Here is a 72089-nt window from a genome sequence, read left to right as displayed (position 1 = left end):
CCACGGAAAAACACTTCTAGGATGGCTGAGGTGGGAATCGAACTCACCTCTACTCAGTTGACATCCCGATGGACCCCGTTCCAGCCCTCGTTCCACTTTTCAAATTTCGTGGCAGAGCCGGGAATCGAACCCGGACCTCTGGGGGTGGGGGCGGGCGGTATGAAAGCTCTGTGATAAATTACTCTTAGTACCTCGGAGTTGAGGTACCTGGACGGCCTACATGCAATGGTTATACCTTCTAAAAACTTACTTGCTTTGGTTTTTAGTCTGTTAAAATGAGCTCTAAAAGTCATACGTTTGTCAAGCATAATCCCCAAATATACAAGATGATCCTCCAGTGCTATTAAGTGACCATTTGTGACAAACATGGCTTTGGTCTTTGTCGGATTAAACTGTAGTTTGTTATTACATCACTAGTTACAGAATATTTCTAGGGATGAGTTTGCACAAGAATTTAGTTCTGGAAGATTATCAGCTTCCATAAGAAGAAGTAAATCATCAGCGTAAACAATGACATTACATCCGATCGGAAGAGACTATTATTGTAGAAGATCATCGCATAGGATATTCCAAAATCATGGGATGCAGCTTGATCCCTGTGGACATCCCTTGATGGCGTATTTAGTAGTGACTGCATTTCCAATTCTGAATGTAACTTTTCGATTATAAAAGTATGCTTGTATTATTTTATGTAAGTTTTTACGACATTGCTTTCCCTTTAGCTGGGATAGAATTTTAGGTCACCAGGTATTATCAAAAGCGTCTGTTAAATCAAGGGATCTAACAATCAAAGAAATGTTTGTGGATAAAAATATTTGAATAAAGTATCGAGTAGGTGGATAACAAATATTCCTTTCATTGTTAGATTGTCAAATCGGTACGGACATGAAGTGGATAGTTTGTAATATCAAGGGATATCAATACAGCTATATTTTTAATTCTGAAAACTTGATGAATCCACGAAACTACGGCAAGGATAGCATCTTCGATCGACGTTCGAGACGTAAAGCCATATTTCTTTTGGCTCAGGTGACCACGGGTATTCAGGTGGTACATCACTTGTTCAACTAGTAACTTCTCCAATATCCTTCCTGGTACCGGCAATAGGCAAATAGGTCTGAAGTATTTAATGGTGAATTTGAAGGAATTTTCTTTGGGTATTATTTTAACAACTGCAAGTTTCCAGGCGGAAGGTAAGAAATGCAGGGACTGGCATTTGTTGAAAAGAACGACAAACAAGGATGGGAAACAAAGGTGAATGTTTTTGATAATATTGGTTGATATACCGTCCCAAGCTGGAGCTTTCCTCTCATGTTTGCAGAAGGATAATACGCTCATCTTCCTGTTGTGAGAATGGTTCATCAACTTCTGAATTTGGGGCATCCTCATAGAAAGCTCTATCTGTTCTTTTTAAGTCCGTATCTTCCGCTTCTTCCGAGAAGAAAGCGTTGGTTAAGGCAAAGGCAGTGTCGGAAAAGGTATTTGTGAAACCATTTTCAGTCTCTATGGGGAAAAGCTTATTGTTTAAATTTCTGGGTTTCTGAGATAGTATATAAATAAGTTTTTGTTGGAACTGAGCAGAATTCTTTCCAACTATCGCGTTTCAGTTTTATTATTAAATTTCTGTAGGCCTACTCTTCTTTTCTTGCCAAGTATTATCTCTTCATATCCATCTCAGAAGTGGGCAACACCCTCGAATGTACCGTCAGTAGCAGGCTAACACACGCTTTCGCATTATTGGAAGTTCTTTATTCCACCAGAAATTTTTAGGGGTTTGCGAGGAATTTTTGGTAGATTTGTTTCAGAAATGTTAACTATAATGGAATTTAAATTATCCACAGCCCGATCCAATTCATTGGCTTTTTTACAAGCTTGTGTCTCGTTTAGAGTATTCCGAAGATGTCTGTTAGCAGAAAGTCAAAATCGAGACCATACTGTATAACATTTCTTTTCCCAACATTCAACGAAATCACTGAAAGTAATAGGTCTCAACTCAGTGACTAAAATTAGCTTCGTCTACGGTTCTGGTCACCTGATTAATATAATTCTTTAAATTTAACTTTTCCAGTTGAACAGTTTTAAGTTTATTGGGGACATAACTAATTATAATTGAAGCCATTATTGACAAAATTGAAATACCTCAGGTAGTATGAGATGTTCTTTCTAGTTTAAAAGTAAGAAACCACAGGGGCCAGCTCCCAGGGGATGCCTAGCTAGGACGGTAGAGTTGTAAAATATATTTCTCCTAGAAGAACATGAGTTCCATTCACTGTCAGTATGTCGAAAGATTTTGAAACAGGACTAAAACTTCTGGCGACGCACATGAAAATAACACATACGCCTGAAGCCATCGTGCGGGTAGTCATAGCTAGTTCACTTCTAGTGTTTCTAAAGGGAGCGTTGAAGAGTGCACACATAACCTATTTAAGGAAATAGCATTAACACTCCCTTCCTTACCCGTGGTGGTTAGGGGGTCAGCTGCCAGTTAACACTTAGAGCGATTAGGGAGATTGTCAAACACTTGTTTGCATCCCCGGTATTTAAGTTAGTCGGCGTGAAGTTCGTTCGACCGTGTTTCTGTCCGTGCCGACAGGCGAATACAGTGTCAGTTTCTAATATGGGACATAATTAGGGTGTGAACGTTCAAGTGAAATTATGATTTTAATTATTTTAATAAATGTACATTCGGCACATTTAAATAAACATGGGAGTGAAATTTACACTTATGAGTTTTCAGTACATCTTTCGAATTTTTTACTAAAACTTCTCAAATTTTGAGGTCGACCTTCCGATATATATATTTTATGGTCTGACAAAGGCGGTGCACGGGTACAAATGCTAACTTATGTACACATAGGGTGTACATTTTTCAAACGCTTTTATCGAATCAAAATAAGTAAACAAGTGTTACTTGATACTGAGGTAATGTGATCTGCGCCGTAACAATAAGGAAGTCACTGTACAAGCTTAAATTCTACGACGCACGTGACGCGACAATTCAGTATACTCTCATCCGACATCGAACAAAAGTACCGTATGCATTTGAAGTTAACCCGTTGTGTGAACAGTTGACCATTCATTGAAGGAAGGCTCTAATAAGAGCTGTTGACAATTCTCACTTATGTCAAAACAAGGAAATCTTGATGTCAAAAATCTTGCCGCAGAAGGAGTGGCTACGCGATTTGAGAAAGATAATAAAAGTATTGTTCACTTGTCCGAGTTATCAAGCAGAGGGATTGTTACAAGTGTATCTTACATAATAATTATGCCGTTCTACTCCGTTCCATTTTGTAGATTTGGATATTAAATACCCGGCGTTAGGTATTTTTCAACCCGATAAATCAAGAGGATTTCATTACTTGAAGTGTCGATTCTTGTACCCCAGTCTACAATACAGAGTGGAGTAGAACGGCATAATTATTATTAAAGAAACATTCGCAACACTCTCACTGTTTGATGTGGACAGACAAAAATACTGACACTATTCGTCTTTCGATACGGATAGAAACATAGTTGAACAAACTTCACGACTAGATCTCGTGTACTAAATTACCTACTGGGGGATACAAACACGTGTTTGTCAATCTCCCGAAATGCTCTCAGTGCTAACTGGCACCCACTAGCCACCACGGATAAGTGTGGGAGTGATAACATAATTTTCATTCAACTCGCTACTTTCTCTATCTCTCTCTCTCTCTCTGTGTCACACAAACACACTCTCTCACACACATAAAACGTGAAATATAACGCATTTACTCTCTTTGTGACTTTTGGAGGATTAATGTTGAAATTATAGACCAGATACGTTTTCCCTTCACTTTTTTCTTTTTTTTTATTTATGTAGTTATCCGTAATTCAGCCTCAGAATTACTGGCACGGATTTTAATCACATGGTAAATCAAAACATTCTTTTAATTTAAGCAACATATACCGTCACTCAATCATTATGATATATCCTTTGCAGTATACCTCTTTGCGATATTCTGAGGTTATTTCTTAAGTTGTTCGTAAACTGTTGAGTTTTAAAATAGCCACCAAGTTCATTTCAGTTTGTTGAAGAGATAGAAACGCTAACAATTTAAATCCTGAATCTATTCCCATGAGTTGTCTTGTACTTGATTTAGGCATTTCCAGCTGTTGTGATAAAATGTTCACGTACCTCTCAGCTTGCATTCGGAGGATAGTGGATTAGAATCTAAATTTCGGCAGCCCTGAAGATCGTTTTCCGTGGTATACCATTTTCACACCAGGTAAATGCTGGAGTTGTACCTCAATTAAGGACACGATCGTTCCTTTCCTAGCCGTAGCCCTTTCTGATCCCATCGTTGCCATTAGATCTGTCTGTGTCAGTGCAACGTAAAACAAATATTAAATTAAACTAACATTGTGACGTTTATGTGCAGATTAACAATGCCGACGTAAGCACTTAAAATGTATGCACCGCTATTGTCTTATAAGTACATATTGAATTAGATTGGCGACAAAAATAAAATTGACCCTTTTGATAAAAATTAAATTAATAAATTTTCACTGTCGTTGTATCTGCAGTATATGGAGGGTTCATCAGTGTGAACGTAAATTGATATTGGTGCTCTCTTTAGGAACTGATAGAAGAACGTATGAATGGAGACTAAAGTGAATATGGAAGCCTGTCCAAACTTGTGAACTTGAGATAAAATGTATTAGAAATACACAGCTGGAGATGTCTATAAATTTATATTGCTAACGTAAACAATGTATAAATTGCTTTGAATATATTGTTCAAGTTAATCATTCATACTGCGGGGCTTCACTTTATTTTGTATTATGTATAGATTTAGAATTCAGTCCTTAAGTCCGTACAGTCTATATTTAGATTCAAACCGGCATCGTATACATAGAATAAAGAACAAGAGAGGAAAGAGCAAGCTGGCCGAGGTGGTGAAAGTGTCCACGATTCACCGAAAAGTTTCAAAACGAGATTTCCACTTCTGAATAGACACTTGTCCCTGAGGTTCACCCAAACAAAGTACCGCATTAATTTCTGAAGGCAATGGATGGATGGCAGGGTGTGAACAATGGAAGCCTCTACCTTTTTATACTTCATGGTCCGTACGAAGATGACTCTTCTTTCCTAAAAAGGAAGTTACCGGAAATCATTAGTCAAACCTTGTTCTCGTGTCTGTCATACATGTATTGTTCACTTTAGTAAATATTACGGAAGAAAGATGGTAATTAACCCTCATGGAGTGTACTTTTCTTACGTCTGACAACATCTTCTGTGATCCGAACAATTGGTTCGCACATATGCTTTAGAATTAAACTAACAGTTGGCATTTAAAACATTTTGTAAGGTGGACTAAAATCAGTTAATTTGAAAGTGATTGAAAAGGGATTGAATACCAACATAGAAATTACTTTAAATAATTTATTTAAGAAGATTCCACTTCTTATAATATTAAATGTTCACATTTCAAGGTGTTCATTATTTTCCTTTAATTTCTTACCGTGTAAAAATTGAAATATTCATTATTCTTCTTTGTCATAACTCGTAAGGGACACCAGTTACATCAGATATTTTCCGTAAATGGAAGGGTGTATGTATCAGAGCCAGTATAAAACACTAAATGGTTCTACGCCAGCCATTGGTGCAAGGAAGAACGTACATACTTTCATCTTCATTATAGCCTGTTATGTCTTTCAGCGTTCAGTCTGCAAACCTCTCTGAATTTACTAATTACCGTCACAATCCTCTGTTTGTAACTAGTTCTGTGACCACATTTAGTTCTATACCTATTATATTTAAATAGTTAAAAACTGAGTCTAACCATCGTCGTCTTGGTCTCCCTCTACTTCTCTTATCCTCCATAGCAGAGCCTATTATTCTCCTAGGTAACCTAGCCTCCTCCATTCGCCTCACATGACCCCAACATCCAAGCCTGTATATGCGCACAGCTTCATCCATCGAGTTCATTCTTAACTTTTCCTGTATATCCTCATTCCGGGAACCCTCCTACCAAGGTTTCCACCTGAACCAGCAATCATTCTCGCCACATTTATATACGTTACCTCTAACTTATTAATAAGATATCCTGAGTCCACCTAGCTCTCACTCCCTTAAAAGAAAAGTTGGTATGAAAACAGACTGATGTAAAGATACCTGATTAAGGCTTCTCGCATGTCATTATCTGAAGGACATAATTTCACCAGTCTGAAGTAAATAAAAATATATGGCTGATTCAATAACGTCCAGTAAAATTTCAGGGCTATATATAGCGCGAGCCTCAGTCGAGTTGCCGGTTATGCTCTGTGCCGTACGGATGCTGCAATAGCCCCCTGATCCTTAAAGGGCCGCTTCACACTAGGCGACTGGAATCGGCGACCAGCCGCCCGTGCTTGTGAAACATTGTTTTAAATGGAGCTCTTCACACTGGGCGACTCAGTAGCCGAGCTACAGAAAGAAGCCCGGCGACTAACCTTGCAGTAGCTCACTCCCGCTACTGGTCGCCGAGGTAAATTCCGCAACCCCGGCTGGCGACAGCTGGTGAACCATTGTTTTGTATTGGAGTCTTCACACTAGGCGACTGTGTAGCCCAGCTACTCGTCCTCTTTGCGTTCCATTCAAAACACCCTTCAGTGTCATTGTGCATTTCAAGTTCCTTCCCGTTGCGTATTCCGTTTCAGAATATTACAAACTGTACTAAATAAATATATTATATTCAGTGTAACTGAGCAGCGTCCACATGGAACTTAAACTGGGACGAATAGGCTATAGTAATGAAGTTGAGAAGAGAAATACATGGTATGAAGTAATGCCACAGTTTTCAGCGACTTTTTTGCTAGGGGCTTTACGTCGCACCGACACAGATAGGTCTTATGGCGACGATGGGATAGGAAAGGCCTATGAGTTGGAAGGAAGCGTCCGTGGCCTTAATTAAGGTACAGCCCCAGCATTTGCCTGGTGTGAAAATGGGAAACCACGGAAAACCATTGTCAGGGCTGCCGATAGTGGGATTCGAACCTACTATCTCCCGGATGCAAGCTCACAGCCGCGCGCCTCTACACGCACGGCCAACTCGCCCGGTATTTCAGCGACTTTAAAGAAAGAACATTCCAGGAAAGGAACGAGCTTCGTAATTAAAATATTACAAATATAAGCGACAACACTTTTATAAAATGTTCAATTTAATTGAGATTTTGCTGTCCCACTTGTTTGGCTGTATGCTCAGTACAGCGTCCTTCGGTCCAGAGGGTCCTGGGTTCGATTCTGAAACGAGTCGGGGATTTTTTATGATTTGCTTTAGGTAGCACCGACACATACGTCTAATGGCGACAAGGGTACAGGAAAGGGATACGAGTGGGAAGGAAGCGACTGTGCCCTGGTGTGAAAATGTGAAACCACGGATAACCTTCTTCAGGACTGCCTATAGCGGAGTTCGAACTCACTATCTCCCAAACGCAATATGATAGCTCCGTGGCTCAAACCGCGCGGCCGTTTGCTCGGTCGGGGATTTTAATCTCGTATGGTTAATGCCACTGCCTCGGGGACTGGGTGCTTTTGTTCGTCTATACACACCACACGCAATAGTAAATACATCGCTCCGTAAAATTGGGACAGATGCCGACCTCAATTAATTGGGAAAAAGTCAGGCAGAATAGAAAGATAATGGAGAAGATTTTACCAATACAAGGGCAGGCAGGAAATTGTTTATTATTAATTAAGTTGTGGAGAAAACAATATTTAAGGCACCTTGTTGCGAGCGTTCTCGATTTTATTTTTAAAATGAAGGGAATCAGTCAACAATTTTCAAAATGAGGCTGTGCGAACAATTATAGTACCGTCTTCTCAGTAGTCTACTGAGAAAAGCGAAGTATCGGTAACTATAAATAAAACTTGGTACCATTACCACATAAATCATGGGATAGTTTATAGAAAAGTCTTTCTTCCAAACGATCTTTCATCGTAGATTGTGAAGGAAACCTACGAAGCTTTCATTCTTTCTTTTCGACAGTAATAAGAGCAGCAAGAGATACTCCTCTGCCTGAGAACTCGTTATAAAAACTGTCACTTGGCCGGGGAAGGCGGCTAAGTAGCGTGGCTGGCTACCGCACGGCGACACGGAATTCACCTGAGCTACGCAGTAGCCGATTCTGGTCGCCGATTCCTGTCGCCTAGTGTGAAGCGGCCCTACAGTTCACCCAGATACGCCATGGTCTCAGCTGAAAATTCATAATTCGCTGTTTACTTCCATACCGATTGAATTGTTCCAGTTTTCCTTATTCTTGTTCGTCGAGGGATTCCATGTCAAAATATGCAAATTAATTTTAATTTCTTTCTTTTTTCCTAATCTGTTTACCCTCCAGGCTTGGTTTTCCCTGGAACTCAGCGACGGATCCCACCTCTACTTTATCAAGGATAGTGTCCTGGAGCGTGAGAGATTGCGTCGGGGTATACAACTGGGGAGAATGACCAGTACCTCGCCCAGGTGGCCTCATCTGCTATACTGAACAGGGGCCTTGTGGGAGGATGGGAAGATTGGAAGGAATAGACAAGGGAGAGAGAAGGAAGCGAGCGTGGCCTTAAGTTAGGTATCACCCTTGCATTTGCCTGGAGGAGAAGTGGGAAAACACGGAAAACCACTTTCAGGATGTTTGAGGTGGGAATCGAACACACCTCTACTCATTTGATTTCCCGAGGCTGAGTGGACCCAGTTCCAGCCCTCGTACCACTTTTCAAATTTCGAGGCAGAGCCGGGAATCGAACCCGGGCCTCCGACGCTGGCAGCTAATCGCACTAACCACTACACCGCAGAGGCGGACTATTAATTTTACTACGATGTGATTATTTCCGGAATGGTGCAGACATTGCTGTTTCAACTTGCTTTCCTCTATCAGTATAACTTCGGAGAATACTGATACCGATTCGGAAACTGATCTACACGAACACAAGCATCATCGTCATTATCATCATCAAGGAAACCAGATTTTTACCTAGACTGTGGTCCGATTAAAGATTGCAGCCAAACTACAATGGGAAACTTTCCAAGTAACTTATATTTCGATAGTAATTCAAATAGCAAAATATTATACATTTGCAAGCATTCGTACTTGTTTACTTATTTATCTCAATGTATTCACGTCTGTATAGTATCATAACGCGGAATTGTAAATCCACAACTTTAGTGACAGATGAATGCAACATTATTAATGTAGATGGCATATTGTGTTCAATATTTCTTTACGCTTATTAGCAAAAAGTGTAACTCAAGAGACCAGATTTGGCCGATGACCTTCGATGTTAGGCCCTGTAAAACAACAAGCATCATCAAGAGACCAGATACTCTTCTCCGTAAAAATCATGACCGTTTATGTAGTGGCAACTAAAGGATTTTACTACTCGCAACCTCGACATAAAAGGGATAAAGTGATTAGCCCAGTGCCCAGCCACCAATTCCAGCAGGAATTAACCTTATAATATTATGTTTCTGTTTTAGGCTGAGTGAACCCAGGTGCATGTGCCTCTCCATAAGCATTATTTCTAAATTTCCTGACTGAGAAATGAACCCACCCTCATGGTTAAACAGCTAAGGAAAGGTTTACCATAGAAATTGTTTTTCTGGCCTACTAGGTCTGTTTTAGGATGAGTGAACTGAGGTCCATGTGCCCTTCCATAAGCATTATTTCTAAACTTCCTGACTTCCTGTCCGGTTCCGTGGCTAAATGGTTAGCGTGCTGGCCTTTGGTCACAGGGGTCCCGGGTTCGATTCCCGGCAGGGTCCGGAATTTTAACCTTAATTGGTTAATTTCGCTGGCACTGGGGCTGGGTTTATGTGTCGTCTTCATCATCATTTCATCCTCATCATGACACGCAGGTCGCCTACGGGAGTCAAATCAAAAGACCTGCATCTGGCGAGCCGAACTTGTCCTCGGACACTCCCAGCACTAAAAGCCATACGCCATTTCATTTTTTTTCCTGACTTCCTGACAGAGAAACAAACCCACCCTCATGGTTAAACAGCTAAGTAAAGGTTTGCTATAGAAATTGTGTTCCTGACCTACTGGATACTACTAGAAATTCATGTTTATTTTTGTCATTAAATTTAGTTTTAATTCCATATTCAGATCATTTATTTATCAAAAGCGAAGCTGAGTAACAAGAGGTATGTTTTTAACGCGGTTATGCATTCGAATACGCGTTTGAAAATTAAATGATCATTTAAGTCATAATCAATTAGCACATGTGCAGTTATAAATTGTGGTATGTACTCGGAGATAAATTAAAACGATAACAGAGATACTATGTTAGATTATATAGATAAATATTAATTAGCCTAATACATATTTTATGTGCAAATTTGATGAGAGGCCGTCACTGATTAGTAAACTAAGTGACTAACTTGTCATACACCATTTTACATGGGTAACATACAATGTATAATGTATAATGTATACAATGTATAATATTATCAATAACTGAAATTCTCAGGACAGTATAATTAGAATCTTCATGGATAGTAGACGCGTCTAAGAAAGAAATATTATTTGAAAGAATAATCTGTCAGTCAATCAATAATATCATAAATATTCGAAACCTTAATACTGCGATGTGTTTCACCAACGCAGGGAGTTGGACCTTTTCAATATGATACAGTTATTGGACGCGGTCAGCATTGGGTTTTCAGACAAAATTTCTGAGATGACTGAGCCTTGTATGTATGTTTAGTCCTCAGCCCGAAGCCTTCATGAGTTAGAAAACATTTGTTATCCAGCCATATTACTTACATATATTTGAGTACCACGTGACAAATGTAATGACTTCCTCAGCTATATTGCGTGATATTCAAGACGTGGGTCACTGCCGTTTAAATCGGATCGTACTCACGGGATTGATTAGGCACCTTTATATAGCTCAGATGAGGGGTAAAATCTGAAGACAGGGTGAAAATCAAGCCGTCGATCAAGAGGTAGGGATCTTTCCCTTACAAAGCGAAGCCGGCAGTAAAAATGTAATGTGCTAACATTGTTGCTATACTCCTGTTTAGGAATAGATGACAACTTAGACTTCATCATATTTTTGTGAATTTTCAGATAACTTTGTATGAAACACGTGCTCAATTATTGAACATTCTAAGATAGACAAGTTGGAATCAGAAAAAAATGACTACATAGGACCTATAACTCTTAAATATTACCCATATTGGTGATTTTGACGTCCTTGTGTCGTCATACATCCAAAGAACTGACCATTTATTGATGAAGTTTAACTTAACAACCTCTATTTCCTCAATTATTTTGCCAGCACTGTCAAGTTACTCAACCTTCACACTCGTTGAACACACACTTTGTTGAACGTTTCACCCTCAACAGAACTTCAATACGTGGTGAGATAGTATAAAGTAATTGGGAGTAATGATTTTAAAGATAATAATTATTCGTGCATGTTTTATTTCCTGTGTTTCAATGTGCTTCCTGTAATTTTGAAGCTAGGTGAAAGGAAATTCAACATTAATACACAATATTTATTTGTCAGGCAAGATCACTTTCGAGTGAGATATAGTGTTGTATGTCTTCTGGCATGGGCTAAAAGTAGTTTGCTACTGCCTGTGACTTGTTATCAGCCTCATCTTTGGCTTTGACAACATGCAAATGACTCAAACGTGAGTGACACTAGTAACCTAATTCCTTATGCAGCTTAAGTGCGGCCAGTATCCAGTATTCGGGAGATAGTAGGTTCGAACCCCACTGTCGGCAGCCCTGAAGATGGTTTTCCGTGGTTTCCTATTTTCACACCAGACAAATGCTGGTGCTGTACCTTAATTAAGGCCACGGCCGCTTCCTTCCCACTCCTAGCCCTTTCCTGTCCCATCGTCGCCATAAGACCTATCTGTGTCAGTGCGACGTAAAACAACTAGCAAAAAAAGAAATTCCTTATGCAGCTGCCAGTCCCTGTGATCAATGGTGTGAAAGTGTAGGAATTGTGCATGTTAAGTCCTGTTCTTCAACTATAAGTAGATAGATAACGATGAAAATCATCTAAGAGCTAGACCAAAGACTGAGATTGCTTTGCTATTCTCTAACCCGAATCGTACAATGCTGTATGTATGTTTAGTCCTCAGCCCGAAGGCTGGTTGGATCCTCAAAAGCTCCGCCATCAGCTGTCATAAATGGCCTAGGCATCACTGATGAGGCGTACTAAGGAAATGAGGAGTGAGGTAGTTTCCCATTGCTTTCCTCACCGAGCCAGAATTTGCTATTACATATCAGTCTGCCAAGCCCACTGAAATGCATGCACCAACTGACCCTATGAGCAACATTTTCACGCCATTCATAGCAGGGAGAGGCTGCATAAGGAATGGCATTACTAGCATCGCTCATACCTCAGTCACTTTCATATTGTCAAAGCCAAGGATAAGACAGTGACAGATCAATGAAAGTAACAATATTGCTCTAGCAAATACCAGAAGACATAGTGCACTGTAAACACTACGTCCTGCCAGCAAAGGCATCGTACAATATTATAACGTCGATACTTCACGATGGGCTGAGCAGGTCAGTCACAACTAGGGCTATTCCATACTCCTAAGAAAGTATGAAAAAATACATTGTTTATGACTGTACTGTGATAGTACATATATCACACCCACGAATTATATGTAGAACTTAGAGATATTATTGTCAGTATTCGATTTATTATTATTATTATTATTATTATTATTATTATTATTATTATTATTATTATTATTATCATTATTATTATCAGTATTTCATTTGTATATTTTGCCATTTATATTGGTAAGCTGGAAGATATCCACATATGTAGGTATGAGTAATTTTTTTGCACGAGTGGGAAAACATTGCTTTAGTAACTCTGGTAATTTGGTTGAGTCATGTGGATACCCCAGTGTTTGTTGTGATGTACTTGTGTCGGGATATTCAATGAGTCATGTATATATCCCAGCCCGATGAGATGAGCTTGTTGTTGTATTAGGGAAGTTCGTATGACTCATATGATATACCCGGGCGTTTGTTATTGTCTTGAGACCAAGTATGAGTTCAGGGCTGGGCTTGACTAGAGATCACTCATGATTGGTGGGCAAGGACCAATCCAGACGTATCATCTGAGAGGAGGGGGATGTTGATGTCTATAAAGGTTGATCATACGGCGGCAACCGAGGTGATTGTAAATGAACGAGAAGGAAGATAACTACAACCAGTGACACTGTATAAGAGAACTACAACTGACGCACTGTACGAGAAGGAAGTAGTGCTGATACACGGTACTGGAGTGACACGGCAGCAATGGACTGGACTTCAAACGTTCGTGGAGCGTAGTCTTGTTATGTTCGTGGAAAGTGGATGATTGTGGAGAGTGCTTGCGCATTAAGTATTGTAGCACTTGTGGAGGCCTAGCTTTATATGCTGGTGAAAGCTATCTCAGACTTTCCATAATTTATGTTGAGGATCGACAGACGTGTGTATATATCTTTACAACAAGTGTTAAAATATGTGAACACAGTAGTACAAGGTACAGTATCTGTGTGATGTGATAACTGCCGATTATGAGAATCGGTAAGTCGAATTGATATAGAGACAGTGAAGGGTATTTATCTTCCTACATGTACATTGTTCATCGGACTATCTACAAATGGTAGCTTAGTTCTCGCTTTCGTTTTCCCACGATTTTCATTATTGTTGTTGTTGTAAATATGGAGTCTTCCAGCAATATTTTATGTGTGTATTATATGTATAATGTTGTATGTTGATGAGGTGCTCATGCACGGAATTTGTTAAGAATATAGTTAGCTATTTTAGAATCAGTGTTATTGATGAACCTAGGTGCAGTTCCTACCTAATTAGTCGTTTTCATGATGTTAGGTAAGGCCTGCAGCAGATATACCAGTACGCAGCATTATGTACACGCCCTGGAATATACAGTTTATCATGCTCTTATCTAAATTCGAGGGATCCATTCTGGTGAACTCTGGCGCCCATACTACGGACATTTCGGTTAATTATGCTTATTAATTTTATTAAGTTTTTGAGTAATTTTATTTATATATTTTTATTCATGATTTTATTTATTAGTATTCATCAACAAATTACAGTACAATATCCTCTTTCATTTACAATGTGCTTTACGTTGCACCGACAAGCTAGGTCCTGCGTCGATGTTGGAATACGAATGGGCTTCGAGTTAGAGGGACGCAACCGTTTCCTTAATTAAGGTACAGCCCCAGCATTTACCTGGTGTAAATATTGGAAATCACGGATAACATCATCAGTGCTACTGACGGTGGTATTCGAACCCACTATCTCCCGAATCCAAGCTGGCAGCTACGTGACTCAAACCGCTCTGCCACTTCCTCAGCTCCTTCTCTTCTCTGATGCCCTTGCTTCTATTCAGGGCGTAAGAAAAACGCCGTCCAATAAACACAGGTCGTGATGACGGGAATTAGGACAATTAAATGAGGTTAGGAATAAACCCTCTAACCCAAAATCCCTATTATACAAAGCCAGAAGGGTAACTGACCGACTGACTGACTCACTGACATTAATGTTTGCCCACTTACAGATGAGCTGGAAACACTAATTCGGCAATATGATAGCTCTTATACTGTAACCCAAGAAAAATTCCAAAACGTCCAAATTTTTAATATTTACCCTCCAATCAAAATGGCTAACGCAAATTTCGTGTGTGCAAGTTAATTGAAATTTGGCAAAATTAAAGCTGTTATCCTGTAACAGACGGAGAAATTCCAAAAATTTCCAGTATTAAACTTTTTACTTCTAATGTAGAGGAATTGGGGGCTCGGGGCCGGAACCCCCAACGAACAAAAGCGAGTTTTCATTGTAGAGTCAACTGGCGACAAGTTACCTAATGTCACCACTGATCTGAATTTACGTGTGTTACCCACATGGCAGATTTTATATCATCGTTTATGTAGCTTTTCTAAAATGATATCGAATAACATGGAAATTTATCAAACATCCCCCTTAGTAAATTATTCCAATCACTAATTCCTCTTCTGAGAAGAGAGTATTTTCCCTAATTTGTCCCCAAGAATTCCAACTATATCTTCATATTATGAACTTTCCTACTTTTCAAGACTCCAGTCAAGCTTATTCCCCCACTAAAGTCATTCCAAGCCATATCACCACTAACAGCTTGGTCAAGCTGTTTGTCACCTTACTACGGCCAGGCTGAGTGGATCAGACGGGTGAGGCACTTGACTTCTGACCACAATTTGGCAGGTTCGATACTGGCTCAGTCCGGTTGTATTTTAAGGTGCTCAAATACGTCAGCCTCGTGTCGGTAGATTTACTGGAACGTAAAAGAACTCCTGCGGGACTAAATTCCAGCACATTGACGTCTCCGAAAATCATATAAAGTAATTAGTCGGACGAAAAGCAAATACAGTTATTATTATTATTATTATTATTATTATTATTATTATTATTATTATTATTATTATTATTATTATTATTGTCTCCTTACTCGCAATGGAGAACTTGCAAGTGACTACTAGCGCTAGAGGTGGTGCAGAGGTCATGCTAGGTCAACTAACGCACGACTGTGGTGTTGATTGACGGAAAGGTTTGTTATTTGTCTTTCTAACAGTACAATGCAACACGTAATTTACAAATAGAGGCAATGTGGAAATCCGTCGTCGTGCTAAATGACACGACAACAACACTGTTGCGTCGTGAACTGCCATAATTTGGAATGTTTTAGCGATCCTAGTGTAAAGATTTTCGCGTTCAATACGAAAAGGAAAGAGGAAGAAAATGGATATGCGCAATGAACAGAATGAAGTATCGTGAAATAATACTCAAAGCATAATTAACACCTTAAGAATGACAGTGGTGTAAGTCATTATTAAAAGACATTAATAGCGTCTCATAAGTTAATTGTCGTTGTTCATTATTATTATTTCATCCGGTTACTGTCCAGGATTAGTTCTTCCCTCGGATTCAGCAGGGGATCCCACCTCTGCCACCTCAAGGGCAGTGTCCTGGAGCTTGTGCCAATTGGTCGGGGATACAACTGGGGCGGCCCAGGTGGCCTACTATGCTGAACAGGGGCCTTGTGGAGGATGGTAAGATTGGAAGCGGTAGACGGAAGATGGAAGGAAGCGGCCCTGCCCTTATTGTATTCTAAGCCGTAGTGTTAAGCACTGGAAATATTTAAGTTGTGTGAGAATTTGTATATGATGATGCTGAATTTAGAATATTAAACCAGTAGTATTTCTTATAATACTTTCGTTCCATGGAACCGAACTCGATAGCTGCAGTCGCTTAAGTGCGGCCATTATCCAGTAATCGGGAGATAGTGGGTTCGATCCCCACTGTCGGCAGCTCTGAAGATGGTTTTCCGTGTTTTCCCATTTTCACACCAGGCAAATGCCGGGGCTGTACCTTAATTAAGGCCACGGCCGCTTCCTTCCAATTCCCAGACCTTTCCTATCCCATCGTCGCCATAAGACATATCTGTGTCGGTGCGACGTAAAGCAAATAGCGTTCCATGGAATTGCTAGTTGTACTCTTGTTGTTGTTTGTACTTGTTGGGTAATTATGTTAATTTTACTGTATTATTACCCTACTATAAGTGACCATTGTCAACCTCTGTGCTGTAGTGGTTAGTGTGATTAGCTGTCCCCCCCCCTGGAGGTCCGGGTTCGATTCCCGGCTCTGCCACGAAATTTGAAATGTGGTACGAGGGCAGGAACGGGGTCCACTCAGCCTCGGGAGGTCATCTGAGTAGAGGTGGGTTCGATTCCCCCCTCAGTCATCCTGGAAATGGTTTTCCGTTGTTTCCCACTTCTCCTCCAGGCAAATGCCGGGATGGTACCTAACTTAAGGCCACGGCCGCTTCCTTCCTTCCTTCCTTCCTTCCTTCCTTCCTTCCTTCCTTCCTTCCTTCCTTCCTTTCTTCTTCCTTGCCTGCCCCATCCAATCTTCCCATACCTCCACAAGGCCCCTGTTCAGCATAGCATGTGAGGCCGCCTGGGCGAGGTACTGGTCATTCTTCCCAGTTGTATCCCCGACCCAAAGTCTGAATCTCCAGGGCACTGCCCTTGAGGCGGTAGAGGTGGGATCCCTCGCTGAGTCTGAGGGAAAACCGACCCTGGAGGGTAAACAGATTACGAACGAACGAATAAGTGACCATTGCCACCGGGATATTTCCCATTTGCGATGTATTTGTTAATAATAATAATAATAATAATAATAATAATAATAATAATAATAATAATAATAAAGTTAGCTCTTTTTCTTTTATTCTTATTTATCTGTTTACCCTCCAGGTTTGAACCACACTGTCGGCAGCCCTGAAGATGGTTTCCCGTGGTTTTCCATTTTCACAGCAGGCAAATACTGGGGCTGTACCTTAATTAAGGCCACGGAAACTTCCTTCCCACTCCTAGGCATTTCCTGTCCCATAATCGCCATAAGACCGAAATTACTATTCTTCTTCTTCTTCTTCTTCTTCTTCTTCTTCTTCTTCTTCTTATTACACCATGTTGAAGTACATCAAATTTGACACCTGTGACATAAAAGTATTACCTTCTTGTAAAATTACAACTTCGTATGTCAAATTTACTTAATCCCTTAGAGGTGGAATGTTTTTAAATATTTCCGAATTTACTCGTATATCTAGGATTTACAAATATCTTCCGAAATTTGGAATTTTTCACTTCGTACGATAAGCGGTTTCGGAAGAATGAATATTTTTTGTTTTCGGGACTTATGCCCCATTTAACACACTTAAGGATTATTCTCTTTTCGCACAAGGAAAATCCTGGGGCTGTACCTTAATTAAGGCCACTGTCGCTTCCTTATCTATCCTAGCCCTTTCCTACCCCACCGTCGCCATAAGATCCGGCTCCATGGCAGAATGGTTAGCGTGATGGCCTTTGGTCTCAGGAGTCTCGGGTTCGATTCCCGGCGGGATCGGGAATTTTAGTCATAATTGGTTAATTTTGCTGACACGGGGGCTGGGTGTAGCCTATGTGTCGTCTTCACATCATTTCATCCTCATCACGACGCGCAGGTCCCCTATGGGCGTCAAATCAAATGATATGCATCTGGCGAGGCGAACTTTTCCTCGGACACTCCCGGCACTAAAAGCCATACGCCATTTTATTTTGTCGCCATGAAAACTTTTTTTTTTGCTAGGGGCTTTACGTTGCACCGACACAGATAGGTCTTATGGCGACGATGGGATAGGAAAGGCCTATGAGTTGGAAGGAAGCGGCCGTGGCCTTAATTAAGGTACAGCCCCAGCATTTGCCTGGTGTGAAAATGGGAAACCACGGAAAACCATCTTCAGGGCTGCTGATAGTGGGATTCGAACCTACTATCTCCCGGATGCAAGCTCACAGCCGCGCGCCTCTACGCGCACGGCCAACTCGCCCGGTGCCATGAAACCTACCTGTGTCGGTGTGACGTAAAGCAAATTTTAAAACAACATAAAATAAAAAATTATAATTTCCGTTATTTAGCACCTATGATATAATTTGTAATAGCGTGCTTTTTGTGGTATTATTTGATTCACTTTTGGGTATAAAATTAACAGCATTAAATCTATCATAAATGAAAATATCCCTCGATGATCGTTCCTTGCTAACTATTTATATTAGCAAATCGCAGCGCTTGCCTGCACGGAGACACAGGAATATACTCTAGAGCGTTCTGAACCTTGTGTCTTGCACGTTCCCCTATCTTCCCAGCCCAAAGTCTTCCAACATTTTCATGACACTGAATTAATGATCCAAGGAACAGAGGCCGTGAAATAAATCATTACACAGTGTTTAGACGTAAGAATCTTCGTCATTTTAATGTTTCCAAAGGACTGAAAAGATAACAGTCGAATTTACTGCTTATATAAAAACATAACATGCCCAGAAAATCGGTCGTAATAGTTGACTTCATGCATATGTAATTAGAACAACTAAATGTATTGAGAATGTATAGTTCCAAGCAACCTGCCAACCAACCTGCCAGCCAGATATTAAACCAAAGAAACAGTAACCGAGTAAAAGTGTTTAGATATTTAAATAGCATTAAGTATTCCAAAGTAAGGGTGTAAAGGAGAGGGTATATAAGTCTCGGGTAAGACCCCAACTACCGGGCGAGTTGGCCGTGCGCGTAGAGGCGCGCGGCTGTGAGCTTGCATCCGGGAGATAGTAGGTTCGAATCCCACTATCGGCAGCCCTGAAAATGGTTTTCCGTGGTTTCCCATTTTCACACCAGGCAAATGCTGGGGCTGTACCTTAATTAAGGCCACGGCCGCTTCCTTCCAACTCCTAGGCCTTTCCTATCCCATCGTCGCCATAAGACCTATCTGTGTCGGTGCGACGTAAAGCCCCTAGCAAAAAAAAAAAAAAAAAAAAAGACCCCAACTAGAGTATGGTTCCAGCGTATGGGACCCTCACCAGGTTTACTTGATTCAAGAACTGAAAAAAATCCAAAGAAAAGCAGCTCGATCTGTTCTGGGTGATTTCCGACAAAGGTGTAGCGTTACAAAACTGTTGCGAAGTTTGGACTTGGAAGACTTGGGAGAAAGAAGAAGAACTGCTCGACTAAGTGCTATGTCCCGAGCTGTCAGTGGAGAGATGGCGTCGAATGAAATCAGTAGACAAATAAGTTCGAATGGTGTCTTTAAAAGTAGGGAAAATCACAATATGAAGATAAATATTGAATTCAAGAGGACAAATTGGGGGCGAATATTCATTTATAGGAAGGGGAGTTAGGGATTGGAATAAGTTACCAAGGGAGATGTTCAATAAATTTAAAATTTCTTTGCAATCATTTAAGAAAAAGCTAGGAAAACAGACAGGGAATCTGCCATCTGGGCGACTGCCCTCAATGCAGATCAGTAGTGATTGATTGATTGATTGATTGATTGATTGATTGATTGAATAACACAGTAACAAACGGAATAATATCGGTTATTATAAAATTAAATCGTTGGTACTCTTTTGCGAATATTGCCTAGAAGCTATTTTTAATATCTACCTTTAGTCATGTCTGGACGTTGTATGTCATCAACAAGAACTACTTCCAGCATAGATATGTCACTACACAATGACTTCTATGACATCATTCTATAATATAACCAAGTTGGATCCGGTTGAATTCCTCGAACCCATTTCCAGATGTGTTTCAGTTACCCTATCACGTATTATTCCATATGCCAACAAGAAGCCACCACGAATATCTCTGGTTGAAATCCTTGCTCATACAAACTGAGCACTGCTGTTATCTCCTGCGTGTACTCTGCTAATTCCAAGATGAGCCCGGCCCTGGGCCTGTTTAGTATATCCAGAATGTAATGTTAAATTAAGCCTGGTGTAAATGGTAAGCTTGATAATTCCTCTGCCCTCTGGTTTAGGACTGACGCTGAGAGTTTCTAGTGACGGAGGGAAAGTAACAGACGCTGTAACTTTACAGAGATATAAATACGGGGTAGTTGTAAGACTACTCTGTGTTGAATTCTAGATAGATTTAACCAAACATACCTTAGTCAAAGTTCAAATAGTTTACAGATAGACAAGACTAAATTTAGTAAATTTAGACCACAATTGAAGTGTTAAAAATACAAGTAGACGTCAACTTGTTCTAATTTTGAGAGAAGTGGACTTAAAATATCTGCACAGCAATGAAGAATCTTCATATGATAAATATAAAATAATTTTTATTTTATATCTTCCTTCTTAAGCTGGCCTGGTGATTCTTGGGGTAGAGGGTCTGCATCTTCCCAGGAGACTCCGGGTTCGATTCTCGGCCACGTGAGGATCTTCATCTGGTTCTGACTGCTGGATTGAAGGCCACTCCAGCCTATGTGAGAACAATTGAGAAGCTATCTGTAAGACACAAGCCCCGGTCTACAAAGCCGAGAATAATGGCTTAGAGGATTCATCACGCCGATTATGCGTCACCTTGTAATCTGGACTCCTTGGGGCTGAGCAGCGGTCGCTTGGTAGGCCAAGGCGTATCTGGGCTGTAGTGTCATGAGTGTTCTATCTTTCTCAGATACAATCACTCATGATGGTGTACATTATTGAGAAAAGTGGATTTGGTCTTGTTTGGCATATGACAATTCTGAGATATATACAGAGTGTATCAGAACTAGTCCGCCTCTGTGGTTTAATGGTTAGTGTGATTAGCTGCCACCCCCGGAGGCCCGGGTTGGATTCCCGGCTCTGCCACGAAATTTGAAAAGTGGTACGAGGGCTGGAACGGGATCCACTCAGCCTCGGGAGGTCAACTATGTAGAGGTGGGCTCGATTCCCACCTCAGCCATTCACGAAGTGGTTTTCCGTGGTTTCCCACTTCTCCTCCAGGCAAATGCCGGGATGGTACCTAACCTTAGGCCACGGCCGATTCCTTCCCTCGTGCTTGTATATCCCTTCCAATCTTCCCATCACCCCGCAAGGCCCCTGTTCTGCATAGCAGGTGAGGCCACCTGGGCAAGGTACTGATCATCCTCCCCAGCTGTATCCCGACCCACAGTCTGAAACTCCAGGACACTGCCCTTGAGGTGGTAGAGGTGGGATCCCTCACTGAGTCCGAGGAAAAAACCGACCCTGGATGGTAAACAGATAAAGGAGAACAGGAAGAAGAAGTATCAGAACTATACTGACAAAATCAGAGATGCTCTCCGTGTTATGTTAAGAGCGATGGTTGAATCGGATTGGCGGAGAAAATATTTCCTTTCGAGAAAATGAAGTTAGTTTGTTACTTCCGGCCGTGCGATTTAAATTAACGAACTTGCCGTGTTAGCTATGCCCGAAAGCTAGGGCAGGCTGGTGCTTTGCGTCAGAGGAGGGAAGGGAAGGGAAGGGAAGGGAAGGGAAGGGAAGGGAAGGGAAGGGAAGGGAAGGGAAGGGAAGGGAATTGGGAAGTGGGTGCCAGAGGAAATGCTCGGTACGAATGCACAAGTTTATCCTTCGTTTCGCATAGTCGCTTCCCAGCCCCAGCAGGCAGTTTAGAGTTTGTCCTGCACAAATTGACCACTTGGCGAACCCCGTAGAAAGAGAAGATAAACTTGTACCGGTACCAAGAATACAGGCAGCTCTCCAGGTCGTTCGCCACACACCACACATCCTGAACACAGTCCAAAGGTCACTACTACACCATTGTGAACTGTGCATCGAAGTAGGTGGGAGGCATATTGAACATCTACTGTAATCAAACCATTGGGCGTATTGTTTCCTTCGTTCAGTATTCCATTCGATTTACTATGTTGTGAGTGAAGGAATACACAGTCGTAGGGCGGCAGCGCTGCATCTTCCAGTATGTTAAATAATAAAGAACGTTACTGTGACCAACAGACGAGAGGAGAAGCGATCTGGTGCATTCCTCGACTGACAAGTGTGTCTTAATTACAGAGTGTTCTTGTGCAGTTACGTCTGTTTAATGAACGAACTATGGATATTGCCTGTAAGAGACAAGGACAATCCTGTCGAGTCGAGCGAGGAAACTTCTCCATACGCACGGAACATTATCTCTGTTTCCATCACACACACCATTTCCCGTCCCTCCCCTCCTCTCCCTTGAAGAACGGCAGTGGCTGGCTCTCTGGCATAGGAAATACGCGGAATTCGTCGATTTGAATCGCGCGCCAGGAACTAATAAAGTAACTTCATTTTCTCGAAAAAAAAAAATTCTCAGCCAATCCCATTGCACCATCGTTGTTAACATAACACGAAGAGTAACCCTGATTTTTTGTCGGTATAGTTCTGATACACCCTGCATAGAGACTTTCCAGATATTACTAATGTTTCAGAAAGAAACTTTAATTACGTTAGCTTTTAAGGTATAATAATATATATTTGTTGCTATTGGCTTTACGTCGCACCGACACAGATAAGTCTTATGGCGACGATGGGACAGGAAAGGGCTAGTTCTGGGAAGGAAGTGGCCGTGGCCTTATTTGCCTGGTGTGAAAATGGGAAGCCACGGAAAACCATTTTCAGGGCTGCCGACAGTGGGGTTCGAACCCACTATCCCCCGAATACTAGATACTGGCCGCACTTAAGCGACTGCAAATAATAATTAATGGATAACGTACAATGTATCCATTCACTGGATGACTTCTACTGCTATTAAAAATGTTTTCATTGCGTACGCTGAACGAATACGACGGCCTCCTAGAAGGTCACACCCTTTCTCATGCCAAGGAGAACTGAAGCGGTGATTTAAGTTGCGTACAAGGTGACATAGTGGCAATGGCCTATGAAATAATCCGTCCCGGTATTTGCCGGAGCAGATGGAGAGGATTCCCGAATGTAGAGCTCCCAGGTTAGTAAAAGTAGTTGGTGTTAAGCCGAAGACCGCTCTTCTCGATGTGTCCTCTATATTAGGAATACAAAGTCATTCATCAACGAATGACTCTCCAGACTTGGTATTACCACTACGAAACATAAATTGAAGTGAATACACACCGACAGTTGGTGAAGTCTTCTTCATTCCTACCAAGCATATTTATAGACGGGATTATGGCCGACTCGTTGGATGAATGGCCAGCGTGCTGGCCTTCGGTTCAGAGGGTCCCGCGTTGGATTCCCGGCCGGGTCGGGGGATTTTAACCTTCATTGGTTAATTCGAATGGCCCGGGGGGCTGGGTGTTTGTGCTGTCCCCAACATCCAAGTCACTCACACACCACACATAACACTATCCTCCACCACAATAACACGCAGTTACCTACACATGGCAGATGCCGCCCACCCTCATCGGCAGCTCTGCCTTACGAGGGCTGCACTCGGCTAAAATAGACACACGAAATTCTTCTTCTTCTTATTATTATTATTGACGGGATTATATGTTTTCAAAGGCTCCATTTCCTGCGACATGATGCGCAAAAGATGATCTGATAGTGTTCTTAAACATTTTAACGGATATACATGGTGTTTCTGCACCATCTAGCGGTGAGCCAGGAATACACTTCAAATGTACCGGTACTGGGTCTGTTCCTTACTAAGGCGAATGCTGAGACAGTTCCTTTATGGTCGAGCTGCTGTGAGTCTGCAATCGGAAAAAAAGTGGTTTCGAACCACACTGTCGGCAGTCCTGAAGATACTTTACCGTGTTTTTCCATTTTCACACCAGGCAAATTCTGGGCTTGTACCTTAATTAAGGCAACGGCCGCTTCCTTCCAATTCCTAGACCTTTCCTATCCCATCATCGCCGTAAGACCTTTCTCTGTTGATGCGACATAAAACAAATTTCAAATTTAATAGACTATCCTTGTTGCCTGTTTCTATACTTGGTTAAAAATAGATCGAATTTGGACTAGGTTTAATTGTATTTTCAACGCTTCCATTTATGTTATAAGGAATGACAATTGTCTGCATATTTCTAGGATACTAAAAACGGTCCGCAAACATGCAATTTGTAATGGATTATGGCAGACTAGACAAGACCTGATAATTTGTAGTCCATTGCATCCTTGCAAGTTGCTCCTTTAATGACAGCAGCTGTATACTTAATTATGAATAACCGGACGAGTTGGCCATGCGGTTAAGGGCACGCAGCTGCGAGCTTGCATCCGGGAGGTAGTGGTTCGAACCCCACTGTCGGCAGCCCTGAAGATTGTTTTCCGTGGTTTCCCATTTTCACTGCGTACCTTAAATAAGGCCAAGGCCGCTTCTTTCCCATTCCCAGGCCTTTCCTCTCCATCGTCGCTATGAGACCTATCTGTGTCGGTGCGATGTAAAGCAAATTATAAAAAAGGAAAATTATGAATAGTCTTTGCATTCACCTGGTGCGCAGAGTAACTTCGGCTTACAGAGGCATTCGGGAGGCTATGGGCTGTCCGAAGAACGGTTTTCGGTCGTTTTCCATTCTCCTCACTAAGGCGAATGACGGAACAGTTCCTTTTGTTGGCCACGGGTACTACCCCCTCACCTCATATCACTGCAACATATCTCCTGGCTTGAGAGAGGCCGTCAGCCTCCTGGTGGCCAGTCATACCCCATTAGGGTGCGGAACAAAAACATTTCAGTTGTAGTAAGCGGGAAATGAAAGAAAACCATCTTCAATGCTGCAGGTGGTAGAATTCGTTCATGACATCTCCCCAAATAAAGGTCACAGCTACGCGATCTGTAGGGCGAAGCCAAATCGCTCGGTTCCCAGTTTTCAGGTTCAGTCGAATGATCGAGAATAGTCTGCACTCAGAAACTTCGCAGATGAAAAATAGCATTGTCAAATAAAGCGAATTGGTAACATCGACACTAAATAGAAATTCACCGGGCGAGTTGGCCGTGCGCGTAGAGGCGCGCGGCTGTGAACTTGCATCCGGGAGATAGTAGGTTCGAATCCCACTATCGGCAGCCCTGAAGATGGTTTTCCGTGGTTTCCCATTTTCACACCAGGCAAATGCTGGGGCTGTACCTTAATTAAGGCCACGGCCGCTTCCTTCCTACTCCTAGGCCTTTCCTATCCCATCGTCGCCATAAGACCTATCTGTGTCGGTGCGACGTAAAGCCGCTAGTAAAGCCGCTAGCAAAAAAAATAGAAATTCTTAGATAATTTTTACATCTCAAAACCAGCTCAGTTCTTCCAAGACAAAGTTTCAGAATTGCTGTTAGGATAAACGAAAATCACGAAAGGAGTAGAGGTTCGACATGAACGAACAAACAAATGAACGAACGGATGAACGATCAGTAGTGATACATATACTGTAAGTAAATTCGTTAAATTAAACAGAATGTGTGTTAAGGAAACTGTAATTTATTGTATCACATAACCACCGCTGTAGTACACAGTTCAGATACATTCCAGGCCTTTCAAAATTCGATTACCATTCCTAGGTGGATCATCTGAACGGAAGTCAGATTCTTTCATCATGTTCCAAGTTGGAAGAGAAGATACAGTCAATTTTTGTGTCTCCTTGCGGCATCCTATATTCATTTGCATGTTCGACAAAGTACAGGACCGTTATGTTGTACTCATACTATATTGACGCCGAGTTGTCGTCACCTTGCATAATGGCGTTGCATTTTGATTTTCATAGCATGTTTGTAATTTCAGTAATCTTTGTTTTGGCGAATACTATATATATGGGCACAGTGGAGTGACTACATTGCTGCCAGGAGAAGGTGAAAGAACTCTCCATGTGAACAGCTCATGTTTCATTATGTAGTGTATCATTTGGCCGCGTGGTTTGTGGTTCAGTCAAAGAGAGCAGCCCACGGCTAGCAAATGAAGCACGTTTGAACTTTATCGAGAAGTAGGCTACTCCTACATTCAAAATAATCACAGCAGTGAATTTATTATATCCGTGAGCTTGAGGCTAGATGTAAAGGGCAGCGTAGCTCTGTTTAGAAAAACAAAGTCAGTAGCGTAATCTCAGCAGATATTGACATGCAGAGGATGTACTGCAAGTTCGATCATAAGTCACTTGGTAAAATTATCGATGGGGAAAACAGAATTTGTATTCCTTTAAAGATTCACGATTTCCTTGAGGTGGACATTTTAGGTTATTAATATTGTATACTAGACTAAACTTGATTATGGAATCCGATTCTTAGTAGGAAAGAAAGACTAACTCAAAATTCTACTTACACATTAAGGGAGTGTGGTGAAACTTCTGACCGAGCAAGTGGCTGAATTGTTTGCGTCACGTAGCTATCAGCTTGCATTCGGAAGATAGTGGGTTCGATCCTAACTGTCGGGAACCCGGTAGATGATTATCAGTGTTTTTTCCATTTACCACTGGGAAAATGCTGGGGTTGTACCTTAATTAAGGCCACGATCGTTTCCTTCCCACTCCCAGCCCTTTCATATCCCATTGTCGCAATAGGACCTATCTTTGTCGGTGCGACGTTAAGCAAATTGTAAAAAATGTAACATAAATCTGATCAATTTGTTTGGTGTCCGAAACTTGATCTACAGCATCGGACATTAGAATGGGCGTAACATATGAAAATCAAACGCTTGCTAATCGTTTACGTCACACCAACACAGACAGGTCTTTTAGCGACGATAATAATTTCGTGTGGCTATTTTTAGCAGAGTGCAGCCCTTGTAAGGCAGACCCTCCGATGAGGGTGGGCGGCATCTGCCATGTGTAGGTAACTGCGTGTTATTGTGGTGGAGGATAGTGTTATTAGCGACGATGAGATGGGGGGAGAGCTAGGGCAGGAAAAACAGCAACCGTGGCCTTAATTAAGGTGAAGCCCCAGCATTTTCCTAGTGTGTAAATGGCAAATCATGGAAAACCATCCTCCGGGCCAATAGTGCGTTCGATCCACTTTCTACCGAATGCAAGCTCACAGTGCATGAATTAAACCACATAGCCAACTCGCTCAATACAATTAAATGCCTCCTCTATAAAAACTGTCTGCCACGCTAGTATTGGGTGACTTCTTCTTCTTATACGTTTTCCTATCTGAAGTTTGGTCCAGAAAGTCCCGGGTTTGATTCCCCGCCGGATCGGGGATTTTATCTTTAATTTTTTAATTCGCCCTCAACTAGATAAAGACTACACCAGGCTTCTCCGGAGGCCATACGCCATTATTATTATTATTATTATTATTATTATTATTATTATTATTATTATTATTATTATTATTATTATTATTATTATTATTATTATTTGTTTTCCTCTAAGGTTGGAGCATACTAAAATACATACTGAATATAATAATGTATGCATGTTGGGTATTCAGCCCGAAGGCTGTTGGATCCTCAACAGGTTCACCATTAGCTGTCATAGATCGCTTAGGTGTCACTAAAGAGGCGTACTAGGGAAATGAGGAGTGAGGTAATTTCCCGTTGCTTTCCTCGCTGAACCAGAAGTTGCCATTGCACATCAGTCTGTCAAGCCCACTGAAATGCGCGCACCAACCGACCCTATGAGCGACATTTTCACCCCATGCATAGCAGGGACTGGCTGCATAAAGAATGGTATTACTAGCGTCACTCATACCTCAGCCACTTTCATATTGTCATTGCCAAGTATAAGACTGAGACCGGCCAATGCAAGTAACAATTTTATTCTAGCCCATACCAGAAGACATAGCGCCCTGTAGACACTACATCTTGCCAGCAAAGGCCTAATATGATAATAATAATAATAATAATAATAATAATAATAATAATAATAATAATAATAGAAGAAGATGTAGAAAATTCGATCATCCCTTGTAAGGTAGACCCTGTGATTAAGATGGGCGGCGTCTGCCGTGTGAGAATAACTACATGTAATGTGCTGGTTTGAGGAACATATATGAAAGTAACTGTACTAACACCCAGTTCCTGAGACAAAGTGTTAAAATTGTTAGGATCGAGCCAGTTGGCCGTGCGTTTAGGAGGGCGCAGCTGCGAGCTTGCATCCGGGAGATGGTGGGTTCAAACCCCATGGCCGACAGCCCTGAAGATGGTTTCCCTTGGTTTACCCCTTTCATTTACGGCCGCGACGTCATCCTTCAAATTCCTAGCCCCTTCCTATCCCTGTCATTGTCGGTGCGACGTAAATCCAATTGTAAGTAATTTTTCGAAAGAGAATGAGTGTTTATTTCCGTTATTGGTAGAGTATGGAGATTTTTTTGTTTAGTGGAATGCCTGGGAAGACTCATGTGTATGAGCATAAATTTGACATCATCGATCGCTCGAGTTTTTGTGACCGCAGTTTCCCATCCCATATGTTCATGCCAGAGCCGTAGACGAGGTTGTATCGAAAATATTGGTTCATATAGTCAGTATATGAGCTCGTTAGTGGTTGTAATAAACTAAAACTTGGACCATTACTCTACCACTCTCCGAAGAGCTGGACAGTACTGAATATGCCCTCTGCCAAATGACCAAATTGTTCAAGTAGGACATATCCGTATGTAGTTAGGTAACCTCTCTTATCATCAAGAGTTCGACTGGAATCATGAGATATAGTAATTGCTGTTGTACAATGAATGATCATGGTTTGATAACACATACTGCTTGAAATTATACCGACTTACATTAGAGGAAGTTGGGTTCTTCGGCTGAATGGAAAGCTTAGTAGCGTTTGGTTCATAGAGTCCTGGCTTCTATTCCCGGCTATCTGGGAATTTTAACCACGTTGTATTAATTCCTCTAGCTGTGGAGATCGTTGTTTTTGTTTATGTTAATACACATCTTCATTTACATAAGCACATTACACCACCGACCACCTTAGAAACACGCAGTAGTTAATACGTCCGTCCACATTGGACATTGGGTTATAGTCAAGAAAAGCATCCGGCCGCAAACCTCGCCTTTATCCACATTCGTGCTGACCGCAGATACTTGGTAAAACAGCCAGGAAATAATAATGAGATCATAGAGGAAGATGATTGAAATAATTTTATTGATATATACTTATGTGTGTACCGGGTGAGATGGCCGCGCGTTTAGGGGCGCACAGTTGTGAGCTTGCATCCGAGAGATAGTGGGTTCGAACCCCACTGTCGGCAGCCCTGAAGATGATTCTCCGTGTTTTCCAATTTTCACACCAGGCAAATGCTGCGGCTGTTCCTTAATTAAGATCACGGCCGTTTTCTTACCACTCCTAGCCCTTACCTATCCCATCGTCAGTAAAATGCTGGGGCAGTTCCTATTTATAGGCCACAGTCGATTCCTTCCGTCTCGTTACCCATATTCATTCATCACCATTTATTTTATTTTCATTAGCTTCTCAACTGAGGGCGAAATGAAGGACATCCGGCCGTAACAACTTCCCGTATAATTTCAACTCACCTCATCCCCGACCCCGTATCAGGAAACGGGATTAAGGGGCAGACATACACATTGATGAAATTTTTAAGTACTGTCTTATGGAATCAGCCAACGGCCGTAGCCGTGTTGAAACACCGGATCCCGTGAGATCTCCGAAGTTAAGCAACATTGGGCGTGGTCAGGAGTTGGATGGGTTGCCACGCGCTGTTGGTGGGGGTTAAGGGAATGGAGGAGCGGAAAAGAACTGGCCACCCTACCGCACGTAAACTCCGGCTCAGGAACACCTCTGCGGAGGTTCGGACCTGCCTTCGGGCAGAATAACCCTTACCTTACCTTATGGAATCAGCTCTAAATCGGCAAGAGAAGATGTAAGATGATAACAAACTTGTTAATACTGTCCTAAATGAAAACACAAATTTTACTGGTAAATAATGTTATTTATCAGCCCCGTGGTGTTGGGGTAACGTGCTTGCATCGCACCTATAGTCCCCGAGTTCTATTAACGGACAATTCAGGGATTTACATTATGTACTGAGGGCTGGGACGGGGCTCACTCAGCCTCATGAGGAGGAGTGTTCTGATTAGATATACAATGAAGCCGGACTAGGAAGCAAGGTATTATGGCAGAAGATGTCTCATTGAGTACGTGACGTACCAGCGTCTTCAGGTCTTCTTGCTAGGCAGCAATCGTTTCAACAGGCCAATGTCCTAATGAGCTGTTGCATCACCTGGGGTGATAATGCCGTTCATACACATGTAAAGAGTTCTTCGTTTTTAGTTTTCGATTTATTGCAGTGACCGAGAAATTTATCTGTTTATTATTAAATGATCTGTAATGTAGGATTTCAAACTTCTAAGAAGAGGATTTTACCGCTTGGTAACACTGGTCTAATATACAATATGGCGTAAGATACATAAAATACATTGAGGTCGGTTGTACAGCTGTACCTACTTCTCTTAAAAGAACAATACAGTTGTATCTTTCTATTTAACTCCCACAAGAGCAAGTCGTGGTTAATATGTACATCTATTATTTTCTGGCGTATGTTATACACTGATTGACAGTGACAATGCAACACCAAGGAGGAGTGGTTCGAAAGGGATGAAAGTTGGAGAAAAAACAGACACGGCACGGATGAATAATTGATGTTTATTTCAAACCGATATGCAGGTTACACAATGCGCACGGCATCGACTCAGTAGGATGTAGGACCACCGCGAGCGGCGATGCACGCAGAAACACGTCGAGGTACAGAGTCAATAAGAGTGCGGATGGTGTCCTGAGGGATGGTTCTCCATTCTCTGTCAACCATTTGCTACAGTTGGTCGTCCGTACGAGGCTGGGGCAGAGTTTGCAAACGGCGTCCAATGAGATCCCACACGTGTTCGATTGGTGAGAGATCCGGAGAGTACGCTGGCCACGGAAGCATCTGTACACCTCGTAGAGCCTGTTGGGAGATGCGAGCAGTGTGTGGGCGGGCATTATCCTGCTGAAACAGAGCATTGGGCAGCCCCTGAAGGTACGGGAGTGCCACCGGCCGCAGCACATGCTGCACGTAGCGGTGGGCATTTAACGTGCCTTGAATACGCACTAGAGGTGACGTGGAATCATACGCAATAGCGCCCCAAACCATGATGCCGCGTTGTCTAGCGGTAGGGCGCTCCACAGTTACTGCCGGATTTGACCTTTCTCCACGCCGACGCCACACTCGTCTGCGGTGACTATCACTGACAGAACAGAAGCGTGACTCATCGGAGAACACGACGTTCCGCCATTCCCTCATCCAAGTCGCTCTAGCCCGGCACCATGCCAGGCGTGCACGTCTATGCTGTGGAGTCAATGGTAGTCTTCTGAGCGGACGCCGGGAGTGCAGGCCTCCTTCAACCAATCGACGAGAAATTGTTCTGGTCGATATTGGAACAGCCAGGGTGTCTTGCACATGCTGAAGAATGACGGTTGACGTGGCGTGCGGGGCTGCCACCGCTTGGCGGCGGATGCGCCGATCCTCGCGTGCTGACGTCACTTGGGCTGCGCCTGGACCCCTCGCACGTGCCACATGTCCCTACGCCAACCATCTTCACCACAGGCGCTGCACCGTGGACACATCCCTATGGGTATCGGCTGCGATTTGACGAAGCGACCAACCTGCCCTTCTCAGCCCGATCACCATACCCCTCGTAAAGTCGTCTGTCTGCTGGAAATGCCTCCGTTGACGGCGGCCTGACATTCTTAGCTATACACGTGTCCTGTGGCACAGGACAACACGTTCTACAATGACTGTCGGCTGAGAAATCACGGTATGAAATGGGCCATTCTCCAACGCCGTGTCCCATTTATCGTTCGCTACGTGCGCAGCACAGCGGCGCATTTCACATCATGAGCATACCTCAGTGACGTCAGTCTACCCTGCAATTGGCATAAAGTTCTGACCACTCCTTCTTGGTGTTGCATTTGCTCTGTCAGTCAGTGTATATGAAAACTAATTTCTCTCAATTAATATCTAATAAAATTACATTTAATTAACACACCGATACGGTATTCTTTTGAATACTTCCTATTAGAACTGGTGCCTCAAAGACTGAAAAAAATGCTTCTTCTTCTACTTAACCTGTTTACCCTCCAGGATTGTTTTTTACCCTCGGACTCAGCGAGGGATCCCACATCTACCGCATCAAGGGCAGTGTCCTGGAGAGTGAGACTTTGGGCCCGGGGATACAACTGGGGATACCTTGCCCAGGCGGCCACACATGCTATGCTGAACAGTGGCCTTGTGGGGGGGGGGGGGGAGGGGATTGGAAGATTAAAAGGGATAGACAAGGAAGAGGGAAGGAAGCGGCCGTGGCCTTAAGTTAGGTACCATCTCGGCATTTGCGTGGAGGAGCAGTGGGAAACCACAGAAAACCACTTCCAGGATGGCTGAGGTGAGAATCGAACCCACCTCTACTCATTTGACCTCCCGAGGCTGAGTGGACCCCGTTCCAGCCCTCGCACCACTTTTCAAATTTCGTGGCAGAGCCGGGAATCGAACCAGGTCCTCCCGGGGTGGCAGCTAATCACACTAACCACTACACCACAGAGGAGGACCAGAACAAAAATTGTCTTCCAAAAATTTGTTTCCCAGAATGAAACTGTAATTTAATTTCACCGAATGTGAGTGTTAAAATGTTGAAAAATTGAATACTTCATCTTCTTCTTCTTCTTTTCCTACCACTTTTTCCCACACCTGTGGGGTCGCGGGTGCGAACTGGGTCGCACATGTGGATTTGGCCCTGTTTTAAGGCCGGATGCCCTTCCTGACGCCAACCCTATATGGAGGGATGTAATCACTATTGCGTGTTTCTTGTGGCTTGTAGTGTGCTATGTTGTCTGAATATGAAGTGGAGAGTGTTGGGACGGACACAAACACCCAGTCCCCGAGTCAGAAGAATTAATCAGAAGCGATTAAAATCCCCGACCCGGCCGGGAATCGAACCCGGGACCCTCTGAACCGAAGGCCAGTATGCTGACCATTCAGCCAACGAGTCAGACAAAAATTGAATACTTCATATATCTGTTAATTATCATCATTTTAAACCCACATTTCTACAAATATTGCTAGGAACAACCTGATCTGATATGGTCTTCATTCGGTTGCGAAAGGAATAAGACATGAATACAGGGAGTAATGAATATTTCTTAACGGAAAGAAAGACAACTAATTGGCAGTGTGAGACTCGTGTTTCGCCAATGGCATCCTCCACATGGCAAGAGAACGTGGAACGAAAATGCATCAGCTCAGTTAAGAGTATTTTAACCTTCCTTTGGCTGAGAGATGAGTACAGTGCACAAAATGTATTTATTTTCTCTATAAAGTGACAATGAATTGAACTAAAGGAGTCTGGTGGTATTTGAAGGTGCTCAAATACGTCAGCTCCGTATCGGTAGATGTACCGGCACGTAAAAGAACACCCGCAAGTCAAAATTCTGGCACCTCGGGGTCTCCGTAAACCGTGAAAGTAGTTAAAGGGACGTAAAACCAATAATATTAATTAAATATTGAACTTGTCCGCCTCTGTGGTGAAGTGGTTAGTATGATTAACTACCACCCCCAGAGGCCCGCGTTCGATTCCCGGCTGTGACACGAAATTTGAAAAGTGGTTCGAGGGCTGGAACGGGGTACACTCAGCCTCGGGAGGTCAACCGAGTAGAGGTGGGTTCGATTCCCACCTCAGCCATCCTGGAAGTGGTTTTCTCCTCCAAGCAAATGCCGGGATGGTACCTATCTTAAGGCCACGGCCACTTCCTTCCCTCGTCCTTGTCTATCCCTTCCAATCTTCCCATCCCCCACCAAGGCCCCTATTCAGCATAGCAGGTGAGGCCGCTTGGGCGAGGTACTGGTCATCCTCCCCAGTTGTACCCCCGACCCAAAGTCTCACGCTCCTGGACATTGTCCTTGAGGCGGCAGAGGTGGAATCCCTCGCTGAGTCCGAGGGTAAAGCCAACCCTGGAAAGTATATAGATTAAGAAATATTGAACTTAAAGCTTGCGTGTTTAGTATAGCATACTGATGGATTTCAGGAGTGGGTTAACGGTTTGAAGTGGGGAATAATGGCCTTCAGTTGTATTCAGAACTTGTTTCTGTGAACTGAGACGTTAACGTGAGCGCACACTAACTCTCAAACACCAGCGTTAGGAAATTAAATTCAGCCAATGGAGTGTTAAACGCAGCATGAAGATTTGGCTAAACACATAGTGCTCTTATATTTTCACCGCGATGAATGCTACGGAGCAGTTAGTGGTTTGAGAGAATGGTCACGGTACTGGCCTTCAATTCAGAGGTCCCCGGGTATGATTTCTGGCCAGACCGGAGATTTTATTTGCTAGTTGCTTTAGGTCGCACCGACATAGATAGGTGTTATGGCGACGATGCGACAGGAAATGCCTAGGAATGGGAAGGAAGCAGCCGTGGCCTTAATTAAGGTCCAGCCCCAGCATTTGCCTGGTGTGAAAAGGGGAAATCACGGAAAAACATCTTCAAGGCTGCCGACAGTGGGTTTCGAATCCACTGTTTCACGGATGCGAGCTCACAGCTGCGTGCTCCTAATCACACGGCCAACTTGCCCGTTACCGGGGATTTTAATCGCGTTTGCTTGATTTCTCTAACGTGGGTGCCGGGTAATATTATTTGTCTTAATACATATTTTCAAGTACATAGAACAAAGAACCACAGACACACGCAATTGTGAATACATCCGTAAAACTAGACTGCATCTATTCAAAGTGCCAACACCAGGTAACTGTAAAGAGGCCAGGGAGGAGAAGACGATGTGTGCAAGTGAATGAACAAGCCCGTGTTTTATATTGCTGTATTCTAGCCACAGTCACTGCCCTACACGGCCCGAGCATGCACCTCACTCAAGGAAATTATATTCCTGAAGTAGGCCTTTATGTTGTGAGCACACATCCAAAAGTATAAGGTGTGCTCTAGGAATTGCGGGAGATTGTGAATTGCTGTATTTTACAACTTTTGCTTTGTTTTGTTCACAAAGGCCTACTTGTCCACCTAGGAAAGTTTCGTGATAAATGCCATCAGCAGGTCCGATAAGCTTCCGTTGTATATTGCTCATGATGTCTGATGTTGGTTACATGAATCAGCTACAAACAATACGCCGTACACAGTGGCCAGTTGTTGAGCAAAGCTGTGCCATTTTATCTAGACTAGTGCTCGAACTCGGTGTTCACTTCCACAGGCCTCTGTATTACTACCACTGCTCCTATATATTTTGGCACAAGTTTTGATACACTTTTACTATGGTTCTTAATAAACAAACTACAAAGAGCAGCATTTTGTGGTTCTAACTCTAATGTTCATCGTATAAGTAGGAAAATAAATTCATGTTAATTTGCCATCATGAAATAACCTACACTTAAGGACATGTTTCAAAATTAAAACAATACTGTCACCGGTTTTACGTGTCACTATTATTTTTATTGCTTTCGGATAAGTCGATGGGCCAGAATTCTGCACCGCAGGAATTCTCTACGTGTTGGTACATTTGCCAACATATTTGACCATTTTAATATACCACTGGACTGAGCACCGAGCTTGATAGCTGCAGTCGCTTAAGTGCGGCCAGTATCCACTATTCGGGAGATAGTAGGTTCGAACCCCACTGTCGGCAGCCCTGAATATGGTTTTCCGTGGTTTCCTGTTTTCACACCAGGCAAATGCTGGGGCTGTACCTTAATTAAGGCCACGGCTGCTTCCTTCCCACTCCTAGCCTTTTCCTGTCCCATCGTCGCCATAAGACCTGTCTGTGTCGGTGCGGCGTAAAGCAACTAGCAAAAAAAAAAAAAAAAGTGGACTGAGCCAGGTTCGAACCTATCAATTTGAGCTCAGGAAAACTACATTCTACACTCTGAGGCATATAGCCCTGCTGAAAATAAAACATTTTTAAATATGTAATGATATTTATGATAAACCTCTGCTCATATATTCTTCGTCTGCTTCTTCTTCCTCATATTATCATCATCATCATCGGTTTACCCTCCAGGTTCGGCTTTTCCCTCGGACTCAGCGAGGGATCCCACCTCTGCCGCCTCAAGGGCAGTGTCCTGGAGCTTCAGACTCTTGGTCGGGGGATACAACTGGGGAGTATGACCAGTACCTCGCCCAGGCGGCCTCACCTGCTATGGTGAACAGGGGCCTTGGAGGGGGATGGGAAGATTGGAAGGGATAGGCAAGGATGAGGGAAGGAAGCGGCCGTGGCCTTAAGTTAGGTACCATCCCAGCATTCGCCTGGAGGTGAAGTGGGAAACCACGGAAAACCACTTCGAGGATGGCTGAGGTGGGAATCGAACCCACCTTTACTCAGTTGACCTCCCGAGGCTGAGTGGACCCCGTTCCAGCCCTCGTACCACTTTTCAAATTTCGTGGCAGAGCCGGGAATCGGACCCGGATCTCCGGGGGTGGCAGCTAATCACGCTAACCACTACACCACGGAGGTGGACCCTCATATTATCTCCTGGCTAATTTCCCAAAAGCCTGGGATAGGTAATGAAGATGAAGCCCATTTTCGTGGCTGGATGCCTCTCCTGACTCCAACCCTATACTCACCAATGTGAGTTTCTGTGCTGGTTTATAGTGTAATGTGATATGCGTAAATGAAAATTCGTATTAAGTTGACCAATAACAGACAGTACCCAAGCTATAAGAATTAATCAAACGTGGTTAATATCTCCCCGTCCAGCCCGGAATAGAATCCGGAGCCTTCCCATGTTCATATGTAAGTTGTAGTAAAAGTTGTCAGCCTCTGTGGTGTAGTGGTTAGTGTGATTAGCTGCCACCCCCAAAGACCCGAGTTCGATTCCCGGCTTTGCCACGAAATTTGAAAAGTGGTACGAGGGCTGGAACGGGGCGCACTCAGCCTCGGGAGGTCAAATGAGTAGAGGGTGTTCGATTCCTACCTCAGCCACCCTCGAAGTGGTTTTCCGTGGCTTGAACAGTGCATTTACAAAATTTAGTTGTTGTTTACTTTCTCCATTGAACTCGGAGTACAGGCTTGCCATTTTCTTGGACAGACTAATTACAGACTACTTGTGACAGAATAAGTTCAGATTCTTAGTTCTTCATAGCCTCTCTCTTTTAAAATGTAAAGCCCATCGATGGTTAAATCACTTCTTTTTCATATAACAAGGAGCAAAATACTTAGTACACCGAAAATGTTTGAACACTTGGTAGAAGAATGTAGGCGTGAGTTAACAAGTATTGATTTCTAGTAGAAAGACGGAATTTAGTTCGTATTCACTAGTAGGAGGTTGGTAGTGTGTTGCATTAGTTAAAGAAGAATAGTAAACAGTGTTCGCAAGATAATAAGATTATTAACATGAAGAACAGAACGCTTAAGATGTGACCTACAAACCGATCTCATAATTGGAAGGAAACTACAATAAAGGAGTGAAGTCCATCGTAATTTGTAAATTTTAATAATTCAGCAACGAAGATTGTAAATGAATAAGTTATATCTAGAAATTAGGCACAAACATTCGAAAAAATATATTTATTTGAGGCCTACTGTATTCTAATTTTAGGACGTATCATATCCTACATTAGTGCTATTAGCTGCCACTCCCCAGAGACCCGGTTTCGATTCTCGGCCCTGCCACGGAATTCGAAAAGTGGTGCGAGAGGTGGAACGGGGTCCACTCAGCTCGGGAGATGAACTGAGTAGAGGGAGGTTCGATTCCCTCCTCAGCCATCCTCGAAGTTGTTTTCCGTGGTTTCGCACTTCTCCTACAGGAAAATGCCGGGATGGTACCTAATTTAATGACCCCGCTACTTCGTTCCCTCTTCCTTGTCTATCCCTTCCAATCTTCCCATTCCCCACAAGGCCCCTGTTCAGTATTGCAGGTGAGGCCGCCTGGGAGAGGTACTGATCCTCTATCCCAGTTGTAACCCACCGACCCGATGTATTTCGCTCCAGGACACTGCCCTTGAGGCGGTAGAGATAGGATTGGAGGGAAAAGCCAACCTGGAGGCTAAACAGATTAAGAAAGAAAGAAAGAAAGAAAGAAAGAAAGAAAGAAAGAAGGAAAGAAAGAAAAATCATATCCTGAAAAGAAGGAAAAAGTAAGAGGGCAATAAGAATATAAAATGCATAATGCATATCATAATCCGTTTAACCTCCAGGGTTGGTTTCTCCCTCGGACACAGTGAGGGATCACACCTCTACAGCCTCAGGGCAGTGTCCTGCAGCATGAGACTTTGGATCGGAGAGATACAACTGGGGTGGAGGACAAGTACCTCGCCCAGGCTGCCGCACCTGCTATGCCGAACAGGGGCCTTGTGGGGAATGGGACGATCAGAATGGATAGACAATGAAAAGAGAAGGAGGCGGCCGTGGCCTTAAGTTAGGTACAATCCCGGCATTTTCCTGGAGGAGAAGTGAGAAAAAACTGAGGATGGCTGAGGTGGGAATCGAGCCCCTCTAATGAGTTGACCTTCCAAGGCTGAGTGGACCCCGTAGCAGCCCTCGTACCACTTTCCAAATTTTGGTGGAAGAGCCGTGAATCGAACCCGGGCCTCCCGGTGGGCAGCTAATCACACTAACCACTATACAGCAGAGGCGTAGTTCTTCTTCGTCTTCCTATTATTAATATTATTATTGTCATCATCCAACTCCTTTGATGAATGGTCAGCGTTCATGAGAGATTCCCGAGTTGGATTCTCGGTCGGGTCGGGGATTTGATTCGCGACTGGTTAATTCTTCTGGCTCGGGGAGTGGGTACCTGGGTCTTTCTTCTTCATATTCAGACAACATATGACACTACCAACCACGATAGAAGCATGCAAAAATAAATAGATCTATATCCCTCCACATATGGTTCGGAGCAGGAAAAGCATCCGATCGTAAAACGGGTTCAAATCCTCATGTGCGACACAGTTCGCACCCGCGATTCCACAGGTGTGTGATGAGAGGTAGAATATTAGTCTTCTTCTTATTATTATTATTATTATTACTATTATTATGGCTGCCTAGTCAGTAAAAGCGTGTTTAGTTCATCGATGGTGGGTTCGATTTAATTGCAGAAAATCGAGAAAAAAAAAAAAAAGACTTCCATTTCCGGAGTGGTACGGAACCCGATGGGGGTGGGGATAGTGATAACCGAGTAGTTTAGCGACTAGGTTCTTGTCAAGGCGTTTCATATATCGGCCAATGCATTGGAGATTTTTGAAATAAAAATTCACGTCACTGTGGATCAAATTCCATGAAAAACTGGAGGTCCTGTGGTTATGGACACGATATCAACTGTACAAGATCAGCGATACTAGAGATATTCACACGCAAATTGCTAAACTGATGAATTTAATGGGCCATTTCCATTATATCTGTTTACACTTACGTAATAAACCTCTCAATTAATAGTTTAAAAAATTCTTCAATTTGCTTTCCTTCGCAACGACACAGACAGGTCTAATGGCGACGATGGGATAGGAAAACTCTAGGAATTGAAAGGAAGCGACCGTGGCCTTAATTTAGGTACAACCCGGTGTGAAAATGGAAAACCACGGTAAACCATCTTCAGGGCTGTCGATAGTGGGGTTTCGAACCCTCTATTTCCCGAGTGCAAGCTGATAGCTATGTGATCCACACCACGCGGCTACGTGCTCGGTCTCAGAATTTGAACGAAGTCGGTGACCTCGAACATTAGTCGCCTCTCACGTCCATGGTGTTTTAATAACAATAGTACACATTTACACTTCATTTGTAAAAAAATATTCCTCTCAAATTTGGTTTATTCCATTACATTGAGGTTGAGGTATTTCATTTTTCAGTAATAGAGTCGAAACTCTCCTGATGTATACGGTGGTGCACCACATCTTCGGTGGGAAGGGAAAGGGCAGTTTTAAGCTGAAAAGAGTCTCATCTCTCTATTTTTAATTCTATTAAGGTAGCGCCGTGATCCTTGATCATTCGCCAAAACTAATGTAGTGTTACCTCGAACGGAAACTGTCTTAAATGGCGTAGGAAAGCCGCGATAGTACTGAAGAAAACCTACAACCTGTTTTCCAGTCAATGACCGGGTCAGGGATGTGATGAATGAATCCCTCAACTTGGGGCGGGGATGGGAATCGTGCCGGCTGCCTAAGCCTGTCGCACTCCACTGGGGCAATGATTAATGACTGACAGATGAAATTAAATGGTATTGGAGAGTGTTGGTGGAATGAAAGATGGCAGGGAAAACCGGAGTACCCGGAGAAAAATCTGTCCCGCCTCCGCTTTGTCCAGCACAAATCTCACATGGAGTGACAGGGATTTGAACCACAGAACCCAGCGGTGAGAGGCCGGCGCTCTGCCTCCTGAGCCACGAAGGCTGCGGTAGTACTATTATTTACATTTTCTTACAATTTCCTTGACGCCGCACCGACATAGGTACGTCTTATGGAGACGATGGGACAAGAAAGGGCGAGAAGTGGGAAGGAAGCGGCCGTGACTTTAGTAATGTACAGACCCAGCTTTTCCTGGTGTGAAAATGGGAAACCACAGAAACCCATCTTTAGGGCTGCCGACAGAGGGACTGGAACCCACTATCTCCCTAATACTGGATACTGACCGCACTTAAGCGACGACAGCTATCGAGTTCGGTACTATTACATAGGGTTTTCAGATGATACGTTAGGTTTTCAATATAGCTCGCTATGAAGACATTCCCTTCAACAATGATCGTATGGGATCGGTAAAATTCGTGAGCAATCATGGTGGGCGAAAACATACGGAAGTGCACTGATTAATTCACGAAATAATTTCATCTAAACATGGTTAATAGTTGTCACTGAAATGTAAGGCTATTTGGAAAATCGATTGCACATTTCAGTGTTAACGTACAGGAACTCCAAATAATCGAATACTCACTGAGATAGAAATTGGCATTAAAAATACGCCTTTCCTTGTTTAGAATTACCAATGGATACTGTCCTTAAATAAGATACATTGTTTTACAATAAATATAGTCTCATAAAATATTATTGAGCACCTAATAAAATTTATTCAGATAGGCTACACTTAATTCTACATACTATTCTTTTCGATTGTAGCAGACCTAGAAGAATGCATCACAAGATTGGTCAATAAGTTCAGGGCATTTTCAGGAAGCAAGCGGTTACTGCTGATCAAAAATCGTAAACTTTGGTAGAGGCTGGATGAGATCTTCTTCCAGTAATGGATTGATAGTGTCTGACGCCACTGCCGCTGATGTCGATACCTCCTCGAAATTTCTCTTTAACACAACCATGCAGCAAAAATCATTCCTATTTTTACAATTTATATCCACTGTGGGTTCATACAGCCGTTTAAGGACCTTGGACTTACCTAGGCGGCTGTTGCTCACGTCTATGGCCCGTGGATGTTGAATCGTCGCTTAGTCGGCGTGTTTCTTTCTTTTGCGTTTTCACACCCAGGCACGTTGATTCTAATATCAACAGCTCCTCGATCCAATGGACTGACCTCACGAGACTGGAAAAAACTAGTTTTGATCTTTAGATGAGGATTAAAGTGTTTCAGCGTGTAAGGATCCCAAGCCGATTGCCAAAAGTAAGGAATATATATACACTACATTTAGGACACGGGATTAGCTTTAATATATTGTAACCGTAAAAGTTTGTTTCGATTGAACACAAGACTCGGCACAGGGGTGACCGGTCCTCATCTGACTTGTTACAGAGGAGAGGGAATCAAGCTAAGTATAATGGAACACTAATTTTTTAAGTTTATTCACAAAATAAAGTCAGAAATTTAACATCACCTCAGCACAGCGGTTACAATGAGTACTTCTCCTTGGGTTGAACTGGTCCTGATACATTGCGGGGTTGCAATGTTTGCTCATGGTGCCACCATCTTCCGAGCCGGTCTCGAATATCTGGAAGGTCTAGAATATCTTGGAGGTCTGGATGGTCTGGGAGCACTCGTAGGCTTAGTTGTAACGTGGCACTGGGGTATGAAATGGACTCAAAGTCATTGGTCTGCACAAATGAGATAATGGTTAGTAGCGATCTTTAACAAGTCACAAGCTACACCCAATTGTCTTCACAGTTGGATTTCACTAATTAGTTAGACGAATACAGTCATTGCTATGGATTAAATTGAACTCAAAATCGAACTTGTGATGTATTAATCACGTAAAACAAAAGTCACCTTATTAAAGTTAAGTGTGGGAATGTTGTTCGAATAACGATGTAGAAAACAAGGTAAACCGTTAATACTTCACACAACATCAAATAAGAAGAATAAGTCCCGTGAATTTAGTCCCGTTCACTATCGAAAATGGCAAAAGAAAACACTGTCCTTCCTGGAACCGTCCTCGGTTCGACACAAGTCTTATTAAAGAATGTAAAGAATGTAAAAGAGAATTAAAGTTCGACGACACTGTTAAATATGATTAGTGATATCAGTCGCTCGTAACATAGACGTACAGTTTGAAAAATGTTCTAACACCTTCGGTATAACAACTATGCACTGTGATGCTTCATTACCGTAAATTCAATAACCTGAAGAGTCTAAAGATATTGGATTATATTCCACTACTAGCACAGTTTATCATTTGTAAAGATCAAATAGATAATCATGGACAGTTTGACGTCTCACTGACGATCACGTTTGAACACTTTTAGTATTCAACGTAAAGTTAATCACTTTCATTCAAATACGAACATCAAATTATATTAACGTAATATCGTATTGGTGAAGAATGTAAGTTTCAATCACACTCTTCTCGTAAATGATAACGTTCTTCAACTGTTCACATTTCCTCTAAGACGCAATTTCTGTTACCATACACACGACACTGAAAATATCCTAAGACTTGCAGTGCGTCGTAATACGCGGACTTAAACTTTCGTAGCGAGTCGAACTGACGACTTACATCGTGACCGCATAATACCCAACAGCCGGCCGTCCGATCTCGGCTGTGGTACAAGGTGAATTGGCTTGACAAGCGAAATGCCTGCCTTTTTATTCAGTACCCCAAAGAAATTGTAATGGCTAATATCTTCCGTAATTTTCAAAAAGATCTCTTTGAACCTTGGCAATCATGATTATAAAAAATTAGGCTACACGGTGATATAGTTCATTTCTTCATATCTCCATTCATTTGGAAGAAATTAATTATGGAAAAGAATAGAACATTCGGTCGTCTGACGTAATACAACCTTGACAAAGTTACCCAGTTGTGACGTCTCACTTCCCCGCTGCTCGCAGCTGACATGCTCGCAGGGGAGGAGTGTTCGGCGGTTAACATAACTTCACACACATCGGGGAGTTTAACTTAGAACCGTATTACGGGTATAATACACTGACTGACAGAGCAAATGCAACACCAAGAAGGAGTGGTTCGAAAGGGATGAAAGTTGGGGAAAAAACAGAGACGGCACGGACGAATAATTGATGTTTATTTCAAACCGATATGCAGGTTACACAATGCGCACGGCATCGACTCAGTAGGATGTAGGACCACCGCGAGCGGCGATGCACGCAGAAACACGTCGAGGTACAGAGTCAATAAGAGTGCGGATGGTGTCCTGAGGGATGGTTCTCCATTCTCTGTCAACCATTTGCCACAGTTGGTCGTCCGTACGAGGCTGGGGCAGAGTTTGCAAACGGCGTCTAATGAGATCCCACACGTGTTCGATTGGTGAGAGATCCGGAGAGTACACTGGCCACGGAAGCATCTGTACACCTCGTAGAGCCTGTTGGGAGATGCGAGCAGTGTGTGGGCGGGCATTATCCTGCTGAAACAGAGCATTGGGCAGCCCCTGAAGGTACGGGAGTGCCACCGGCCGCAGCACATGCTGCACGTAGCGGTGGGCATTTAACGTGCCTTGAATACGCACTAGAGGTGACGTGGAATCATACGCAATAGCGCCCCAAACCATGATGCCGCGTTGTCTAGCGGTAGGGCGCTCCACAGTTACTGCCGGATTTGACCTTTCTCCACGCCGACGCCACACTCGTCTGCGGTGACTATCACTGACAGAACAGAAGCGTGACTCATCGGAGAACACGACGTTCCGCCATTCCCTTATCCAAGTCGCTCTAGCACGGCACCATGCCAGGCGTGCACGTCTATGCTGTGGAGTCAATGGTAGTCTTCTGAGCGGACGCCGGGAGTGCAGGCCTCCTTCAACCAATCGACGGGAAATTGTTCTGGTCGATATTGGAACAGCCAGGGTGTCTTGCACATGCTGAAGAATGGCGGTTGACGTGGCGTGTGGGGCTGCCACCGCTTGGCGGCGGATGCGCCGATCCTCGCGTGCTGACGTCAGTCGGGCTGCGCCTGGACCCCTCGCACGTGCCACATGTCCCTGCGCCAACCATCTTCGCCACAGGCGCTGCACCGTGGATACATCCCTATGGGTATTGGCTGCGATTTGGCGAAGCGACCAACCTGCCCTTCTCAGCCCGATCACCATACCCCTCGTAAAGTCGTCTGTCTGCTGGAAATGCCTCCGTTGACGGCGGCCTGGCATTCTTAGCTATACACGTGTCCTGTGGCACACGACAACACGTTCTACAATGACTGTCGGCTGAGAAATCATGGTACGAAGTGGGCCATTCGCCAACGCCGTGTCCCATTTATCGTTCGCTACGTGCGCAGCACAGCGGCGCATTTAACATCATGAGCATACCTCAGTGACGTCAGTCTACCCTGCAATTGGCATAAAGTTCTGACCACTCCTTCTTGGTGTTGCATTTGCTCTGTCAGTCAGTGTATATATCGTCACGAAAAATTATTTTGTATCAAATTAGGCAAATAAATATGCAGAATGCTCTGAGGTCATGATTATGTACAATGAGATAAACGTCTCCTTTTTTCTTAGAATTTGATGCACATGCCGGTGGTAACCGCTGCCTTGGCTGTCTGTCGCCACTCTTCATTACAGTGTGCCTGATCGTGGTGTAGGCTTGTGAATTTGGAGATCGTCGTGGAGCGTTTCAAGCAACGCTCGTTCTTTCTTCCTACCAGCCGTTACCCATGTGCTTACAAGTTAAAACTACTCTTTGCCGTTGTTGGTGCTTCTGCTCTAAATACATGCCCGTACCCGAGTGGAAGGCTTTCTCTCATTTCTTGGACGATTGGTACCGCTCCATATAACTTGCGAACTTCTTCATTTGAGATATGGCTATGCAGTGTCAGGCCAGTTGTTCGCCTGAGCACTTTATTTTCCATGACAGCAAGTCGTTGTTCCATATACCTCAATGACGCCAACATTCAGCATCATACAAGACACCGGACGGACTAGAGATCGGTATATTTTTACTTTATCTGCTCTGGGATCTTCTCATCACAGAGTACAAAAGTTTCAGAACGCTATTTAAGGCACGCAATGCTCACGCTGTTAGACATTTCTGTACTGAGGTTTCCATCAGCAGTAATTGTTGAGCCAGGGTACTTAAAAGTCCTTGTTGTTTGTAGGTCAACACCATTGTTTTAATAGTATCCGAATACTTTACTTCTGCAGTGTGATATTCTGTTTACTCACGTTGATCCGTAGGCCAACTTCTGCAAGGCGGTCGCTGGATCGATGGTACGTTGAAGGATATTCACTGCGCGTGACAAAAGACGTACTGGGTGATAGTAACAACATTCTGTTATACATTCTGCTTCCAAATTGCAACTGTGATACTGCATGCCCACTTAGCTGGAATCCTTCTCCCTTCAATGGTCTTGTTAAAGAAACCTGTCAGCCATTGAGCTGAATCCCAGTGCTTTGCTTTCCATAATTCTTCAGGTAAATCGTCCTGTCCACTTGCCTTTCCTGGTTTCAGGTTACGCAGTGTCCAGCCTCGGCGTTCAGCATAATAAGACCCTGTACAGGTGTGCATTCCGGAGTTGGAGCATGTGGAAACTCCCCATTGCTGATATCTTCAAAGAACCTCCGGAATAGTTCTGCGACATTTTTTTTTGGTGAATAATTTGCCTTCTTCGTTTAAGACCCCATAAAATTTGTCTATGTCAACATTTCGTCTATCTCTCTGTCTGCAACGCTGCGTAGAAGGTCGGCAGACTACTCGTTCATTTTTTTTTTGCTGCAACGGCCTTATTTGCTGCACTTCTGGCATTACGACAAGCATTCCAATATTCAGCTGTCTTAGAAGCAGGGAATTCAGTATGTAGTTGCTTTTTAATCTGCACTACGTCCTTCAACTCTTCTGTCCATAGCCATGTCTGACGATCGATTTTACGTCGTCGGGTTTTGTAGTGTCTAACATTTCCTGAGAGGCTGCGATCAAACATTCCTTCAGAGCACGTCATGTAGTTTACTCATCAGTAATATGAGGAAGAGTGATGTCTGAAATGATTTTATTTTCCATTTCTTTGAGTCGCCACCATTTTATCCGTGCCCGGTCATGGCGTACTTCCTTTACGTTGGAGGTTTGATGTCCTAACATCCAACCATATACGTAATATTTACAATAATGGGAACTGTTCAACCGCTGTGGTTCCGTTTTATAATCGAATAGTGCCTTAGGGTCATAAAACACATGCATAAAAAATTATAAATCAAAATACTACCTTAAAATTGCTCATAAAATATACTTTTCTGGTCATTAAAATCCCACAATTTCATTTATAATAGGAGAAGTCATTTTAAAATATTTTTCCCAAGCTATAAAAGCTGCACATGGCTTTATCATGATTTGAACCTTATTCGTACACACTCACACACGTAGGCTTACGTGCACTCTCCCTCTGTGCACCTAGTTTATGTAATGAAGTAGCAACTACTAATTGAGGAGAATGCGAGTGAAAGTGGCAGCTCTACTCTTATCAAACGTGATTTATACGGTACCAGTATACAGTTCGATAATATGCACTCTTGCTCTCAGGGTACCTATCTTTATCCATAGCTAAGGAATAAATTATACTTATAAAAATACCCGAGGAAACCTTGCGTTAGGGACCCAGCAAAATGGCCGCGTGGTTAGGGTCACGTAATTGTGAGGTTGCATTCGGGAGGTTGTAGGTTCACATCCGATTGTCGAAAGCTCTGGAGTTGGATTTCCCTGATTTCCCATTTTCCACACCAGGCACACACTTTCATGTCAATTTATAAATTTAAGCGACCTGATCACTTTTTAGGTTATTGATGTGTTGAAGAATATACTGTGGAAATTCTTTACGTTTTGCGAATACTGTGCTCCACGTCCGAACCACGATTACTACTATTCATTTTACCATAATGTTGATGCGGGCCGTGACAACATCAATCTAAATACTGTAAATTTAAATAAAGTTCATTGAGCGATAATGTCTACTGAGTACTGAGAATTGCTGGCGCATCGTCATTTCCAAGAAATACCTACCTGTTTCTCATTGAAGTCCGTGTCGAATTCAGAGAACGCGGGATTAATTCTTAGCAAAGTGATTGGATGGTAATCCGTTCATAAAGCTTTTACGATATCTCACTCAAGACAAACAGAACTCAAGGAAGAGCGTCACCGAGCTTGTGGTGGCGTGGTCTGAGTCACGAAGACACAGACCGTCTGGAACATCTAGAAAAGAATATATACTTTCATCTTTATTTCTCTAATCAGCTTTAACACAATGGTGTGACAGTTTGAATCAGTGAAAGTTATACAGGACGATTTGAGTAGTTTAATCTTATATTAGTCTATGTAAATTTAATATGATTATATAATATAATCAGCAATTATTCTAAATGATAGTATTGTCAACAACACATGTAAGAACAAGATGTCAAATGGGAAACGAACCGCCTGTATAGCATTTTATTATTTTGGATATGCAAATCGCTTGGATAAACTTGCTATTGATTTACTATCGAAATTAGAAACATGACCTGTTATTACCTCCATATCCTTTCGTTGATGTAAAAGAGAGTTTTGTAGCAATTATATTCCTCTCTTGAAAAAAGAAAAGACAAAAATGAGGGAAGTAAGCTAAGCCACCTCTATAGAGGCTATGATAGCCCTCTGAGGAGAAGAAGGTAAAGAATTCCACTATTCATAACACCACTTCTAATAGCCTCTTCAGAAATGAAAATCTAGTATTGACATTTCAAATCCACGTCCTTCCAGTTGAACAGAGCACACGCTTTCTGTCTTGGCTAGGTTGCCCCATTTTATATCAATCACCTTTTCAAAATTCTACTGTATCAGTACCGACCACTATCCGTGACGTTTAACTTTTAGAAGCACGGTGTAACCCATCTACAAAATAAAGGTTACTTAAACATTTGATCGCTTGGCTCTGAATTGAATTTTGTGAACCAGTGCGATGAAATGTTCATAGAATATTTTTACTCAGTGATTTGTTGTATTGTGGATTCCGCGCAACATGTATAAGTGAACATGAAGAGGCCATTCCCGTCTAAACCAAAATGAGCCACGTCGCGACTGCTCGAATAAGCACAGATAATCTGAAACGAAGTTTTGTAAAAGTACAGTGTATACATATAAGGATTAAGCATGTTAAAATGTCAATAATTTAAGTAAATGCTATGTGTCCAGTGGACTTTCATAATGGGACACTAGCTGTTTGCTCGACGAATCAGTTATCAGCAAAAACAACAGAAAATGCTCCACATATTATCATCATCATTACACTCACTATAAAATTGAATGGAATTTGTTGAATGGGATCATTTATATTCGTTTCTCCATTCCCTTGACTGATATGATTGTAATATTCAATGGAGGCTTTAGCTACCATTATCGTACTCATGTTTAATCATGGACAGCTGAGAAAATATATTTCACATAATTCCAAATTTTTGTCGCTCAAATGGAATAATATTTTTAATTCTGCAACATACAATATAATTATGAATCGTACTAATGGAGCAATTCAACTGATAGGAGATATAAACATATATTCTAGTACCAGCCGAATAAAATAACCGAAAATCGTGTCATATTGTCATCACTACTATATGTAATGTGGAGCTTATAGTTTGCATATTCATTAATACTTTTCTGTGTGCATTTTATGGTTTTTATACAGGTCTTACAAGAGCCTCCGTGGCTCAGACGGCAGCGCGTCAGCCTCTCACCACTGGATACCGTGGTTCAAATCCTGGTGACTCCATGTGAGATTTGTGCTGGACAAAGCGGAGGCTGGACAGGTTTTTCTCCGGTTACTCCGGTTTCCCCTGTCATCTTTCATTCCAGCAACACTCTCCATTATCATTTCGTAGCATTTATCACTCATTAATAAATCACCTTGGGAGTGGCGACCCCATTGTAATAACAGCCTATATATGTTTCATTCACTACATCCCTGACCCGGTCAATGACTGGAAAAGAGATTGTAAGTTTTCATATACAGGTCTTACAAAGGTTATTACGAGGACTCATACCCCAATCATCGTACTACTCTTATGAAATAAACTGTCAATAAACATCTTTACAGATTTTCCTCTTATGAGTGGTGTAAAAATATCATTAGGGCTGCCGACTGTGAGATTCGAACCTATCATATCCCAGCCGGTAAAACGTAGGCAGTTCACTCGCTGAAGTCTTTTTTGGTCAATTACTGAAATTACAGGTTTTACTATTTTCCCAGGGTTTGTTTCTAACGAGTCTCTTCTTCTTCCTCTTCTTCTTCTTCTTTGTAGGCTGTCTGTCAATTTATTTTGGTCTGCACTTGTTGTATATTTGGTACAGTTTTACGGCCATTTGTCCTTCCTGACACCAACCCGTCATGGAAGGATATACTCACTATTAAATTCTTCTATTGCGGTTTATAGTGTGGGTTTTTGTATACCCGTATATAAGAATCAAAGTGCATTAAATGAGCACAAAAATTCAGTTCCGATCCGACGGAATAAACCACACACAGACAAAATCTCTTACCCAGCCGGGAATCGAACCCAAGGCCGACTGAACTGAAGGCCAGTATGCTGACTACCCATCCAAGGAAGCAGACTATACCTTTTCTCATTTTATATATATTGCAATTTGCTTTACGTCGCCTTACGATGCCTTACTACGGAGAACCATCTTCAGAGTTGCCAACAGTGGGGTTCAAACCCACTATCTCCCGAATGCAAGTTCACGGATGCGTGACCCGAACCGCTTGGCCAACTAGCTCGATAGTATTAATTTTAAAACTTACTTAAAATAATTTGGATTCTTGCCACGTATTGGCCAATTGAAAAGTTCAATTTAACTTGACAACACGGATAAATAAATAAATAAATAAATAAATAAATAAATAAATAAATAAATAAATAAATAAATAAATAAATAAATAAAATGTCTAAACAAACCTTGATCTTTACATCGTTCATCATTCGGAAAGGAACGAGACTGAAGCTGCATTTTACTTTCCATTTCTTTCTTTCTTTCTTTCTTTCTTTCTTTCTTTCTTTCTTTCTTTCTTTCTGTCTATCTGTCTATTTATCTATCCATGTATCTATTTTTCTTCCTTGTCAGCTGTTTAACGTTCCACTGACGTCTTCAGTACTTTTGTTTCGCGTTGATTTTAGGATAGCAAAGGAGAGCAAAGAACTGGGAATATAATGACAGTGTTATTAATTGAAGTACAGTGTTAGTAACTGCCTAGTGTGAAAATGGGGTACCACGGAGACCATCTTCAGGACAACTACCCATCTTCTGAATGCAAGCTTACAGTTACGTTAGACGATTGTGTAGCTAACTCGGTCGGTAAGCTGGATTGTACAATACTCGGAAGAAGCAGAATTGAATACTACTTTAAATTGCCGGTATAAGTACAAAACGGAATGTCATGAGGGCGGACTAAATATATACTGAGGTTATGAGGAGAGAAGAGATTGTCTAGAATAGCCATGAGTTTGGATGTTGACAATAAACAGTGTTAGGAACACGAGATCGCAAGGTGACAGAAGGGAGATTCAGTGTTGGAATACTGTAATTCTCGGTAAAACCTGTGTATGCTGCTAGCTCAGAATGGCAGATGACAGATGGTTGAGCTATAATATTTGTATGTTGAGTATTCAGCGCGAAGTCTGGCTTCACTATCAACAGCTCTACAGTCAGCTGTACAAGGGGGCACTGAAAATGTATATACTACTGCTACTGCTACTACTACTACTACTACTACTAATAATAATAATAGTAATAATACACTTCCTTCAGTTCATTCGAGTCATTTGTGGTTCATTGCAGGTTATGGCGAGGAGTTTTAGGCCCAGTTACCTTCCTGCTGCCACGAGGAATTTTAGGTGGAAATTTCGTCCATGGATCAACTAGGAATCGCTCAAATCTGCAAAGAAAGCAAATAAGCTAATGAGCTAATCATTCCCTTAAATGTACGGCTCCATGGCTAAATGGTTGGCATGCTGGCCTTTTGCCACAGGGGTCCCGGGTTCGATTCCCGGCAGGGTCGGGAATTTCAACCATAATTGGTTAATTTCGCTGGCACGGGGGCTGGGTGTATGTGTCGTCTTCATCTTCATTTCATCCGCATCACGACGCGCAGGTCGCCCACGGGAGAGCCGAACTTGTCCTCGGACACTCCCGGCACTAAAGGCCATATGCCATTTCATTTCATTTCATTTCATGCTCCCTTAAATGGTGATGATATTGATGATAATGATGTTGATGTTATGAGTTTAACGTCCTTTCAATTGCTGTACATTTTGAGAGACGCTGAAGTGCAAGAATGTTGACTTAAAAAAAGAATTCATTAACGAGCCAATAACAGATCGCAAACATGCACTCTTGAATGAAAACCGACTGCGCCGATATTCGATCTCAGAAGGGTGAGATTAGAAGTCAAGTGTCTTATCAGCTGCGTCATAAAGCCAGTCGCATGTAACAAAATAATTTGAGTTAATGCTTCAAGAGTATATTACGGAATTCGAGGGGAGAGGTATTGTTAACATGGGTCCAGTGACCAGCTTTGCATTGGAAGTGGCGACGCTTTCTCCAGACACTTTTCAAATATTTTCAGGTGCCGGATTTATACGCTTGATGGGGCTGAAAAGCACTTTATCAGTCTCATACAGCCTGAACTTAACCACCTGTGATTTTGATATTATAATAAAGAAGAAGGAACCGCAGATCCCGAAATTATGCTAGTGATAGACAGCCCTATTCACACTGTCCATAGAAGAGGCATGCTACAGGTATACTACGGCTTCCAAAGCTATGCAACCTATTATATATGTAATGCTGGGGACTAAAATGAGCGACTTTATGTTTTCCATATAGATATCCCTTATTAGTAGTTGCCACTAATCAAGAAACAGACTTCGTATTTATAGCACGAACCCCGTTTAGCTGTAAAAATATAATATTAAAATTTTACAAACCTTTTACAGGCAATTGCTAGGCTTTCTAAAAACCTGACAATTATTTCGTGCATGATAATCAACTTATGTTTTGCATGCACAATTTATGATAGTAATATATGTAATTGTTGAGCTGTAAACATTTGAATTTTACTAAATCTATGATAGTGAACGGTATGCCTTCTCCCTCAGTTGAACGATGTTGCAATTCCTTGAACAAATTGTGGAGTGAGTTAGAAAATCCATACAAAATCTGAAAAGCCGTGCTCCGAAATGGCAATTTTCGAGAAGAAAGTTGAGCAGATTTCAATGGGCGATCCTTCATTTCTATGCGTTAAGTCTTAAGGTCCAAGTAAGAAAGTTTTTATAGGAATTCCAATTTTCTTGCATGGTTTTCTAATATTCTTCAAGTAGTTTCAAGGTCTTCCGCTAGATACCATCGTGTTTTCCTAGGTGCAGTGTGACAGCAGCAGCTGACTAGTTCCAAGAACTATGTGCCGTGTTGCAGGAAACTTCCTTACTTCTCATAAAAATAAGTGTTATTTGCTTTACGTCCCACTAACTATTTTACGGTTTTCGGAGATTCCTTACTCTAGCGCTACAACGAGAGTATCGCAAGTTTCAGTCTTAGCGTACTGTTAAGGCAGTAGCGTGAACTTAGTAAGATGGGGCTTTGTTGTTACGAACTTACGGCGTTACCTTCGCTGCATGAAATTTACTATACTGCCATATCTGCAATTTGATTACAAAGACCGGCTGCAGTTTTACCCAGATAACTCGGAACCATGATTTTTTCTTTCTTCCCCTTTTCCATTTTGTAGTGTTTGCTGCATACGTCAGTACTATCTTTTACACCAGGATGTCAATACGTGCTCGGAACTCGCTGAGGCCTGTGGATGGCTATTTTGATAATTTGATTTGAAATGTCAATACAATGTAATAATTCCAGAAAATATTGGAAGACACTAAGGTAAGGTAAGGGTTATTCTGCCCGAAGGCAGGTCCGAACCTCCGTAAAGGTGTTCCTGAGCCGGAGTTTACGTGCGATAGGGTGGCCAGTTCCTTTCCGCTCCTCCATTCCCTTACTCCCACCAACAGCACGTGGCAACCCATACAACTCCTGACCACGCCCAATGTTGTTAATTTCGGAGATCTCACGGGATCCGGTTATTCAACACGGCTACGGCCGTTGGCGGAAGACACTAAGTAGCTACGTAATTATTGAAAGTCCGGTAACTCAGAAATTAAGTATTTATGACCATTTTAATGCATACAAATTAGATTATAATTTTGTCCGTAATTTTAATATTTTTCCCTCATACATCGTTTTTATCCCAAATTAGATATACAAAACTAGAAAATAGGTTCACTGCAATTCCTGCCCGTCTATATATTTGCTAAGAAATCACTGGGAAATGGCCCAACATAATTTCTAAAAACTCGACATTTATGTTCCCGGATGGATGATTTGCACAAGAGGCTATGCATTGTTTGATTAATATTCAGTGGCATAGCAATGATAAGGAGCCCAACACAGGAAGTGTAAACTTTCTCCGTTAATATTAGCTGTACGTAATAAAAGTTGTCCAAAATATTATTTCCAATCTTTCATGTATCGTGCATTTGTAACCTACGAGGAAGTAATAAAACAAGTAATCATGGCTACTGCATTTTTTTCTTAAACGTCCTGTAATCTCAGCAAATATCTGCAGGTCTACATAACAAAGTTCAACCCCTCGTCCATGTTCTGGGAAATGGGCAATGGCATGAAGTAGGCAAATGCCTGTGGGAGTGAAGTACAGCAGGGACTTTGTGTGCCCTGGGATATGGAAGCTGTGAAGGCCCTAAAAGGAATAACGGCTAACGGGGCTCTGGTGAAGTCCTCAACGGTACCGAAAACGGAAAGTTTGGAGCTGGCGTATGAGGCACCCCTGATTTCCTGGGTAAACAGGACAGCAACCATTGTCTTGTGTGTGAAGGAGTAATCAATAAAGGCTAAGGGCTCCTACAGAAGCAAGTTTGGGAGCAGTAAGGGGCAGCCCTCACCAGGAAATGGGGCTTAGGCCGATAACGTTAGTTAACTCGAGTATCAAAATCAAAGAAACCGAAACGAGGAATTGCCACACGGATTCTAAAAGCTCAGCCCAGAACCGGATGGCGAAACCTGGTTTCGGCCCTATGTTCCTCCCCAAGAGTTTAGGCCTAAGGAAATAAGCCTAGTATACACAATAAAATTTATGGGGAGTGTAACTTCCAATGTTTTGTATCTGATATATCGTTACCCTGTGAGATTTATAGCGGAGATGTTAAGGTACTTGTGTTTATAATATGACGACGATCATCTTTGATATGAAAATATTTTCAGTCGTGGTTTCGAATTATGTGGTAATGGTGGTGGTTGTACATTTAAGGTGGAAAACCGTGTGGTTGTGTGGCTTGATCAGGGTCAACAGGAGTGGTATCTAATTGGCTTCTACTGCCAACCGTCTGGTGAGAATTTCATTTTCACTATTTGTCTTGCCACGCTCAGACTCGGGCAGTTCTTATGGCGACGATGGGATAAGACAGGACGAGGACTGGGAAGGACGTGTCTGTAGTACAGCCCCAGCATTTGCCTGGCATGTAAATTTGGAACGTTCGAGCTCGATAGCTGCAGTCGCTTAAGTGCGGCCAGTAGCCAGTAATCGGGAGATAGTGGGTTCGAGCCCAACTGTCGGCAGCCCTGAAGATGGTTTTCCGTGGTTTCCCATTTTCACTCCAGGCAAATGCTGGGGCTGTACCTTAATTAAGACCTTTCCTATCCCATCGTCGCTATAAGACCTATCTGTGTCGGTGCGACGTAAAGCAAATAGCAAAAAAAGAAAATGGAAGGACGGGAAACCACCTTCAGGGCTGACAACCCACTGTGTTCCGAATGTAAGTTATTAGGTACAGGCCTCCGAACGCGTAGCCAACTCACTCGGTCCCTGTGGTTGTAAGTTGTTGAATAACTCGCCAGCGACGCGCAGTGCAGCTAGTACAAACTAGTTTTCATCTGTTAATATTGCCCCCTTCTTACCGGGCTTGCTCAGCCGGAGAACGAGAATCTCACGGGTGGACCGTTCGTTGTCTGGCTTTGCTTATTTTTGAAGGCAGAGAAAGAGACAAGGACTAGCGACAATAATACAAAAATATCAAACAACAGGTTTTTGACATTTATTATTAACTAGCACTCAAAAAATAACAAATTAAATTAAACATATCTTGATGGTCATTATTTTTTCTCCTCAGCCAGTTCATTCAAATACAGCATTTAATTCCTCCAATAGCCTTGACGTCATTAATTCTTCAAATATACAGATGGACATTAGACTACTTCTGGCTCAACGAAACACAAAAAAATATTCCATGGGAGGACCTCCTCTCAATAATGTCGTTATTATTTACAAGTTGAAAATAATTCAATCTCAGAAGAAAGACTGTCCGATTCATACTAGTCTTAAACGTCTAAATATCAGATCTGTTCATGTCTAAATTAATTTTCTCAAATGAAAACTTTACTCCTTTAGAGTACTGAATCAAACGTCATCCATTAAATTGGAAAAATAAATAAACAAAATTTTTATCGGAAATATTACTCAAAGAAGTCTCTATCGGACTTAATTTCATGAAATTGTGCTTGTACAATAATTATTCCTATAGAGAATTCTTTAATATTCGATTGAACAAACGTGACGCCAATCTTTAGCATTTGACGCCTTGAGAAATTTTTAGCATTGTAGGCTTTACAAATACAGTGAATCTTGTCCACTGGTGCGAAATAATTACTTCTTATTCATTACTGTCTGATACACTGAACTAATCTTAACTTCATTACAAAACAAAATTTGCTAAAGGTTCAACTCTCAAAAAGTTAGATCAACTCAAACAACGATACTGATAACCACGAACCAACGTAACAAACACGAGGCCGGGTCAAAATCACAGTAAAAAAAACAATTTACTGAAATTACAATCACACACACGCACAGCATTCACACTAAGGCACACGAGAATTATTTACATTATTTACAACGAATTCTAGACTTTGAATATTATATTTGACATTTATCCTAGACATCTGAATCCTCTCGATGACGGTATCGGGTAAAGAAAAATCCATTCACGTCTCTCAGAAATACGATGAAGTCTGGATGATAACTTGGTCAAAGATGATGAAATTTACAACGTTGGTCATGATAAAATCGGTGGTTGATATCTGGAAAAATTGTCGTCTACAGAAACGCACATAGTACAGGTCAAATATTAGCATTCGCTTTCATGGTTCACGAGTCACGATATTATTATTACTCAACTCCACGTCTATCAATTAACACATGCTCCACTTGAGAAATTACGTCTAACCACACGTATTCTTCAATAAAAATACAATAAATGAATTCACAAGTGAATAAAATACAGTAAATGATCCGCCAAGATTCTGCCATATTCCAGGCTCATATTCATCCTAATTGAGCACACATTAACATCTTAAACACAAGATCAAGCAATATTTAAACTCATGATCCTTATTCATTCATTTAACCCGAGGTGAAAATTTATTATTATTATTATCATTATTATTATTATTATTATTATTATTATTATTATTATTATTATTATTAATATTATTATTATTATTAGATGTGCTAGATCTCAAATTCGCATAAACTAGGGTTTGACAATATGCCAGATGACACTAACACGCCTTAAAACATAGAAAAAAATGTATATAGAAATCCGGCGTAACAAAACATGCCGTAATTCTGTCCCACACGACTTCCGAAAAAAATATTTTCAAAATTATGTTATTAATTATAGATGAGGACAATGAATTTTAAATCACACTAGACTATTAAATGGGACAGTTAGAATAATTGTAGAAGATACACGCACGTTCTAACTAGTCTAATAGAGACCAACAATCACACGCAATGGAAACACTACCATATCCCATGTGAAAGAAGAATGAAAATATTCAAGACTACTGCAAGACTAGAAGAAATATTACCACTAATGAATAAGTAAGCATTATTTCTACAAAGATGAACAGATAAACATTAGAAAAATGGTACTTAAATGAATGATGAAACTGTATCTCTGCCGGTGATCTGGAACATGTGGTGGGTTATCTGCCTCCGGTCGCTATCCATGTCAGAAGTCTCCTACATTTTAACACACCATTGTAGCCGTGATGTTCACTGCAGAGTTGTGGTAGGTCTCCTCTTCAAAGTGTTGAAACATCTTGACACACTCGAGTAAAGCACGTGGCGATCCTCTTCCTTCTAACACAGTAGAAGCTGAAACTGACAACCAATTTTAGAAGGTATTCTGCACACACACGCGATGAGTTTTAAAGATGAATGACACGTAACTTTGCCTGTGAAAATCTGCCAGACTCGTTTACTAAGGTATTAATGAAAGTAGTTGATTTGCACTGCCGAATATAATAAGCCAAGTCCAATGACGGAGTATCTGCGTCGTAAATCAGAGAATAATAGTATAAGAGTATAAGAGAGTGTTTCTTCTGTAAACTGGAGTATTTAAGCACTTCACAATGAGGGCGTGTCACCACAATGGTTCGTAATTGGCCGACGTCTTGCACCTGATAGGTTCTTACAATTCTCGAAAGTACTTTCATTTGAGACTTGGGCATGCGTAATTCAGATCGGGGCGACCTTGACTACACCCAGTGGGTCACGTGGGGACAGCTGGCAGCTAGATAAAAAATTAATACTTCGCTCCCTCGCTGGCAAGACCGATTCCGTACAAATGAGAACATCTCTATAACACAGGATTGGAAAATATCGCCCGTGCTAATGAAATAATAGCCTTGCACTCGCAGACACAATAAACTACTTATTGTAGGCCAAATTTGAAGGGGACAATATGAAAAATCAGTTCATTAAATTTTACTACATGTTTTTGGTACATACTGCACAGTTCACCATTGGTTGTAAACTAAACTAAGCGTTGAGTAGTACATTGACCGTAAAATTACTTGCTGGTGAAGATAATTCAACGCAGATTTCTCAGTTGGAAACACGACCATAAATCCTAGTAAATAGCTACTTTCTCCAATCTGAGCTGGCAGGGATTTTTCGAATCTGGCGCTGGTCACCAACCAAGCTGATGATGATAATGATGCTTATTGTTTAAAGGGGCCTAACATCGAGGTCATCGGCCCCTAATGGTACAAAATGAAATGACAACAAAAAATTCAAAATCATCCACTGACCAAAAGAAAAGAAATCGTCATGAAGAAGGAATGGATGGACATGAAGCAAAAACACAACGAAAAACGAGCAAACAAGAAATTAGTGATTCAACAAAAAAAAGGATCATATATCATTTATTACTGACCAAGGGACCACTCATAAAGCAGAATCCTGAATCGAGGATGCTTGATGTCTAAAGGGTGCAAAACCCACGTCTAAGGCCCCACAGAATGGTACATGTCGCGAGTAAAGTAGAACCATGGTGTTTATCATGTTGGGGTACTAATCAAAAGTAGCGAAGACTCACAGTGTTCCACACAAGATGGTACTAATCACAAGTATTGTACTTCGTACAGGTAACGCAGACCTATGGTGTTTCTCACACAATGGCGCCACTCACAGCCAACGCAAACCGATGAGTTTCCTCACCTAGGTGTACTAGGCACGGGTGCCGGTCCCACGGGCCGCGTGGTGTTCCTCACATAGTGGGTACTAATCACAGGCAATGCAGACCCACGGTGTAGTTCATATAGTGGAACAACACACAGGCAACGCCCAGACCCGTGGTGTTTCTCACAATGGTACTAATCACGGGTACTGGAAACCCACATGGGAACCACTCTCTGCTGCTACTAATCACAAACCTATTGTGTACCAAATATAGTGGTACTACTCGTAAGTAAAGGCGACCCCTGGTGTTCCCCGCGTGATGGTACTAATCAATAGTATTTTCATGGTTCTAATACCAGCATCCCTTGGTCGCCCCTTTTAGTCGCCTCTTACGACAGGCAGCGCATACCGCGGGTGTATTCTACATGTGCGTCCCCCACCCGCAAGGGGTAGTGTGTTTGGTCCGCGAGAGGTATTTTATTTCCCTCAAGTCCGCCGGCAAGCCGGTTAGGATCCTCCTATCCACCACCTGGGACGCGCCACGTGGGAGCATCACCTCTCCCCCTGCTACGCCTGCGTAGCAGGTTCGTGGACCAACCAAGCACCAATCGGAATACAACGCTGATGATATCCAGACGATAGAGTACCAAGGACTGAGATTCATTTCTATCCTCAATGTTTCTGTATTTTTGGGAGTGTAACTATAACTAAACTGAACCAAACGCCTCGGAGCTACAATCCTCCCTAGCCAAAGAAGTGCAGATTACGAGATGGCGCGTGGCCAACGCAGCGAATCCTCTTCGTCATTGTTCTTGGCTTTCTTGAGCGGGGCCGCTCCTCAGATAGCTTCTCAACTTGTTCTCACGTAATCTGAGTGGATTTCGAACCAGGCCGCAGATCCTGGTAAACTTCCCTGACCTGGTCAGGAATCGGACCCAAGGAGTAGTCTCCATACCGGTTGACCATGTGGCCGGCATGGGAATGCAACGTCATATTATTATTTAATTATGATGAGTGTTGACGACCTGTGCTATTTTATTGTACTTGCTGATATTCACAAGACATTGTAGGTAGAGTTACGGACGGTGAAACAGATTTCCAAATAAGCTAATGCAGCGGAGATTTTACCGTATGAGGGAGTGTAGAAAAATCACAGGAGAGATATTGCAGACAGCTGCCAAGGGAGGCCACTGCCAGGGATTAAAATATTAAATTAGACTTCGTTATCCTCTTCTGTCACGAGCTGTTTTATTTTAAAGGACCTATAATACCCCGGTGCTTATCATTTGAGGGAACGACCACAGAAATTGTGCAAATGAAGATATTCTCAGCAAATGAATGTCTTCACTTCAACGTGCAGAAATGATATTTAAATGTTTTTATGAGGGAAATGTGATAACGCTGCGCCGGTTGGTGTGCTCCTTGTCCTGTCCTTCACGTTCCACAGAGTGTATTCTTATTACTAAAAATAACTTGATTGCCGCAATTTGAAGGGCACCGTGTTCTTGTTAAAAACTAAACAAAGACAACATAGAAATTAGAAAGTTCAAGTTTTTTATTGCCCCTTATTTACCCGGTCTAATTCAGCAAGCAAACGAGAGATCCGAAGGTGGACCCTTTGTTTACTAGCTGTCCCAATTTTATAGGCATTTAAAGGACAAGGGTTGACGTCAATACAAAAGAAGCAATTTAAGGACAGACTTGACATTAATTTTAAGATATGCACATATAAAATAAATTTTAATAAAATGTATCTCTTGCTGAACGTTGCCTGAATGACTCACGAATTTACAGTTGCCAAAATAAATATCCATTTTATAAATTCACATTGCTGAATTTTTGCTGACGCTGACATATCTGGAATATTTACTAAAATAATAAATAAGAAAAATTAGCCTTGTATTCTGGCTATGCAAAATTAAATACATGGAAGAGCTCTTCCCTATCCTTGAATAATTGATCCATCCTGATAACATATCCATAAATGATCATTGTAACATCTATAAACATAATACCAGCTTCATTGATTTAAACAAATATATTAAATGTCCACGTAGTGCACGTGATTGATGACCATGCTATCCCATAACCTAATATGTACACTATATTACAGAAAAATGCGCTACTTGGGCATTGATGATCTTCTAGACCTAATTTTGGATATCATTTCAGCATCATCATAACCATTTTTAAAATGAAGATAGTCTCTCAACTAACAGCACTTTTTATTATTAATTAGAATGAATATTTGAGTTATAAATTCTTGAAACATTATTATATGAATATTTAGAGTCGACTATGGCTTTAAATAAGACTGATTGAACATTATTTACATTTCACATTGCAAAACTCTACTTTGCATTACTGCATTCGACAGGGGCATGAACCGAGGACCTACTGCCAAAATTAGTCATCTAAAGTCACAGACACAATGCTACATTGAGAAGGGAAGATTAAAAATCAATAACTATCAAAATTCTGGCAAGAGATAAAACAACCCTATACAATTTAATTCTAATTTATTTATTTATTTACGGTCTGTTGCGCAAGCTTTCCTTTGTCTAGCGGCAAGCGCGCGGGTGATTGAAGCTTGTGACGCCACGAGTGGGCCCGAGTCAGTAAACCACCAATATGAATGTTAGGAGAAGTCACCCCCACCTGTAACCAAGTGGGAGTAGTAAACTTTTCCGAATCGAAATATGGGAGCCATCTTTAAATCAGCATCACCAACCTCAGTATCTACGCCGAAAGAATTCACCTAATTATCGCACTATTTTGCCTCTGTTAGGCCGCGAACAGGCGGTAAGAAATTTTCGAGAGGGGGTAACCCCTTAGTTCTTAAAAGGCTGCAGAAGCGTCAGCCCACGCACTTGGATCTTTCTTCTCGCGAGGAGTGGACCTGTGCTAGGCGAGCTTCCAGTGTCCTTTTGTTTAGTGAACTGTTGTGTGAAAATCGCTGAAAACTGTTTAATTCAAATGAATTGTGCACTGTATTAACACACGCGACTTTACTAGTGAGTGGCCAAACCGTGTCGGGTTTGGAAAACATTGTGTAACTCGTAAACTCCTATTATTATTATTAATATTATTATTATTATTATTATTATTATTATTATTATTATTATTATTATTATTATTATTATTATTACTCAACGCTTACCCGAGGTAACTGCCGGGACGCGTAGGAATAAATGTACTGTTCCAGGAAGATACAGGGTAATTCAGTGTTGAGTCTTTGATTCTATTGTGCGGGCCGTATCGTAATACCTTGTATCAATATTCTTTAATTTGGGACTTGATAGTCAAAGAATCGCGTCGGGTTGTGCGCGGTGGAAATGGCGTGCGTAACGTGGATTAAACTTGTGCATATTCTGTGCCCAGATAACTGGAGAGTCATCAATCGCCAGGGACAATGGAGATTCGATCCAGCAGTAAACAGGTGCAACCAGCGACGGTCTCAGTGTTGATGGTTAAGCACTAAACCTCCAATATCGGACCTGAGCTGACTAAGGTGTATCAAGGGATATAAGGCTGAGAAACCCATTTATTATTATGCATGACTTTGGGATACGGAAATTATTTTTTGTAAAACTGTACCTATGACTGTTAGAGATCTAATTTTATTTAAACGTAAATGTACCGAAGCAGAACACACAGTCTTTCCTTTGTAACAAGTCTGAGTGGCTTTAATTGTAAATATGGGAAAATTTATTTATGGGAAAAGGAATTTTATTTTCCATTCTATTTGGAGATTTTACGTTCCATTAATCGTTTTCTAATATCAATAGTTTGATAGATTCTAGATTTGGTAATGTAGGATAAGCTGGTGTTTAACCGGCGTAGTTAGTATGCATGTGTAGTGGTATTTTGGTAGATTCAGTTGTGTGCGAAGAGATGCAACTATAAAAGTTGCCCGGAGGACCGAACCAAAATCCTCCAATGATATACTTAGCTAGGGTCTATTTCATTTTGTTTGTGTTGTTTTAATTGACGCGTGTGTTGTTTAAATACCGCGGGTGTTGGTTTATTAACGCGTGTGTTGTTTTGATTAATACGTGTGTAATAGGTGAATTACGTAGGCAGGTCAGATGGAGTGTAGGCTCACGTGAAAGGGTACATAATAATAATAATAATAATAATAATAATAATAATAATATTAATAATAAAAACATTAATAATATTTGTAACAATATTAATATTAGAATCCGGTGTCTTAATGTTCAGAGGTACGTGTTTAATTGATTACCATCGGATCAGCTGTGTGTGAAATTATGTGCGGAGATGTGGTCTACGAAGTTAGGATGTTTCGAAGTTAGGACTCACGGTGTGAGACAGTGCTGTCAGATTGTAATTGCATATATAGAGGCTTTTAATTTGAGAGATGAATAAGGAATGACGTCATGATAATAGCGATCAGCTGTGGTATAATGTGATGTGTATTCTGAAAGGGCGATTGTGTTCTTCCTTTAACGAGTGATCTGATATCCCGAGCCTAGCCCTCTGCGAATGTGGCTGGCCGGGATCCGTATATTTTTGTGCAAGACTCGTGTGCGTTTTTTTGTGTGAGCCTAGACACTAACAAGATTCTTTTGCCTAACTGGCGAGCGTGTTGATTGATTTATTGCTACAGCTGATTTAGATCTACTCCAGTAATAAGCGACCCGGTGATCTGTATTTAATATTTACTTTATTATTGCTATTGCATATTTAAATGGATGGTAGGATTTCAGGATCCCCGGATACATCGTGGACTCGAGTTCGGTCCTGGGCATGTGCACAGCTATTCCACAGTGTTGGGTTAAATGATGTGTATCTCACAAGTTTGTGTATATAAAAAGTGTGTTTCTCATGTGTTACTTTTGTGTTCCATATCTCGTTGGTATTTGTGTACAGCGTCGACAGTGGTTCTTACCCATTGGTTCGGTGAAATCATGTATATAGGTGAAGGTTCGATCCGAACCCATGACTTTGGATTCCTGTACAGATTGTATTATATTATGTCATGTTATTCCATTGGTAAACGAATTTGTAGTAGAATAGGCATCACTCAGACTTGCTTGCATAATTTAATTGCCCAGTAATATGAGAATAGCTACAGTGATTTATATTAAATGTTTCCGTACACGTCAAGTAATGACATATTTGTTTTACGAATGGGCGGTACTCGGTCTTATCACTCAATATCAATTTTATTTTGAAATAATCCACAACGATGTAGAATCAATTCCTGTATACCACTTTTATATATGTTTCATTCCCCATAATCACCAGGATTTAATAAATTCATTTGATTTAATGTAAACTTATAGAAACTTGTTCTCATTCTAGTATAGATATGTCACCCATGTCTTCCTACCCTGTAAGCCGCAAATTTAATTTTATGTTTGTTGCCCACTTGATTTCCACCCGTTAGCGACCCTGTAGATTTAACGCCGGAGCCCGTAGAGTAGGAGACGGGTGCAATACGTGTTTAAATTTAGAAAATTGATCGATGTCATTCAGTTCAAACTAATTCATTTTACAACTGGATTAATTGTCGCTAATCTTTGTCTTAAGAGTTAGACAACAATCCACAATAAACAAACAAAAGCACTGACAACGCTCGAATAATCTGGCCCACTGTGATGAACACGTGATCAGATTAGGAACCACATTTCAAATAAATGACCCGGAACAATATTTATAACTACAAACACATTCATTCCATGCACTCAGGGTACTCGAAATTTATGTACAAAGCTATATTCGAATCCGGGCTTTATTTTTATTAATGAATTTTATGGGGGAAAAGAAGGTTGGATTGCCTCGTCTGATGTCCTTATTCTATACTCTCGAGACCTGACATGAAATGTGATTCAACGAGAATTATCACTTAATCGAACCTTACTGTAACATTACAACGGCGATATATTCCAAAATCTTTTTATTATTCAGAAGATTGTGTAAAAACAATAACTATGCACATCACCTGGGTCAAATTGAGTCTACACTAACACGTGGTCATTGAGTGTCTAGAAACGATTATTATTATTATTATTATTATTATTATTATTATTATTATTATTATTATTATTATTATTATTATTATTATTATTATGCTAATGTTGAAATACTTTTCAACACGTGCTCCACTTTCATCGAAAGGTATTATATCCCATTACTAATGCTTCCAAAAATTACACAATTGCCCGGAGGCATACCATTTTTCAGGTAAATACATCAACAGCTGAACACAACTTCACTTATTCCACATGAGCAACCCTAACATCATTTCTCACTCACGACCATTATATTTCCATTTAACCCGATTTCCTGTGATTTTATTATTATTATTATTATTATTATTATTATTATTATTATTATTATTATTATTGTTATTAATGATTTTTAAGTCTACTATAGACGTATGAAATAAATATTTCTGAAATATGAGACAATCCGCAATATCGCGTGGCAAGGCAGTGAATGAAGCACAACCTAGAATTTATCTCACACTGTTTCATGAGATTCGGAAATTATTCTTTAAATTCTCATTTATCCGGGACGGTAATGATTATTAAAGCCTTATTTTTAGAAATTACAGTGAGGCAGTAAAATTTCAGAAGAAAAAACTACTGTACTTCTAGTCTAATAGAAACCAATACACCGGGCGAGTTGGCCGTGCGCGTAGAGGCGCGCGGCTGTGAGCTTGCATCCGGGAGATAGTAGGTTCGAATCCCACTATCGGCAGCCCTGAAAATGGTTTTCCGTGGTTTCCCATTTTCACACCAGGCAAATGCTGGGGCTGTACCTTAATTAAGGCCACGGCCGCTTCCTTCCAACTCCTAGGCCTTTCCTATCCCATCGTCGCCATAAGACCTATCTGTGTCGGTGCGACGTAAAGCAAATAGCATATATGTATATATATATAGAAACCAATACACCCATGTTACCTCTCAAATCTCTCAAATCTACCCAGAAAATATATCGAAGCTGAGCATAATTAATAGAACTACAATTCTACTGAAAATGATCGTTAACTTTTCTAAATATATGGACAGATAATATTACAAAACTTGTACTTAAATTTTATTTTGAAACTTGATTCCCGTCTGCGGTGTGCTAAGTTCCTTTGCCCCTCATGTCCTTCCTTCGATGTTGGCGACTCTGACATGGTTAGTGCCATATGTTCGTAGCTGATGATGAATCCCACGTTGACTGAATTGGTCCCCTTGGAATTATAGATGACATTCTAAAGCTGGTACTGTCGTTCGATTCTGGGTCTGTAGTCTTCTTCTCTGAATGAAGTGAATATAAGATGAAACTGGCAAATGAGAATTATGAAAAGTCTGGGCCAGTTCAGAATAAATATTTTACGTTTCACACGAAACTTAACTTGGCTCTCCGATGAATACTTCAAGACGTGTGGAATAAAAGGGAATGTTTAGGCAGTATCACTGGGGTTAAATATCCTTGAAACGAGCTCGATAGCTGCAATCGCTTAATTGCGGCCAGTATCCGGTATTCGGGAGATAGTGGGTTCGAACCCCACTGTCGGCAGCCCTGAAGATGGTTTTCCGTGGTTTCCCATTTTCACACCAGGCAAATGCTGGGGCTGTACCTAATTAAGGCCACGGCCGCTTCCTTCCCACTCCTAGCTCCTTCCTGTCCCATCGTCGCCATAAGGCCTGTCTGTGTCGGTGCGACGTAAAGCAACTTGCAAAAAAATAAAAAAAAAATAAATAAATATCCTTGAGGTTGGAGGTGTGGCTTTTTGAAACATTAGGATTAGCGTATTAATTACTACACAATTGCCTCGCGTAATTGGTTCACTTGCTTCAGAGAATGTTCCATCTCGTGCACAGTCGATAGACACAAGTTTGGCCTTGAGCCGGGCCAGCATATCACGTGATCTCGCACACACACTTTACTGCAGAGGGTGAAAAGGCAAATAAAACAAAATGACTTCGGCTCGCTACACCACCTGGCTGAATGATATGGAATCTGTCACCACTAAAATCTCTTGAAAATAACATACTGTATATCATAGGAATGACACTGGCTATTAGAAGAAACATAACTATTTACGCGGAAAGCACAATTTTGACGGGTACAATATCTGTATCCCATTAGCGTGCCATAACGTAGTATATTCATATTTCCCGAAACATAATCGTTCCAGTTATTGATAGCACAATGTAGTTTTATTTGAGATTTCTTATTTTTCCTTCGCTTCGCAGATATGTACGTTTGAATTTGTCGCTCCTTTAAAACTTATGTTAAAAAATGAATCGATGGATGTGCACAGTAAACTGCCATTTTGAAATGTCGGCGAAATGACCCCGCGCCATTGGTAGTTCTCAGGCTGTTTACATTTGGAGGTTGTCACCAAAGTTTGGTGGGAATTGACTCTCATCGCTTTCGTAGTTCTCCAAAACGTAATGCAGAAATGCATTAGCTAGTGAAGTATCGGGAGCAATGCTGTGAAGTTCTACAAATGCTTTCTTCAGCGGTAAATAATGGAAACCCAAAAACTGAATTAACCATTTTACATGACGAAATGTTTGACTGCATACTCTTGTTTGAGCCCTATTTCAAGGATTTTTTGGAACCAGGTTTGTCGGAGGTGAAAGTTACAACATTTTAGAGTAGAATCAGGGAATAAATGTTTACTAGCTCTGTGCGTTACATAACTTGCAAATTATTTACCACATGGTTTCGTAACACGTCTCACTTTTGCTCGAAAGTAAATGGTAAACAACTTGAATATAATATTCTTCAGTGAATACATGAGTCGTATAGAGTTACATAAAATGTTTCTCACGCTTATAAAATGACCCATCTGCTAAAACAATTGAACTGTTTGACCATAAATACTGCAAATTACTTTTACATGTAAAAAGGCAGATACGTGAATCGAAGTCTACATGAGAAAATCACTCGCAATCATTTGTTTGTATTGATGCATTATGTCCCTGCTCTAATGCCTCTTGAGCTGATCGCGGAGGTATTGGTATGTGCTACTTGTAGAGGCGGAACAAGTACAATTTGACAATGACTGACAAAAAATGTTACTGGTTAGCAATGTTATTCACCACATGCTGTTCTTTTACACTCATTGCGAGCTGTATGCACTTCCATTTCTCTGTCACCTAACGGCAAATATAATACTCTTCCGACTTACTTTCCTATACACGTTCCTCCCCGCGTTACACGCAACCGGCGCACTCATCATGTGTCCCGTGCGCGCCTAACCTTACAACAACGCTCCATCTTCCACCGTCTCCCTACTGTTGGTAACTCACTACCCGATATCGACATATTCACACCTTTCGCATCCTTCAAATAAAATATTAAAAGCTTCCTTTGAAGTCCTCTCCAGGTTTCTATTTTCTTCCGTCCCTCCAACCCACGACCTTTCTTCTTCCTAATTTCTGTAGTCGACACTTGCCAGTTATCGTTGTCATTGTTGTTACATTGTTACTGTAAAAATTGTTAATTTATTGTTGTTACTTAGTATTGTTGTTTATACCTTTGTTATATTTTAAATTATTATTATTATTATTATTATTATTATTATTATTATTATTATTATTATTATTATTATTATTATTATTATTATTATTAGTGTAAAATGGACCTCCATAGGCTGTACCTAGTAATTAAATAAATAAATAAATAAATAAATAAATAAATAAATAAATAAATAAATAGATGAATAAATAAATAAATGTTCGCTCACTTCATGTAAGGTTTCAGTAATCTCATAATTTGTCTCGATCTTTGCACAATACCTGTTCACCACACGTCCCCACGATTTCACTCTGTTTGCATATCTCTTTGAAATTTGTATTTAATATTACTGAAGAATATATACTCTGCACCATGATTAGTAATAGATCTGATGAAGTCGGTATGGGTAATTGACCGGGCACACCGCGACGCATTGTTGCTGTCTGAAACCTCAGTCATGCAGGCCAGGGTGACCAGAGGTGCTAGTGAAGCCAAATATCGGCAATATCTGAAATATCTGAAACAAAGCATGTTATAGCCTAATGTCATCAATATCTGAAATACATCATTTATGGCCTCTAGTTCAACTCTAGCTTGGCGGTTGAACGTGGTGTTATAGAACCATTGGAATAGAAGACATGACTAATGACTAATTTTTGGTCAAGTGAAGTAAATAGTTTTGACCAATTAAAGTAGTCATTTTTACTCAATTGAGGTACAGTAGATATTTCTCCTTTTTTCTCAGAAGTACGTCACCCCAATATCCAAGGCCCCTACCCCGTACAGCCGGTATGTAATCGTCTGAAGTTACAACCGCACTAGTGACCATGCTCTACAAAACATCAGCAATTGTTTGGAAACTGAATTAGAGCCAACCTCACTACTGTTGGTAAATCGTTGTTCTTTCATTATCTAGGTAGTGGGTTCGATCCTCCCAGAGGAGAGTGGCATTTGAGAATGTTTAAATGTGGTAACTCAATGTCATTAGCTTCCTGCAAGTAAAAAGTCATTTTGGGGAAAATTTACGATAGTTTGATGTTTATTGAAATCTGTAGCAATAGAAGGGACGAATTATGATTATTTGTATTATAATAATTATTACATAATTATAATATGGACCCTAAGCCTCCGTGGCTCAGGAGACAGGGCGTCGGCTTCTCCCTGTCATCTTTCATTCCAGCAACACTCTCCAATATCATTTCATTTCATCGGCCAGTCATTAATCATTGCCCCAGAGGAGTGCGACAGGCCTTGGCAGCCGGCACAATTACTATCCTCGCCGCTAGATGGGGGCTTCATTCATTCCATCCCTGACCCGGTCGAATGACTGGAAAACGGGTTGTAGGTTTTCATATTACCTGGACCCTCGGTCCAGGAGTAGTAAGCACACCTCTTTTGCGGAGGTCTCGATTTCAGTTCAAGAACAACTGCACAGCTATTGACGGTGAGACTACAGCCCCGGTCTGAAAAGTCATGAATAACGGCCAAGAGGATTCGCTGTGCTGACTACACGTCAATTCCCAATCTGCAAGAGTTTGGGGTAAGCAGTGGTCACTTGAGAGGCCAAGACCCATCAGGGCTGTAGTGCAATGGTTTTTCAATTAGTTGTATTATTATTATTATTATTATTATTATTATTATTATTATTATTATTATTATTATTATTATTATTATTATTATTATGTGAGTCTTCAACTATAGCAAATTATTTGGTGAATGTTTGTTGATCGGATTCAAACCCAGCTGTAATCAGAATCCATAGATAATCCAAAGATTTGTGATAGTGGTGATTATTTATTTACAAGGAAGTACAACTCGGCAAACACAATCCTCTAACACAGTGGTCCATTCCATGAAGAATATGCAAAAATGTACTACAAATTCGATGGGAATACATAATAATTATAATACCTACTGCACTTAAAAGAAACTGCTTGGATTCGACCTGATAAATTTCAATGAAACTTGGGTAAATGATCAATTGTTACAGCCTTAATTCGATAGCGATAATCATTTTGTCACATAATCTGGGGTAGTCTTATAATTTCTTTTGGAATAATAGCTGGTCGGCTCAGAGCAGTTAGCTGATGAATGATGACGTAGAATGACCTTACGTATGTACTGTAGAAATATACAGACAGCAATTTATTCTTTAAATGCGTAATTTATTATTTCTTTTTAATATGATCATTTATCCACTTGAAAGTACTACATTAGTATAAGAAAAATATATAAAATATGATTTATCGAAATACTTCGTATTCTTATTTATTTCTATCAGTCAAAATTTTATAAGTTTTGAATGCTTTACGTACCGGCATATGCAAATCTGTATGATTACTGTAGCTGATGCAATACTTCAAACCTAGAGATAACCTGGTTCACGAATTCTCTGCGGTGAACTATATTTTATTTTTTTTCCTTGCCTGTTTAAATTGTAAACTTCGCTCCAGCTGATTAGCAAGAAAAACCATTAAAAAACCATTGTTCGTCTGCAAGATAGAAATAAATGCACGCTTTTAAACTCATAAAGTATATGTAACAAGAAAGTAAATTCTCCTTTGCACATATGTTATGCATTTAAGGGTTATACTAAAAATGAGATTTTAGCAACACAAGTAGATTTTCACGCTCTACAAACCTATTTTGTCTAGTACGTGCAGTATAATGATAAGTTATATCAAAATATTATGTTTTAAATATATGTGCTGTAATAAAAGCAAAAATATTATGTAGTGTAAAATCTTGGTTGTTTATATGTAAACTTTTAAAAGAGTAACTCTTAGGTTCTTCCTTCCGTCAAAACTAATTTTTAGAAGCCTAAGAAATGTATACCGGGCGAGTTGGCCGTGTAGTTAGAGGCGCGCGGCTGTGAGATTGAATCCGGGAGATAGTGGGTTCGAATCCCACTGTCGGCAGCCCTGAAGATGGTTTTCCGAGGTCTTCCATTATCACACCAGGCAAATTCTGGGGCTGTACCTTAATTAATGCCACAGCCGCTTCCTTCCAACTCCTAGGCCTTTCCTATCCCATCGTCGCCATAAAACCTATCTGTGTCGGTGCGACGTAAAGCCACTAGCAAAAAAGAAGAAATGTATGGACTACCTGAGAAAGGAAACATATGGTAACAGTAGTACACTTCAAAAAGAAACAACTTAATCGAAATAGAATGCCATGTTTCGTTCGATTCCTGGCCAGTCCAAAGTATTTTAATTCTGGAGTGGGGACAGGAATGAAGTTCACTGTCCCTCGTGAGTCAGCTGAAGAAGTGGACGACGTGAGAAAGGGTGAACCCGGTCACTAAATCCAAGCCATACGGCTGAGAATATCGTATCCCTGACTACGCGCACTACAATATGTGTGAGCCATCTGGCTGGGCTGCAATCACCGCGGCAATGTGCTGTGAGTTTTGAGTGACGAATGCCGGTACATTCAATATTGTGTTTCAGAAAACCACAGATATCAGTTCTAGGAAACCTGATTTATGAAATTTAAACTATTTTCTATTTTTTCAAGTCT

This window comes from Anabrus simplex, chromosome 2, assembly GCF_040414725.1.
Source record: "Anabrus simplex isolate iqAnaSimp1 chromosome 2, ASM4041472v1, whole genome shotgun sequence".
In the NCBI taxonomy this organism is placed as follows: Eukaryota; Metazoa; Arthropoda; class Insecta; order Orthoptera; family Tettigoniidae; genus Anabrus; species Anabrus simplex.
This window is presented reverse-complemented; position numbering follows the sequence as displayed.